Below are 58289 nucleotides of genomic sequence, written 5' to 3'. Positions count from 1 at the left end.
CAAGTGTTTGCAAGACTTTTTCCCTTTTTCACACTGCACAGCTTGGGTCCAGCTGAATCCAATGCCAAGCAGATGAATAAGGAGAGCCCTTTCCCCGGGCATTGTATGGATTGTGCCACAGCTCTATCCCATAGGTCCCAGTGTGGACTCAGGATGTCTCATTTGGACCCAAAATGCTGCCCAGGGAATTATTGCCATGTGACACCACTCGGTCATAGCTGAAGGAAGTGGGAGAGAGACAGCGGCGGGGATAAAGGAGGAGCACAGAGATTTAGCAAGGGGCTTCAAGGAGTAATAGCACATCTGCCCTCTGCTAGCCAGGCGCTGTGCTGAGCCTGGCTCCGGTTGAAGCTGTATACGCTGGGATTTTCTCAGTTTCAGTGTGATGTAGAATAAGCCAGGTTTTCTCTCAGTGCCTCAATTTTTGCAGCTGTAAAATGGGTCAGTGCCTTTAGGCAGCTATGCTCACTACTGGCACTTGTGATATGGCATACTCAGAGGCTTTTACTGATCCAGGCAGAGCAAACACTGGCACGCTTTGTGCGCTGCTTCTGTGCTTAGAATCATGCTTTAGTGCTTTTACCTGACATTGTGTGTAGCAAGGATAATATCCATGCAGCAGTCTCGACTGCAGCATTTTTGCACCTGCCTTGAGTTGGCTGTGAGAGAGGTGGACACGGAGCTAAAGGAGGAGCTAAAGGAGCTAAAGGAGGAGAAATATCCTTTGAATGGAACGAAGGTCTGTCCCAAAGACATTCCAGAGAACAGACAGGGTCTAGTGGTGATCCAGTATGGGTTAGTTTCACTTCCATTAGTACTCCAAAGTGGTAAATCAAGAAAGCGCAAGTCGGGAAGTGCCTACTTAGGTAAAGACCTCTAAGATATAAATAGCCCCCTCAATACAAACTGAATAGGAACCAAAAGATTTAATGGACAGCATGGGGCTTTTTCGGTGAAAAGTTTTGTTTCTGTTCAGATTATGGATGGAATAAACTGCCTGAAACTAAAGGAAAAAAAAGAGAAAATATATATTCCTCAGTGTTGATTGATACAATTTAATTTTGTTGTTAAAAAAATAGAAGAGTAATACCCAGACACACCTGTGTGTTGAGCTTTACCCCGATGCAATTTCATACAGGTGAGATATTAAACCCCAAAGACTAAGTTAACAATGGAAACAGGGACAGACTGCTAACGGCGGCGGGTGAGCGGCTGCCATTGGAGTAGCAAGTTGCACGTTTTTCACAGCATAGTGGGACGGCTGACAAACCGTGAACCTGCCTGCTGGCTGGCCGCAAAACCTGCGGCGTGTTTAGCCAGCACGGCTCTTGATGTGGCTTTGTGTTTGCCAATTAGTTCTGCGTGGAATTAGGGCATTAAAAACAACTGGAATATTTTTAATATCAGGAGTATTTCGCTGGGTTTCTTCATTGTCTTTGTAATTTAAATATCCTGTTGTGTAACTATAAAGACAGGAAGTGAGCTATACAAAACCTTACAATAACAGTATTAGGTTTCAGATAAGCTGATGTGCTCAGTGTTGTTGGGTATTTTTTTACCCGGGGTAATGTAAGTTTTGCAAATGCTAGGAGAGATTATGTTTGCTCTTAGGAAAACATTTTAAAATCTTGCAAAATAAGCTTTGCCTGTGATGCACAAAAAAATACCCTCCTGATAACAATAAATGACTTGCCCTTTAACGAGAGGCTTTAATTATTTAGCGTTGTGCTTTATTTGTGTTCCTGCCGTGAAACCAAACCCTCTCCAGCAGGCAGACCCGGGTGGTGGGGTAGGTGCCTACCTATACACTCTCTTATTGTTTCCCCTCCAGCTCAGGACTGGTTTTAGGCAAATCCAAACCTTTGTGCACATGCAGCTAGTGCAGATATTCTTGCTCTTTGGGCATGCCACAGTGAGCTTTCCTGCTGGCACCGCTGCTGGATTGTTTCGTCTCCCCTCGTGGTGATCACACTTGGCTTTCTGCAAAAAAGACAAGAACTTCTTTGTGGGTAAACACAAGCTTATTTTTATATACCTGGATTTATGGGCCTAAAGAAGAATGATGTGTTAACGGGAATATTTATAATTTCTCAAACAAATGAAATCACTTGTGCAACCATTAAACAAAAGTAGGACATGATTTCTGAACCTGTTCTCCTTTAATACGATGATAATTTCAACCATCCCATTCTCACTGAAGTCAGTGTTCGTGTTGTTGCCGAGTGGCTCAGGAGCAGCCAGCTTGTGTGCTTGCATAGCTGATCCCCATTTACACGCAGCGGCTATCAATGGGCGATAATCTTCAACGGGGCAAAACTTTTGCTGCTCAAGTGTATTTACACAAGCACTTTCACACCCACATAGCAGATACACATTCATTATCACATGCACAACGTTACATGTAAAGAGATTTTTGCATTTGTGTAAATGCACAGGGCCAACAGGCAAAATTGCCTGACACTTTGCCTTTATAAGCCCCTCTTTGCAGACAGCTGAATTTTATTAAGAGTTTAGCCATTCTGCTACAATTTGCATGCAGAGTGTCTGATCTGTGCTAAAATTTTAATCAAAATTTCAGCCAAATATATTTAGCTGTTTCTGTGACCAAGGTTAACAGAAACCAGGATGTTTTGCCCATCTTTAAACATCCAGGATCTTCTCTTGGAATTGTTCTAGCACCGCCACAATTTGAAGCCAGAGCCTGAAAAATCTGAAGAGGCTCCCTATGCAAGGGCTTTGCCTTTTGCTATTCTCGTTATACATTTGGCTGTGTTATAAGCCTGTGAAAAATCACAGTTTGCACATGCTCCATCACTACTTGTTCAATTTCAGTTGCTAAATTCTGAGAAGATTCTGCTGTAGCTGAGGATGCTCAGGTTTCTCACAGCTGGTAACGCTGACTGCACCACATATGCTGCGTCCTCAGTTACAGTGTCCTCACTATTGCATGCTAGAATATATTATTCTAGTATGGATTACAGGGGCACAGCCAAAATTTCACTATAGTGAGAACTCACAGCCGTAAGGTTGGGGTGAGTTCCAACAGCAAGTGCTAAGAGGGAGGTAGATTAATTTTGTGTTCTTGAAGCATTCAGATATTACAGAACTGACCACCATGGAAAATCTCCAGAGGAGTTTAATTATTCTTCTTTTTGAGAGACGTGTCTGAATAGCATACAGCAAACAAGGCATGGGATAACAAACTGAAATTTGAAAGTAACAAAATATTGAATTGCTGCTAGTTCCTGAACCTTACATGATGCTTTGTCTTAAAAGTAGTATGTGGCTGTGCAATTAAAGACGAGAGCACGCATTATAAGGGGCTGAGTGAACAGACATCCTCAGTAATGGCATTTTATCTAGTGTTTTGTCTACATGACTTAAGAGGACTGTAACGAACATGGTTGCTGTAATGTGTGCTGTGTGTTTATACATTCGCACAGGCACATTTGTGGAAATGCACGTGCCTATGGACAGCTTGCCCCCAGTCCAAAATAATCAAATATTGATGGACCATGCAGTGGTTAATAGTTAATTGCATTTGACAATATGAAAAAGTCAGGAATAACTAATCCAAAGTTATCAGAGCCAATCATTTACTAGACGTTATGGTTGACCCATGGCGTGGAGCTTTCTGCTATCCCACACGAAATATTAAAATCTGGGATAATTGGTGAAGTACCAAGTGGGGCTTTATGGAGTTGCCATTCATGTCTCAGGTAGCTCTAAGCAGAACAACAGGGGAGGACTTTCTACTGTGAACTTCTCTTTACCTTCACCTCTTCCAGCTGTAGGAAGGGATAAGTTCCACTTTCAGCTATGGAAATGAACCATGATTTCAGTTTTATGAGGTCTTATTTCAGTAGCCTGCTTTGAATAATAAACAACTATTAACTTTCAGAGCACACAGAAAAGCATATAATTTTTAAAGCACATCCTGTTTCAAGGACTCTCGGATATAAACTGTTTAAGAGAAATGAATTAAGGAAACAAATGTGGGATAATAGTTAATAATTGTTCCTGATACAGTGAGGTTGTCAATCTTTCCGCACTTGTCATTAATATATTGGGCCTGATTCCCCAACTTCATTTGAGATCCTTTGGAGAAAAACAGAAGTAAAATAATGGGGAAACATGTTCTTTCTCTAAGATTTATTTGGTTTTTTTTTTTTTTGGGGGGGGGGAAGGGGGGTCAGTCCAGCATGGTGCTTTAAAGCCCTACAAGAACAGCACAGTTTACATGATTTCCTTTTGGCTTGCTCAGTGGTGCAGTATGGTGCTGCTTGTGCAGCCTTGTTTCTTGACAGCCCATTTAAGCAGGTTTTAGTGTTAACTTAAACTTATTAACAAGCTTAAGTACAGCATCGCATTTTATTTGGTTTTGCAAATGTCTGGAACTTTTCATGTGGAATTAGCAGAACTCAGTCTTAAAGCCTAATGAACTCAGATAAAACTCAGCAGGATATCCTGCTAGGAACTAATTTTTTTGTACAAAGACAGCTCTTTGGTCCTCTTTTTTTTTTCTTTTTTTTTCTTTTTTTTTTTTCCTTTTTTTTTTTTTTTCCATTGCATTCATTGGCTTGTCTCAGAGGCTGGTGAACTATCAGCTCTCTTATTGATCTACTCTGGAGTCACTTGAAAACATAATTTTGAAAGCAGCATTTCAGCACTCCTCCTTGCTTGATCTCTTTGCTGTGGTGAACTGTGGCACAATTTTCCAAGAACTAGGCTGAAAATCAATGCATTTTTTATAGTTAATAATACATATATATTTTTTTAAATCTTTACATCAGCCTAGTTGTATTTGAGATGCCTCTCTGTATGTTACATCTTCTGCTTTATTAAAACCTGTCCTAGGATTCACATCCCTCCACTCTAATTTAGCTACAAATTGATTCTTAAAGTATCACATTTAATAGCCTTTGGGGTTTGATGCACAAACTATTCTGACGTCTATTCATAGACCCCTATAATGGGACCCACTCCAGTTTATCCCTTGAACTGTCTGTCAGGCTCTCTGGGAAATAATGGCTCCTGACAGTTGTAGAGTTAAAATATAGGATTAATGATCAGCTTTTAATGTGCAAATGGGGTATTCAGCTTTCCTCTTACCCATCTTATTTAATGCAAATTCACTGTTGAAACAGGTAGCTTGAGTTGCTTCTCTAACTAAACATAGATTAATCTATCAGGGTAAATTCCTGAATCAAAATAGAAATTCGGCTACGCACCACAGAGTAAATACCACACACTACATTTGTGCTGATTTATAACCAAGTATTTTTTGCCCTGCCAAACTCATCATCTATTTTTAAGGTTTCAAAACCTCACTTTCACACAAAAATAAAAATAGCTATGCATTGCAGCAAGCAATTTAACCAGCAGGAAGGAGTCTGCCCTTCTCTATTAAATACAGCTGTAGAAAGCCCCATGGACTTTGATTTAATTGTTTCCAATAGGCCAAAACAATCTGCTACCTGCATTTAGTAAAAAGTAAAAAACAACAAAAAAAGTGATTTCTACAGTGAAGTGTGGAGCAGTTCACGTGTTTTCATTATGAGATTAATAACATGTTCGCAATACTGGGTCTTAAGAATTGTATGGTAATTTTCAATTATGGCATCCTAGCAAAAAGCTATGTATACAAAATTAGACTGTTTAAAAAATGTTATGTATTAATTGAATTGGAAAATACTTTGGTATATGGTATATTAGGAAGCACTTGTCCATTATGTTCTGCAGTGACAGGCAGTGTTATATCTGAGGAGTGGACCACTGAGAGGAGACATTGGATTAGAGTGAGATTTAGCAAACCTTGCACCTTTCTTGGAGTATCTACAAGAAAAATGATTTGGCTGAGAGTTAAATACAAGTCAAAACATATAAAAATAAAATAAACACTAAGTCATACTGAAAAATCTTTCATTTTTTAAGCCAGTCACACACCCGTCCATATGCCTCTCATAACCACTGGCTTTCCCAAGCACATGAAACATAAAGGTGTTCCTCAAAACATGAGACTTAATCCTTGCAGTACTTGAGTGCCTTAAGCTGCCAATAAAGCAAAAAGTGAAGCCTCTTGTCTGCAATAATTCCTTTGAAAGTGGTAACATCCAAGCAGCAGGCACATGGGAGTACCCTGAGAAGTGATGGATAAGTAAGAAGAGCAAGAGCACGCAGCACCTCACAAACGTGTGGCTTCGCATGCCCTGTTACTATTGCTTATATCTTTGAGTGCATGCTTTAACACACAAACAGGGAAGAATACACTCACTTTATTTGGTAAATCTGGTTCAAACAGCTTCTAAATGCCCCCAGGGATTTCTTTTGTTGTTTTGCTAACAGTGTCAATTTACTCCGTTACCACTTGTTTCTAAGAAAGCAAAGCAATATATCATTAATAACATAAGCTACATTTAAATTAACCTCACAGACATTGTTTATAACATACTTTGCTATTCTATGCTTCATTTTCCACTGCCTTCTACCTTGTATTCACAGCTGTGCAAAGCAAGTCAAAACAGCAGTGCAAATTAGGGACAGTTCAGCTGAGAACGTGGGGTTGCAGACATGCTAATTAATATATATTCAATAGCCATAGCAGGCAGTGAGTTTCTAAATTGAGTGAAGCTGTGATCTCGCTCTCCGTGGGCCACAGGATGCTTGAGCTTCCCTCTGTACTGTCCCTCACTGGCAAGTTGTTCTGCTGTGTCGCTCCTGCTGTACTGTCCCGGCAGTGCGGTAGGATGGAAGGGGTACACAACCCCTGGGAGAAGAAGCCAGAAAAGAAAAAATAGAAAAATAAATAGGAAATATAAGAATTAATGGCTGTTTTCCCAGGGATTCAGTTCCCTCTCCCAGTTCACCACGTGGCTGGGCAAACAATGCCAAGGACAACATGAAATAGTGGCAAGGGAAGGGGGAGAGGAGGCTGCTGGCAGCATTGATAAGTTGCTCATCAAATCACTCCAGGAGAAATGGGATTATTGCAAATAGCGCCAAGGAACGTGCCTTCCACAAGAGGCAGCAAGGAAATGATGGAGATACAGCTCCTGCTCCAGTTTCTTCATGTCCTGCTGCCACCATACACTCCAGGCTTCCTGGGACAGAGCAGGAGCGCTATTTGCCCAGCGTAAGGTATTGTTTGTGATGCAGCGCACATGCAGCAAGGTATAGTCCTCAGACCTGGAGCTTTAGTTTTCAGCATCCCTGGGGTTTGGGTTTGTGCTGGCTCCAGAAGGCCTTCAGCTTGGAAGCTGGTTGTGGCACTTGGTTGAAGTTAAGCTCACAGGTTTTAAATTATTTGGCTGTTTCTTTGTGTTTTGAGAGAATTTTCTATGGAGATACGTTTTTAGATAGATATTTATTCTATGATTCTATGATTCTGTGATTCTTTAGACTTTCTGCAAAACCTTTTTAGAGCACACAACTGAATAATTTTAGTGGAAAATTAGATTTTGCGTTTATCAAGTTTCATTGAGAAAACTTTAAGTCACTTGTGGTTGATCTGATTTCTCTGCCACAGCCAGTAAACTTTAATATTTCCTTTCCAATTCGCTTGCTCAGAATTTACAAACAGAGGCCTCCAAAAGTACAGCTCACAACTAGGCAGAAAAATTTTCACTAACTCAGTGGGCAGAGCTGAACAGAGTTTGGGATTCAAATAACAAGGGGGAAAATTACTGACAGCTAGGAACTGGGATAGATGCCTGAGGTGCAATTTGATGGACAGGGAGGCTGCAAAGGAAGAGGAGCTGGGAGCAACCCAGAAATCAGCCAGGGAAAAGCCAGGAATCACAGCCCCCTCCCAGCTACCCTCAACACATCAGTGCACTGAACTTTGAAAAAGGCACGGATGGATCAGAGCGTCCTTGGTGTTTTGCTTAGCCTGGCTTTTGTGACTGTTTGTGGAAAAAAGGGACAGGCCTGTGATGGGAGGATGGGTTCCAGCCCATGGGTTTGAAGGTCCATCTGTCCCCCTCTTTCTCCCCAGAGGTTGCTGTGGAACCACAGAGCACAGTGTTCTTTTTATTATTATTATTATTATTTTAGTTTTAATTTTTTATTTTTTTTTCAGCTAGTAGCCTAAAGTAAAGTCAGGATTGGAAACTCTCAGAAAACGGGAGTCTGAGATCCTGGGGTTAAGGGGGGGACCCCCAGCTCAGCCCCACACAACTCCCTGCTGCCTCACGCCATGTGGCTGGGCCTGCATGGCTGAAATGAGGCCTACTAACTCTGAGTCTTGTCCTGTGGCCCTTCATTCACCTTTCTGTTTTGTTTTGGTTGATTTTTGTTTGTTTGCTTGCTTGCTTGCTTGCTTCTTTGTTTCTTTGCTTTTCTTTGCTTTTCTTTATTTATTGTTTCTGACCTTGCATAACTTTCCAATGGCCATGCAAAATCTTTTGGACAGTTTCCATCTGGGGCAGAAATCCTTCCTGACAGGTTCAGCAAAGACTGACATTTAATAGATTCGCTTCAAATTCTTTAAAATTGGGGTTTGAAATGGCCTGGGCACCAGTTCCAGCATGACCAGGATCACAGCACAGCAGAATGTGTGCAAGAGGGTGCTGTTTCTGTTTCCCTGCATTTTTACAGCTGTCTTATATGCTGTTTGGATGTAAATACGGGGTCAGATTCAATCCCAGTCAGCACTGATATATCTTCTGGTGATATAAACCCTGCATGGGGATGCAAGGTGGAAAATCAGTTAGTAGATGGGTTTGCCATAACTGAAACCCACCATAAACAATCGCATAAAGAAAAACAAATCTAATAAAAGTGAGGACAGCTGACAGGGCAACTGGATGGTTTGGTTGCAGGGATGCAAGTGCAGTCCTGTGGAGCTGAATGGATGGTCTTGTATTCCCATATTTACTAAAAAGCCACCCTATTAACACCAGCAACCTGCAGCGAAACTGGGAAAAAACAAACACACACACCCTTCTGGGGTTTCCTTCTCCTCCCCATCCCCCTGCCTTGTTATTTTTAAAACGGGAGCAAAGGGGCAAAAGAGCAATCCTTGCCATTGCCAGCCAGTAAATCTGGTGAAACAATGGGACAAATAGTTAAGACGGGAGAAAAGGGAGACAGAAAATAATGGGGTCATGAGCAGTTGAAAGGTTTGGCCAAATCCGACCTTTGTTTTAATGTAGTTTTAAACCAGCAGAATTATATCCGGCAAAAATTCATCTGCCTAGCTTTTTTGATTTTTTTTTTATTTTATTTTTAAGAAATAATGCCAAAGAAACTCAGTTCATCTGGTGGAACCAAAAGATGTAGTGGGAAAAAGTATGTTTTATTCTTCCTTGTAACAGCTGTTAAACTTCAGTGTGTAAAATCTCATATAGGATTAAAAAAAAAAAAGTCTTAAAGTTCTTGTATCTCTCTCATTTAAACTGGGAAGGAGTTCATAATAAAGTCTCAGTCAATCCCTCAAAATCATCCAACATCTTTGTCCCCAAGCAAGGGGAAAGCAGGCTTGACATTGATATTACTGGCTAAAATACATTATGTAATTTTCCTCTCCCATTCACTCCCCCCACTTTATAAATCAGCACATTTGCCAGATTAATTTATACTGCGTGTGTGTGCATGTGTATTTATAAAAGAAAGGGTCACAAATTCCCCCCCACCCTTTTTTTTTTTTTTTAAAAAAAAAAAAAAAGAAAAAAAAAAAGCAAAAAGAAAGAAAAAAAAAAAAGCCTCTTTTACATTAGGTTTTAAAATCAGCCAGAACTAAACACTGTACTTTAGGAGCTGCTCCTCTTGCTGTGTAGCACCCTTGCAAGATACCTCGGGTGCAGTTTCCAGGCAGTTTAAGTGATTGAACAAGCTACAGCCCTACCCCTTCGCTGGGCCATGCCCCATATTGATGGTGCACAGGAGTGCATTAGCGCTGCTGCTTATCTGACTCCTTCCTGAGCCAATTTAAACAACTCACAATTTTTTGCTCGGTTACCTTTCAGCTGGTTTGAGACTTGAAAGTGAGTCACGGGGAGGTCAGGGGAGCACCAGGGCCAGCAAGAGGGCAGAGTCTGGAAACATACCACCAAGTCCAAGGTGAGGATGGCAGCAAGCATTGGGACAGTGTTTCTTGCACCGTCCAGCTTCAGCTTCTCCCACTCTCACTATTTATTTTGAACAAAAATTGACCAGGAATTGATCCAACTGAAGATTGTCCAGCCAGATCTGCTGCCCAGTGCAGCTCAGGGGGCAGCTGTGCCAGCATAGCAGAAGCTTTTGAAGAGCAGAAGCAAGAGTGGGCATCCAGGGACAACGATGCACTGCTCCCTAAAAAATACACTGCTTAGACTGGGACTGTTTTTTGAGGAAACAGTGTCTCTGGTTGGGAATTTCCTGATGAAAAAGGTCAATATTGAAAAAAAAAATAATAAAATCAGTTCTTAAATCCAATCTGTTACAGACACATCTGTTAATGAACTTCTAACCAAAGGGACAGGTTTCAGTTCACTCTGGTTCCTCTCCCACCATTCAGTGCTTAAGTGTCCTCAGCAGACAGTAATTATCAATCCTAAAGCCAACAAGAATGATGTCATTTTTAGTTCATCGAATACCAGGTATCCCAAGGGTGTCCTTCACCAGAAATGTAGCAGTTCTGAAACCCGTTTTGAATTTTGGCTTTGGTGGGAGGGTGGTAACTTTGGGACTAAAAGCATTTGAAAATTCAAAATGCATCATGAAATAATGACTTTCTGACAGACTCTGCAATAGGCTACCAACATGAGTAATAGTTGACATTTCAGACTCTGGGTGACCCCTGGATATTTTCTAGCTTTTTTTTTTTTTTTCCAAAACAATAAGTTTCTGAATAACTGTGAGATACAACAACATAAAGTATGCTGAATACATGGGATTACCTATACGCTGGCTGCAGTCATTTTAACCACACCATCTTGCAATAAAGGTTGATTTTACAAGTGAATACTATAAACATGTAACCTATTGTGCAATGTTGTTTTTAAGTCAGATGGCAAAATAGATGAGATCACAATATGACGCAGAGATCACATGGTAATTCCTGCGTAGTCTTACTGGATTTATTCTGAGGAGTTATTGAGGCTTTCTGCAGAGATTGTATAATAGCTGCAGTAGAAAGAGGCAAGCTTTTCTAATAATACTGTTGAACAAATCAGGACTTTCCAATATCCAACCAAAGCCTGATTACACTCATTGAAACACTAATGTCAATATTTATTAACTAATATTAAAATTACTGTCATCTCATTTTTGCAGTTAGCCAGAAAATCATTATGTATCCCTTTTCAAAAACCATTGACTTTTCCTTAGCACAGAAAACTCTATTATCAGTCTTTATAAAATATTTATGGCTTTCCCTGACATTCTCATAACATCCCTAGGAGAACAATCAGCATTCCTTTCGCTGAAAATAAGACAAACCTTTTCTCCCTTAAAAAAATAATTAATGAATTAAATATGAATGATACTCAAGCCAGAAAAGTATAAAAGCTACTGCCCATTCATCTGACATGCCAATGGGTGATGTGGGTCATTTCCCTTTCTTTTAAGAACAATCACAGGAATCTGGTTTAACTGCTTTATTATTATTATTAGGAAAAAATTGCTCCTTCGAGAAGCTGCCTTGAAGTGTCACTGAGGGGCAAATTATTATTCATTTCACACCTGATAATATGGAGAGTGTTACCAGGCTAAATGGAGGGAGCTGCTCACGGATTCTGAGGGCTTGTTCCGTGCCCTTGATTGTTTGTGCCACCATTTCCCCATGAACAGCAAGCCTCCTTGCCAATGTCTGGGGCAGGGCTATTTTCAGAAGTGCTGCATCACCCGTATTTTCATTAGAAGCTACCGGAGCTCTATACCGTCTCACATTTTCATGTTACTGCAATATTATTCGATGCTAATTTCCCCTGCTGTACCTGATTTACAAACCCTGATGTGTCAGCTTGCATTTTACTGTTTGCATTTTCACCTGTAACCGCTTCGTAAGGGGAAAAGATAAAAAGGGGAAAACCCCGCTATCCCTGCAGGATCCATATCAACAATACCAGCTGTTTAGTTCGCAATTTCTGCCTTTGTTCAAACTTTTAGCACGCAGTTGGCTTGTTGCACCTCTCTGTGTACTTAGCTGCATCGCCATGGCAATAGGAAAAAAAAAAAAAGAAAAAAAACACAACACGATGCAGATTTGGAGAGAAAGGAAGAAAAAAGATAAAACACCACTGTCATGTCAAGGCTCGATGAGGTTGGAATAGGCTAATTTATCTCTGAAGTTAAGAGACATTCAATTTGAAAGATCAGAGAGGTTAAGAGGAGTCTTGAAGTGGAAAATTTCCAATTCATAAACATACAAAGGTGTCCAACGTCAGGATCTGGATTTCCCTAAATTGGGTCAAATAAGTCAGCCTTCATTCAGATAGGACACCCAATAAAAATCCTCAACTAAGGACTGGAGGATTGGGCTAGCACTTTTTAAAGAGACATAGTAGAGAAACTAAGATTCAGCTTCTATCTTTATCAAAGAATTTAATAATATATATTTATATACATATAAATGATATATATGATTATACAAAGAAATAGACTAATTTCTATTTACACATTATATATATGATGCTATTTATATAAAATAGTAATAAAATTAGATATTTTTTCCCCAATTTCTGACTATTTCTATCTTTTGCCTTTAAATTCTTTTGGCTCAAGTATTTGCAATTCCAAAATCCCGCTGTGGTGCTATTTCAACTCAAGCATCTAGAGAGATCGGCCGACATGGACAGAACAGTACAAGAGTTTCACCAGAGAGTTCAAAGGCTAACCTTGCAATCATTTACTCATGCGAATATTTTTTAGCTCAATAGCATTATTCTAGTGACAATGTTACTTTGACAGAAATTGAATTTTTCAAATGCTTGCACAGTTGAATAATTTTATGCATCTGAGTAGTCTTCTTCTGTGAAGCTACTGCCTTGTGCCAAGCTAGCCATGTGCAGATGCATTTCCGAGGAGGAGAGGGTTCCCCTGATAGTGATCCTGGGGGTTTATGAGAGTAAGCCATATTGACCAGTGTGTGAATAAAGCATTGTGCATCTGATGAGGCTATTAGCAACGCATAAAAATTCAGCAAGCAATATCGATGAAATGTAAATCTAAATTTTAAAGAACATGTAGATTTTATTTTCAGCGGGGATTTTTAACATGAAAATGTATCTTTAAAAATTCACTGCGGCAAGATCAGTAAATATAAATAAAACATGTGAAGAATATTAATCTTAGTAAAATTGAAGAAGCAAGCTGTCAATGACTGTCAGACACAATATGAACTGACAGTTGCATGGCTTACAGTCTGACACCGGGATCGTTACCTGTCTGTTTCTCTATCAAAATACCTACAGGGAATAAGAGTTTGCAGATTGCAGGCATGGGTGGCAGTGGGGAGAGGGGAAGAGTGGTGAAAATGGAAGCCTAATGACAGCTGCGAAACATATATATGCAACATATTCATTAGGATTAATCATCAATCTTAAGGAATGGCTTACGTCATTCATTATCATCATTACTGGAGAAGAGCTTTAAAATAGCATCCTTATCTTGCAGATTCCACTCTCCCCCTACAATCAGACTAAAAAAAAAAAAAAAAAAAAAGCAGACCCAACCCTCTTCTTAACCAATTGCTGCCACATACACAAAACATGTAGATGAATGTTTAATTGGGTTCACACATTGATAAAACTTACAGGAAAGGGTCAGAGAGTATCTGCAGATGCTCATGCAAAAGGATGCTGCAGGTGTGACGCTGGTCTGGTCTCTCGGGGGTCCATCCTGGGAACAGCCGTCCTGGTAGGCGTTGATTTAACCTTGGGACTATACTGTGACAGGGTGGCTGGGGTCACAGAAAGCACAGAGTGTGTTTCCTCTGGGCTCCCAGGATGCTTAAACTTTGCATGGACATTTATGTGACTGGGAAAGAACTGCTGAAGGTATTTCTGTTCTTTGCAGTCCCTTTTCCTAGGTTTTACTACCAGCTTAACCCACACCTGTGAGTCCTAGCTATGGGTTAAGCACAGTGGGCTGAGATTAATTACACTAAAAAAGCTTGAATAAGTGGGATGCTCCCCAGGATCAGCAGAGAAGATGGGTCAGGATCATACCCAGACATGGAGTCACTGAAATGCCTTTTTGTACTCATTTTGGACAATTAGGTGCACAAAACCACTGCTCTGTTAGCATTTACTGTAACGGCAATTGGCCAGAGAGGCTGGCTCATGTGGAGCCTCCATGATGCCACCACACTGAATTCTTGAAGGAATACCTGTTGACAAACAGCACTGCATGCCAGAAATGCTCCAGGGTTCATTTAACCCTTAAAGAACAACCATAACCAGGCTTGCAAGCAAGTCGGGATCCTGTTATCTTAAGACTTCGCAACGCATACAAGAGAAAAGATAGGAAAATTCAGCTTTTGCCCCTTCAAATCTACAACTGCACCTTCATATGCAAAAGGTGTGTTGTTCCCCCAGTCCCCCAGTGCCAGTGTTCCTATCTTCCCAAGCTGGCTGGCTTGGGAAAGCTACTGTGGGTCACAGGAACCTTGTCTGTGGGCTTTTCTAGAACTCCTGAGTGGCTTTTCCTGGATAAAAGCCAACTAAAACAATACACAGTTGGGTGAACAACACAAACTTTTTCTATTAAATTTTGTTCGGTGTTAAAATGTGTATCCATTTCTCCCATGCTGAAAGTTCTTCATGACCCCGTGTCATAAACATTCATGCAAGAAAGGAGTACTAGTACGTCCTTATGGAAGATTTTATGCACATATACACTGGAGACTTTCATTTTGAAATGTATTTCTTGCAAGGCTTCAGACAAGAAACTTGATGAAGGTTGCGTTCATCCACTCTAGGAACAGAAGTAATACCATGTGACAAATCGCCATCAAAAAATGCAGCTCTGGTGGCAAGTATTTAATATCAGCTGGAGAGTGAAAAACAGCTCATAGGGAGAATCTTTGCAACATTTATCAAGAATTCTAATGACAAATACATAAATATAATGCAATTTCCTTCTAGCTACAGCTTGTTAAAACTTGACTGAACCTCAGAATTTCAGCAGAACATTTCATTAAAATTTCAGCTGCCAAACAAAACTAAAAGACATCATTAATGATAACTTACAAGGCAGAATTTCATACTTTTCAACTAGTTTTACCAAGTTAACTACTAGAAAAAAAAATGGCACTAATGAAATGCATTCCTAAGGCCTCCTTATGCTATACCAGTGAATGTGAAGACAACGGACAGAGCAATAGGTAGAAATTTCACTATCCTCATATAGCTTGTTTTTACTTTATTTTTTTAAAAAGTAGAAAATTTTATATAAGTCTCTCACACTTGGTAATTTCCATTAAAGAAAATCACTGAAAAGTAAAGAGGAAGAAATGTGTATATGCATTGTATTATATTATCCAGGTATTTATATTTATTTAAAACTGCATAGCTATTTAATATTAATATGCTGTAGATAGTAAAGTAATAATTTTCAGTCCTTCCTTGAGTAGAATTCCCATTACTAATTGCAATTATTTCTTCAGCAGTAGTAGCTACATTCTGCAGCTCCAATCTGTAATCTCTTTAAAGAAGGCACTTTACACAATGTAGAACTCCTTGTCCTTAAGAGCTACAGAGTTGACTGCAAACTTCAAAGTGAGGAAACAATATTGTCTGTATTCATTGTTGCTCAGGATACACTAGAGTCAACATTATGACTGGTATACTGTGTAACAAAGGTAATTTCCAAAGGCATACTAGCCCACGCTAGAGCCAGAAATAGCAGAAATTACACAATCCATTATGTAGACACCTTTTCATACCATGGATGAAGTGGATTTTGGTGTGGATTTAGCAGGCAGGAAGTTAGTACCCATCATGATTCATAACATCATCACCCTGTCCTAGAGCAGATGTTAGAGGGTCTGGACTTCCTATTGTCCTCCGTGCAGGTGGAGTTCCAGCCTGCTAAAATTGACGATATTCCCACTGCCATGTTGTTGCAGCATGAACACCGAATTCCTAGGATATTAAAAAACGTATGCACTTAATTCCTATTTGTTTAACAAAATACCAAACCCTTTGGGACAACAAAAGCAAAATTTTCCAAACTTTATGGCCATAATTTATGTGGAGATTTCTTCCGCAGTGGCAGGGGCCTCAGGCAGTGACTATAGGTTTTCCTGTCTCCCTCCATCTCCTCCCTCTGGTGTCAGTCATGATGTACGCCATGAAAGTCTATCTCTTAATGCTAAGGATTTGACCTGGGGACTACAAACAGGTCTTAGTCGAGGTCACAGAAAGGCAGAGCTAGGAAATGGAAAGCTTGTTTTTCTTTTTTTTTTTTTTTTTTTCTGTTGTTCTTGCACATTCTTCAAGCAGCTATAGGAACAAGCCTGTTTTCACTCTCTGTTGTGTTATTTGGATTTTAAAATTAACCTAGAAGAGTTCAAATCTGAAATCCTAGTTAGCAATAATGATTCCTCTTCTTTAACCACACTCTTCTCCCCATGCTTCAATAACCAAGTGCAGTAGTCCTTTGTTAAGAGGGGACTAGACTTTCAAAAGTTAATGTGGAGAAAAAGCCTGCCCATCCCTGCAATGGTGATACCTTTCTAGGATGGGAAGCCCATGGGAGATGGCCACCGTGAACCTCCCTCACACCTTCCCAGGCATGGCACCATGGGCAGCAGGGAAGGGCACCTACAGTACTTGCACGGTGCCCAGGAATTCACCCCAGGAGCACAGAGCATCTCAGGAGACTGAAGGATAGGCTTCTGAAGGTGTCTTGGTGCCTAACTCCTATTGTACCCAAGAGGCTTTAGCACTGTGTCGTTAAATCAGGTGTGTAGAGTGAGAAAGAGGTGATCAGGCAGGGAGCGAGCACCCTTAAGCACATGTTTTAAAGTGAAATATTTAGGCAGATGAACAATTTAGTTCCTTCTACGAACCTGATCCACAAGGAAAAGACACCTGAATTTGATACCTTTGGATCAAGGCTTTATAACCTCTCTGTATAACCATGAAGAAGCACTCTCCTTAAGGCAGAAATCATCCCTTTTACCCAGCCAAAATATGCATTTGTACTAGGCTTATTACCTTCCTCCTAGACACAGCAAAGTTCAGTCTCTACTACTGACACGCAAGGTTTGCTTGATGCTACGGGCTGCCACTGGGTGCAGTGCACCGCTTTTCCCCTAAAGCTGTAAGAGCCACAGTGCTCTGAATAAATTACTGTGGAGGTCTTGCTAACACAGCTGCACCCCGATGCTACGAGCTCGGTTCTTAAGCCACTGGTCAGACATCCAAGTGACATTAGCCTAAGCCTCAGTACAGCTCACCTTACTGAACAGAAGTAATAGAAGACACAGATGCTCAGCAATTTTGTTCAGGGCCAAAAGATAGATTTCAGTGTCTAACCTAGGTTTAAAAATACACTCTGTAGTCTGAAAAAGCCTTTCTTAAAGTATGGCACGTTCTAAATGTATATGGTAAGTTAAAAATATACTTAGTTCATATTTCTTACTTTTAAATTAAAGTCCTTCATTCCAATGGTTTGTCAGTAAAAGTAATATAGAGATAAGCACTGACTTCAGACCTGTCCAAAGCAATGAAAGCAAGCAGTGGATAGAATAAAAAAGGCGTTTCTTGGGTGTTCATGGATGTACAGGTTTGACTTCGGGATGGAAATTAACAGGAGGCTAAGAGATAATAAAATCACCAGAGACCTGCTTATGCCACTGTTATTTACATGAAGCCTGATCTTGACCTGTATACAATTAAAGCTTGAGGAGTAATGACATTCTCCCTCATCCAAGATTTCTGGAAGTACTGAATATTAACTTACTCTTAATGTGTTCCTTAAATTAATAAACAAGCAGAACTGGCCCCTTCATAGGTAACACAGCAAATAAGGAAATCATGAGGTTCCTGGGAAATGAATGCTAGACATTATTTTACTCCACTAGAGCTGCATGCCCTATCCAAGAATAAAAACTTCCTGTGTGGAACAAAGGAAGTTTGATAAAAACATACACACACACACATTCCTCCCTGCTCCCTTATTTACACATTTTATATGTGAACCAATAAACCACACATTTTTCATCCATGCTATTCATATTGAGCAGGGAGTCATGACAGAACAGTGCAGGCTGGTAAAAGCTTTCAGTGACAAATTTAACCCATCTGGAGTGTTGAAGATCACCCGATTGTTTCAGGATATTTTTAGTGAGAAGGATAGTTAGTCTTTAAATTAAAAATTAAAAATCTCTGTTCTCTGCCAGATGCTTTTACTACCTTGTCAAGAACTTCACATTTTTGCCTGTTAGTGATAATCGGACGGTTTGAGGCTCAAGTGTTTACTAGAAGACAAAATATGGTTTATTCTATGCCTGATAGCCAGTTTACATATTCATGTATACTTCTCCATCTTCATGATAGCTCTATAAACTTTATAATTTGCTGGATTAGGAAACTATCATCTGTTTTACACTGTAGCAAAACACAACATTTTTGTTTCACTCTGGAGAGAATTCTGTGGTCAGTCTGCATGAAAAAATTGAATTTTTATATGCTTATAAGTTGCTGTTGATCTTACCCACAAGAACAGTATCCTAAAAAAAGGATCTGAGCCTAACTGTACAAATAACACGAACCAACAGGCATGTGTAAAACTATCCAAAAATGTACTGTGAAATCCATAGTTATTATTCCACTCTTAAGTCACAATACAGACCTTTAGTGATCCACAGAAAAAAGGCCTGTGAACCTTTCCCTGTGGGTTGCCCATCACTGTTCTGAGTGGGACTTCAGTCACCGTCAGTCTCACCTCAAGTGTCTCACGTACGTGTCCCCTGCTGAAGTTAATGACAAAGCATCATTAAGATGATGAGGCGCTTGTGGTTTCTTTCAGGCAGCGCCAACCATAAGGAACTACCTGAATTCCAACTGTGACTCTAAGATAATAGCTTAATTACGGGTAACACCATCCCGCATAGGATTACACGATTCAAGAATGAAATGTGTTTCTCATTTCTTCTTCCCCTGTCTCCACACTTACCGTATTTCCTGTCACTCTTTTTGCTCAGTTCTCTTCTCCTGCCTCTTCTATGTTTTTTCATCTTTGTCTCTACCTCAGTTTTAGTCTAAACTATCCCCATATCCACCATATCTACTTAGTGTTTGCGTTGTCCCTGTTCCTGAGTTGCTTGCTAGCCCTGTGCTATCATAGAGTTCATATGATCTCTCCATCGTGTCTGGAGAATTCAGAGAGCTCACCAGAAAACACAGCTGCTGGAGAGAAGTAATTTTTACTAGAAAACCCTTTTGAATTACAACTCTGTCCTGAATGTAAAACTTATTTATTATTTAAAAAAAGTTTTTAAGACTCTTCGTACAGAAATCTTGACATCCTTCTTGTTTTACCTGAAATTAAATGTGAACTGTGTAAGTGATATTTTCAGCAAAATCCTAAAGCCAATGTGGAGAACTTCACATAAACCTAGCATAAGAGCCCATGCAGATTGGAAGACTAGCTTTCATTATTGTAATTATAATCAATTTGTTACACGTGTAGAATGTGCAGCACCACTTGTATCTCTGAGAAACTTTGTGTCAAAATGCATCAAGCCTCTGTAGCTCTTGGTTCTTTGTGAGTCAGAGTTGGCATGCTGCAGAAGCCATACATTTTCAATACACACTTATATTTGTAGCATATGTTTGATTCTACTATAAAAAATATATATATTTAATTTTTATATTTCTATATATTAATATTTATATTTTTATTTTAAATTTTTATATTTAAAATTTATATTTATTATACTTACCTGTGGATTCTAGGCTTTCTTTACTGTTCAAGAAAAAAAAAAAAAGTGGTATTTAATACATTGCAGTTTCAATAGAAATTAGTGCTTTTGTCCTGAGACCTTGAGGTACCTCAAACACATATCTGAATATCAGCAATGCTTGTATAATAGCTATGGAAAATATCTCAGGATGTAAAATGACTCATTTGGGGCCAGAAAGAGAATCAGAGGTGGAGCTGAGAGTAGAAGCCCAGACCTCTGTCTGCTGCTCCTCATTTATTGACTCATGCTGCCATATGTCTGCAGTGACTTTCATCTGAAGAGTGAAGTCCATGCCTCTAAGAAGTAGAAAACGTTGTATTTATCTATCTCTCTGCTGCACATGTTCAGAGAGATTTATAAATTGTATATATTATTACAGTATATTTGTTGCCAACAGTAAGCCTATCCCTTGGTCAGAGATGTCATCATGTTTTCAGACTACCTTGGCTTCTTCCTTTCACCAATGCCTTGAAATTCAGACTAGATATATAAAAAGGTTCACTCTGAGCATATATACACTGAAATAATGCATAATGTCTAAGTAGCCTTTCACAGTGAAACTGCGACCATAACCCAACTGCAACCGATACAAACTTTATTTTGTTTTGATTTTTAGGGAAACATCCAAAGCTTCCAAGACACCCCAAACAGGTATTCAAAGTTAAGCCAACAGACATTGTTTGCATGAATCTTTATAAAGTAAAACCACAGTCATTATTCAGTTCATTTTCTGATTCTGTTTCTTGCATTATCCTTTAGAGTACATTGCATCCTTAATCCTCTGCTGCCAGCTGCACACATTCTCTGAGATCCAAGTCTTTATACTTAATACAGAACACACTAGTACCAAATTTGTACCATTACACTGCCTGAAGTAATTATAATTAGAAATTGAGCAACTATTGTTTAACTTAACCTTATCTTTAGAATCAATATTAAAAGATAAGATAAATTTTTAAAATGAGCTCTCAGAAAACACATCTTCCACAGAAAATTGCTGTAAGAAGCTAAAGAAAGCAATGAAGAATTAAATCCTTTCCGCAGTGTTTTAATGTCTAGAAAAAAAAAAAAAAAGCACATCATTTTATATTAAATTCCATTTAAGTTCACTATTAAATTTCCCAGATGTTTTAAAATGTCATGTAAAGTCTACTAAGTATTTTCTATTATATTGTGCATAATGATACAATAACTCCTAGCAAGTGAATTAGCAAAATACATATCTGAATGACTTTTATACAATGTATGTGTCAGTACTGCACAGATTTGAAAACAGTAAGAAAACAGGTCAGGTAAGTTTTTATTTCTCTAGCAGTAGATGTTCTGCTGTCCCATATCTGCAAAGCTAAAAGATATTCTTTATCTTTTCAAGCATTAAAGAAATCTTGAATAATTCATACCCAGAAGTATTAACTCTACAACAACAACAAAAAAAAGAGAGAATTTCTTTTATTGGTTTCCCAGTTTGAAGACATTTCAAAATATTTGTGAGATACTAATTTTACAAATGTAATGTCCTTGGGAAATGAAACTTGATGCCTGCTTCCCTAATCAGCCTTGACTCCTTGTTTATTTTATGTATTATTCAGTTTCTGCCTACTCTGTCCTTATTGAAAAAAATAGATGAAATTCCTGAATAGTGGCAGAATGGATATTCTTAATTATTCGTGGCTATCATAAGATTTCAAATCACTACTGAATTCTTGGATTACTTTAGAGTATGATTCAAAAGTTTGGATAAGAGGGAGAGATGGGAGAGAGAGATAATGAGGCATGAAACTATTTTTTCTTCAGCCATAAAAATGAAAAGTTATAAAAGACACTTAAAAAAAAAGGGGGGGGGGGGGTGCGAGGGAGGAATCTAATTTTTGCAGCTTTTCCAGCCAGTCTGCATCTTGGCAGGTAGATTTATCAGTAAGAAGACACTGAAAAGCTTTACCTTTGCTCTACTTTTATGATGTATCACTTCAAAAGACTGAGCAACTTGGGAAATGAAAAATCATCTTTGTTAAACAGGACAGCAATTGCAATTTATTTCTCAGGCATAGTCAGCATGCTGGTCTTTAGGGTGAGATTTTGGTACTTGCTACTAACTGGACTTAGGACTCCAAGTTGGTGTGAGTATAATTTCTCTATTACAAAAAGCCCTGGGAAAAATAAAAATAAAAATAAAATTAAAATAAAATAAAATAAAATAAAATAAATAAATAAAAATAAATAAAAATAAAGGACATCAGAATTGGAGAATTTGTTAACCTTGGAAGAAGAATCACGTAAGGAATTTCAACAGCTACAAGCCCAGTATTATTTAAAATAAACTACTAAAATGATCAGATTGAGCTCTTCATTCTTGCAGTGTGTTTCATACAGCTTAAAAGCATTTCTATGCCCTCTGGATGTTCTAGGCTTGCCAGTTTAGTATTAAGGCAGGGGCTGGCTCCCAGTGGGTGCTGGTATGGTGCCAACCCTGTTCCTGGCTGCAGCCCCTGCAGCACTGTCAGCACCTCCTCTGCCACCAGCAGACCTCCCCATGAAACCCAAAAGCCTGAGTTCAAAAGGGGAAAAGGCTCATGAAAGGATGGGGTGAAACAAAAAAGCACAGTGCACAAGAAAAAATCTAGATAGTTTCAATGTCAGATGCGGAGATGTTAATTCATACTCTATTCTAACCATTAAGTAAATAGTGCCTCAATGAATCAGGAATATCTGAGGAATAGGTTCTGAAAGACTGGGAAGAAATTAGAGGAGAGGGAAGAGAAGGGATGTGTCAGTGCCCAGGAACCAGCTCTTACATGAGGAAGGCTGTAAAATACACATCTTCATCAGGGGATGCTTGAGGAGATCTGTCAGCAAAAGATGCTGAAGGGCAGTTCCTGAAACCAAAATCCTGTCTCTGCACAAAACAGGTGTTAGCAAAGTCAGCAGCGTGGTGTCAGCTCTGCCCCGTCTCCTCACCTTGCTATAGGGAGAGATTGGGATTTTGTTTGTTTGGATGGGAATTTTATTTTCTGCACCCAAACTTTGGTGTCTCTGCTTCCATAGCCCCAAGGTGCCACTTCAGATGGTTCCAGCATTACAAGAAACTGGTCGGCAACCAATGACAGCACCTAAAGGCCACTGGGCACACATTGCATGGCACTTCCATGATTTTCATCAACAACCTGAACTCAATTCAACTACCTCATTTTTTAACTAGAGAGCAATCACCCTAAGCCCATCACTGCCATTTGGAGGCAGACTAGTTAATTCTTATTCCTCATTGTGAGAGAGGGAGAAGTTATAATCCTTACTCTCACAGGACATAAATTGCTTCTAAAAGCTCAAGACTGAAATCCTCCACGATGTGTAGCTTGTCTTTTAGAAATCAGTGGAGGTTAGGGTTACCAAAAGAGGAGTAACATCCCTCCCAGATTTTTGGACAGAGGAGCTTCTTTGAACAATGGCAAAGCAGAGAACTAAATCCAGATGATCCAGTTCTGTGCCTTAACCAGTAAGCCGTCCTTTATCTCTGACAGTAACATCTGATGAATTGGATCGGGCAGGATATAAAACACGATTACAACCCCAGGTTGGAGTCATAGGTCAGCTCTGCAATCACCTCAAGCCCGGGATTTTACTTGGTGCCATGTGTCTGAATAGTAAAATGGAAGATAAAAATATACAAAATTACACTTTTTTAGATATGTATGCTAAAATTATGATCTTAGCTTTGCACTTCTGCTGATTGTGATTGTACTGTTGAATTACCAAAAAGCCCCCAACAATTTACTAGAAAAGAAACTCCCAAATAAGAAGCCAGCTTGGTCAACTAAGTTCTGGGTTGGATTTTTACCCTCACTCTAATGAGCCCTGTGGTGACTGGAGGCATATATTTTGTCAAACCAAGGGCAGTGAAATACTGCAAGCCTATTTTTTTTCTCCTGAAGAGACTTCAGAATGAACTTTGTCCATTGAATTTGCTAGAAGCAAAGGGGTTCTGTCATTTTCTTATTTTAAGATAGGTCCAAACTACGTATCTTCCTAAATGAGGCCTGGAGGAAGACGCTTTCTCTTTAAGGCAGGATGTTGCATGGAACTGATAACGCCCCTTCCAAAAAAAAAGACATCTAGAAAACTCATATACATCTGCATTATGCAAGAAAAATCATTCCCACTTACTCTGTTCATGGTGCTAATTGCCAGTCTAACCACCTATTCTCCAGCCAAGCTTTGTGAAAAAAAGAAGTGAAAAAAGTGCTTTTGTTATGCCCGATTCTTTCAGCTCAAATAACGTAGCTTTATGGCTAAACAATGATTCTGATAGTGAAATGTCATAATAAACTTCCTTATTGCCCATAATTCTTCTCAGGTGCTACGTTCATAAATCAGGAGCTCTGGGAGCCCTATTACAGACTATGTTAATGGTTTGGACTTTTCTGCCAGTGCCCAGTCTCAAAAAAAACAAAAAAACAAAAACAACAACAAAAAAAAAAAACACCTAAACCAAGCAAGTTTTTTGATGACATCTTTTATGCATTGACAACTCTTGACCTATATGAAAGATGGGCCAATGCCAAGATGGTGGCACGACATTTATGTTTGGCATGTGAAAGAGAATGAGGGTCCCAAACACAAGCTGCTCTTTGCACCTACAGGAAGGCAACCAGCCTCATCCTCCCACCCACCTGCCAGAGATGAGCTCAGCGAATAGGCCCTCCCAGGCACAGTTGGGAATCTGTAGCATTTTGACTGACTCAGGCCAAGGTGGTGTAGGCTGATGACTATTTACAATAATCACAAAACGGTTACAAAATATGTCAACATAATGTGTTTCTAGTAGCTTGACAAGACTGTGTGTAGAAGACATTGGCTAGGTCTCCTGTTACAGGAGGTGTGGTGTTATGCCGTAGAGTATTCCAAGCCACATCTCCTGGCATATTGGAGCTGTTCAACCAGACAGCAGAAGAAATTTTGCTCCTAAAGAGTTTCAAGCTACTTTCTCTTTACTCCTGACCCAAAGGGAGAGAATGTATGTGCTCTGAGGCTACTTTAATTATGCAGGGACGAAAAAAGCCTTTGACAGTGTGAGAACGTAAAGGGTACGAAAAGATAACTTAAGCTCTGACTGCTCCAACTCCTCTCAGCCGCATTAAGGATACCCCTGGTGACAACTAAGTTTGTGACTCTTGATAATTACCTTGGCCATTTTGATGTGTTATGGGCTGATAGTAACAGAGGCGTCGTGAGCACAAATTATGTCATGACAGACCCTGATTGTAAGGATCCATATCCTCTGCAATATTAGATATAGACACTAGATACTAAATTCCTATAAAGCTGTCAAGATTTTAAACACCAAATTCAAGCGATATCCCCGACTTGCCTTCCAGATTGAACTCGGACATGAACCTAAGGTCTAAACACGGCTTGTTCAGCCCATCTACAGACACCCAAGTCAGCATCACCTGACATGCTATTTGATTATGGCTTTTTACTATACCAGATGACAAATCAACTGAGAGGTTTTGCTTACAGTCAAAACCAAGCTAAAAAAGAGAGTTTTATAAAACATTTAGAATCATGTATCTTGACAAAGTTGCAGTAATGGAAGGCAGCAGAGTCTGGCTTTTTTCTTTTACAGATGCTCAGATGTAATTGTCTCCTCACACATATGGAGACTGGCCACAGTATTTGTAAATATTCTTGAACAGGAGAAATATTATAATTTTCTTTATTTTGACATCTTTATAAAATATTATCACTTTGCTAACATAATATTATGAGGGCTACTTTTTAAAATGGATTATACAGAAGCATTCATTTCAAAATTTCAAGAAATCCTGGCTAAGCAAGACAATTTACACTGTCCGAAAGAGATTCCATTAGTATAAGATTATATATTTATTTTTCCCTGCCGTGAATGAGGTGCTTGGTGGTAATTAGATCAAGAGAACAAAACGAAGCCAATGCACAGATACCTGCCTACGTCTGCCAGGACATAATGTACGTAGCGACCTGCACTGAGGATGGAGGGTGGGCTGGATTGCAGAGTCACTCTGTTTGCCCAGGGCTCAAATGCTACCCACCAAAGCAACACTGAGCCTCCCTTTTGATCCAGAGCCAGCTCAGGCATGAAAACAGCCTCTCAGTATTATTGCTGGGAGTATCCTGCATGCGGGATGTGTCGTAAGTGACAGCGACCAGTCTGAGTCTGACATTTCTTTGCGTCTCCCTCTGAGATCAGGACCCGATGGCAGAAGGGCTGACCAGGAGATAAATGCACAAGGGGCCAGGGAAGTTGAGGCTTTCCAAAGTGGACAGTGCTAACTGCTGAGGTGATGCTGATATGACAGCTGCCTGGGACGTTTCTGCCATGACAATTATTGTGTGCCGTCATCAGCATGCCGATAACAGTAACCCTTGTTTTTATGTCTTCAGGATAAATCCTGAAGGCAGGAACCCTGTTTTTCAAAGAATGGGTTGACGGAACTCTACATGTTTATCAAAATCACTACAGAAATGATAAATTAATGGGTCTAATATTATCCATTTGGATGTGAAGACCCATGTGCACAGTTATTGACTATGCAGGAGGTGAAGTTGCACCAAGTGAACAATAGGATGAGGCAAAAGCATGTGCCAGGGATGACTACACAGACAGCCTCACTCACTCAGTTTATTGCCCAAGTGTTTCACATAACCAACACAATTCCTAGCAGCCAAACCTCTGCTTACGAAACAAATATGTAGCAAGTATGTCATGGACCAGGAGAACTAGGCTTCAGTCCTAAATCACAAGTGAGGAGGAAAAAATCAAAATGCTTTGTGCTTTCCAGCACCTATTTCAGTGACGAGAGACAATAGGAATAGCACATAGGAATCCAGAGGAGGTCCCATGCCCAAATCCTGACTGAGGGGCACAAAGTCCTTGCCCCTTCCTACACCTGGACTACTGATAACCCCTCAGTGGTGAGGCACAGCTTGCTTGCCACTCTCCTCTCCATCACCCATCTTTTCCGTGTTATATGCTTTATTGAAGTTCCCTTTTGCAAGAGTTTCTTAACACCTCCCCGCTTTATATACATTCCCAGAAAAAAAATGTCAGTTTTTAGTATTGTATGAGCTTTTGGTGTGCACCGCAGAGTATGTTAATTGTGATCAATCAGGGAGGGAGGAGGAGGAAGCAGCGCTGAAGGACCTGCGTGCCCTCCCCCATTAGCAACGCTAGGATTACGTGTAAGGTCTTGATAACACCATTCATTCTTAAAGGGCCACTTTTTGTCAGTCTGGTCACGGCAGCCAGCCATGAAAGCAAAGGATTTGGGGCTGGGAACCTCCAGACAGGGTCTTTGTCTACACCTTATAAACAATTTCTAACACTCTTTCCCTAGCATGATTTTTCCATGACCTCTTCCTTTTGTGCTTTCCCTCAGCTATGGATTCTGACCCTGTACTTTATCCATCTTTTCTTTGCCTCCTTGACTTTTTAGTTCATCTTCCACTTGGGATCCCCTGCCAGCAGCATCCCTTGCACCTTTTCTCTCATCTGGCCATGCTGGAGGTTCTCCACTCCCTAGCTGTGCTTTAGCCATGGATACAAAAATAAAGAAGGGAGCGGGAATTTTCTTTTGGACACTCCATTAAAGCACCTATTTACCGGAACTCAGTCTTTTTTGCTATTATTTTATGCCAATACACATGTAGTAGGGCTTTATCCCCTTGAAAACAAACACCTGAGATGCAGAACAAGAAAAAATGAGGCCAAAGAACTTAATCCCTGCTTGTTTACTGCTTAGGAGGGGCAAGTGAGGTGAATTTATTACAGGTGACAATTACAAGCAAGGGAATAGGGAGGATTTCTCAGTGAAAATTCTGCTGTTGCTTTCCATAACTATTCTTATGACAATTCCTCAGTCTGCTGATGCTCCACAGGCAAACTTAGCATTCATAAAACTGCAAGTATTCACTATTTGATCATTGTTTAAATAAAGGCCTTATAATAAAAGGAAGTAAAGGTTGATGTGTATAGAATAATTTCATCATGGTTTCTCATTCTTCCCTTCATTCTTCCTCTTTCCTTCCATTGTTAATTGTGATCCTTTTCTTTGTTCAGTCTGGGTTATGCTGTAAGATCCTTTTGTTGCATAAAATGTTGTGCATGCTCATTGTAGTTTATAAATACACGGGCCAGACCTACACTGGTGAATAGTGCGATGAAAAGGGGTAATTCGGTGTGGGAGGACACCAGTTCAGAGGATCAGAGCCAGTAACCCCATCTTCCCATGCCAGGGACTGCTGTGGTTCAGAAAGGGCTATGCACATCCCTGCAATGCTCATCAAATACGCCACCCCTACAGTAAGTCAGAGCAGAACAGAGTCAGGCAGAGCTTCTTTCTCCGGTTCATATTTATATTGTAGAGACAGTGGAAAATCTGATTATCCAATGTACAGTAACGCTACAGCTCCAGGATGCTATTCTTCTCCATTGCACGAGACTGAATCTGCCTGTGTTCAGTGAAGTTACTCTTACTTTCTCAGTGCCAAAGCAACACCACAACGTTTCTCTCCTCATCACCTCAGTACCCTCAAAATTATTATGGACTTGCACTTTGCGAGCAAGAGTCAGGATTTTCTTTTGAAGTGTCCCTTCTACTTAGCAGAGATCCCTAACCTCCTCATGCAGCTAATTTGGAAAAGCCAGACTCAAAAGCTTCTGTGCTGCTATAAACCAATATTTTTATAGACAGTTGTAACTTAATGTACCCATTTGGCTGCCTTCCACTGTTTCCCATGTTGAGACCATCTTGAGATCCACAAACCTCTTTCAGTGCTAGCGATGCTGATAGACGGGAATAAAAGGAGTTTTGTTTTCTTTCTCTTTCCTTAAGTGTGTTAGCTAACAGGTTTTAGGCTCCTGTTATTGACAGGACAAATTGTACTTTAATATGGTTTAGTTGGCTCAGTCCTATGGCTCATGTACACAGCCTAACACATATTAAAATATTACTTGCTCAGCCTGAACTAGAATATATAATATAGTGGTTAAATGAGTTAGCTGCCACATTTTTGAGAAAAATGCCATTTCTACTCAAGCCAAGGCATTCTGTTAATGGGTTGAATATTCCTTCTAGCCCTTTCTCCAGCAAAGGGAAAATAGTTTTTACATTGTCCAGACCCTTGGCATCAGCTCACAGGACGGGAGAGGCAAGGAGGCTTGCAAGTGGGGTTGTGTCCCTCATCAGCCCCCCCAAATGAACCCTTGAGTTTGGAAACCCAGAGTTACGAAACCAGACCTCTTTCCTTCCTGCTCCTGCCATTTTTGTTACTGACCACCATCCTGAGACACTCCCCCCCTCCTCTTTGTCGTGTCATGTTGTCTCCCCCAACTTTAATCACTTTCAAAGCCATCGCTCCAAGTGACCTCCATGGCCTCTGGACTGCTCGGGTCCCTCTAAAGTAAAAGTGTTTGGTTGCAGGTTTTTCTATCTGGAGAACAAGACTCTGCTATTTGCACCACTTTCTAGTATTTCAATTCAGGCTTGGTTTGTTGTTGTTGTTTTTTTGGCTATATTTACAAATTCCAGCAGGCTATCCTTAAGAGAAAGGTGCTTTTTACAAGTCTCCCATTCAGCATTCATGGCACAAATCATGGAAATTCCTTTAGGCTACACTGGTGCCAGACTCTGTGCCTCCCACTTTTATGTGCGCTTAATAAAATGCATCTATTTTCTTACGACCAAACTATCTTGCTTTCAGCCGTATCAGAGATGAAATACAGTTGCGTTAGTAATCCCATATGTGCTGTGCCTGATCCCTTACTTCTCTGTGTTACTCTGGGAGTTTTTCGTGCCTCAGTGATGAACTTCTTCTTTTCTCTTCAGCTGTTCTTTTCTCCCTTCTCAGCCTTTTTACTGCTGCTTCTCCCTCCTTCTTTTCCCCTCCCCCGTTTACACTTAACCTTCTGTTTCTCCTCGTGTCCTGGCAGGAAGGATATAATGCAATCGCTGCTATACAGTGACAAAAGTAAATATGTAGCTCCGAGTAAGCGCAACAGGGTCGAACAGCCCTTTTGCAATATGATACCACATAATCTGCTTCCCTTCTAGAGATAGTTGCTTGAATGCTAAGGAGTTGCAGCTCCACTGCTTTTATAACTTGATAGCTTTACTTTGCTTTTCTTTGGTTTTGCATAAAGCAGTTCTTTTACTGGGGCTGGTTCTGGGGCTATCTTCCTGCCCAAATCAAAAATGTGAATAAAAGGAACGGGTTCACCTTTCAGATGATTCTCTCGCCTTTGAAATTTCCATATATTTTTCCACAAGTAAGAGGAAAAAGGAAAACTGGATAATTTATGTGCGGTAAAGCCACACACATGCAGACACAGGAAGAGTCCTAATGCTAAATCCTTATGACTAAGCATTCAATGCAGTAAGCATTTTCTTTATACAACTGCTCGTGGCTTGCGGGCTTTTTAACTTACCCAAAGAAAATTATTATGGGTAAAAATTTTCAAGAATCTACACGATTTGGTGATCTAAACTCCATTGAAAATCAATGGCACTTCTGCATCTAAAATTCCCTGTTGCTCCTGAAAAATTAGCAATGCCAAGTGCCAACTGAGTGTATTTTGTGTGTCTCCTACGAAGGGGTGCCTTTGATGTGCAACCAGAAGTTTAAATTATTAGCTATTTTACCTAAGCAATTAAATATGACTAGTTAAATTAACCCCTACAGAAACAGAGGCTTTTTTAGTACTTGTGTATTTCATACCTTAAAGGTACAGGACAACACCGCCAATGCTCCTGAATCAGGAGATGGGATGTGGTTCCTCATGCCTTTTCGTTGCCTTTGAGGCTGGTGTACAGGACCCGCTCCTGCACACTCCTGCATCCCCCGCTCCACAGTTCACTGTTCCCTGGATTGTGCTGACGCAACGGTCTGAGAGCCTGTGCTGTAAACTCATCATTAAAAATTAGCCTCCAAAAACTTCAAGTTCTCTCATTTCCTTCACTGTTTTATGGCACAGTCCTACAGTTTTATTGGCGCACATCAGAGAGCGATAAATCACAACAGAAGAGCGGGAGTCTATGGGAAAAACGGGACAGGCAACATCTACAGCAACATTCCCATGCCAATAAAATGTATATGGAGGCACACTGAAGTCTTCTCATCACTCTTTCAGAAGCAGCACCAAGTGAAAGATCAACCACCTCCAGCTGTTAGTGACTGGCTCTTCACTGCCCCTTCGTTTTGTCAGACTGTGCAGTCACTTACACCGCCCAGTTGTCCCAAGATACAAATGTATAAATAAATGGTTAAACACGGATGACTAAACAAAAATAAATGACAGGTAAGTAAAATATAAATAAATAAGTATATAGATTTTACTCTTTTCTTTTTCCTTTCCTTTCCTTTCCTTTCCTTTCCTTTCCTTTCCTTTCCTTTCCTTTCCTTTCCTTTCCTTTCCTTTCCTTTCCTTTCCTTTCCTTTCCTTTCCTTTCCTTTCCTTTCCTTTCCTTTCCTTTCCTTTCCTTTCCTTTCCTTTCCTTTCCTTTCCTTTCCTTTCCTTTCCTTTCCTTTCCTTTCCTTTCCTTTCCTTTCCTTTCCTTTCCTTTCCTTTCCTTTCCTTTCCTTTCCTTTCCTTTCCTTTCCTTTCCTTTCCTTTCCTTTCCTTTCCTTTCCTTTCCTTTCCTTTCCTTTCCTTTTTTCTTTTCTTTCTGGGGTGTAGCTAACAATATGGAGAGGGAAACAAGAATGGTTAAGCCAGCATTATTGGTAAAACATACATCTTCATAAAGGCATTGATGATGATTCATATTGATTATATTAAAATATTGGCTGAATTACTGAATTTTGCAGCCTTTGCAAAATAGTCATGGGAGCCCAGGCAAGCGAGAGTATTGTGGGGTAGTGGAGCTAGTATAGGTGACAGAGAGGGAAACAGAACCCTGAGATTTCCTAAAAGGTTGCTTTGGGTTTTACCTTTAAAACATAAGCATTTACCCTTCCAAAAGCATAAGCATCTAAACTACTTCTGCTGTTCGGGAAGCACCTGAATTTACACAATCAGAAATGAGGTAATGTCTTAATGCAAAATAAATGCAAAGCAGCTTAGATGTTGCAGCAGTTTATTTCTCTGAAGATGACACGGCACAGTAAGGTGTCTCATGTGCTGAAGACCAACTTTTAGTCCATGCTGATTCGCACGTATTTAGCAGCTGAAACCATGCACCATAGCTACAGTGTCACACATACCGGAGAATACAGTAAAAAGTGATAATCCCACAAGGAAACAGAAGAGAACCAAATTCTGCACTAATGAAAGTACTCCTTCACGACACCAGATAACTCTCACCTAGTAAGATAACGATGAAATCTTATAGCCAAGAACCTAATTTGTGGGCTAAGATTGCCTCCTCCAAGCTCACATTTCTGTGACGCTGCTTTTGTGAAACACAAGACCTGCGTTGTATAAAAGAAGAATTAAACCTAGAGCCCTATTTCAGAAGAATCATAGTGCTAGTTAATATGAAGCTATTTCAAAGTTCAGACCCTTAAGAAGAAGTCCTGCAAAGATGTAATCAGATGCAGATGCTAAAATTTTCAAAGTTAAGTCCCTTGTTACTAACTCTTAGAGGAGTCTTAAGTTTTGCAAACAAACATGATAAAATAATAAAAGCCACAGTTGGATTCACGTGACACTGTCAAGCTCTTATTTGACAATAAAGGACTTGCTGTCCCTGCTGGTTATGAAGAAAAAATCTTGGAAATAAAACTTCAAAGACTGCAGCATCAGAAAACAAAGCGAAACATCGAAAACCAGCCAGCCTTTGTTCAAGTTGTTTTTGATCTCAAAACTCTTAGTCCAATCTGTAGATTTCTATGACTCATGGATTTTGGACAGCTGGGGTTGAAAATGCCTAGCTTAGCACCAAAATCTTATCAAAAAACACTTCCAAGGTCTTATCTGAGGATGTTCTAGGTACCCAAAACACTGCAGATACTGAGCTTCCTCTGTGGTACACCATTTATATAGAAGTTTAAACCTACTTTTCAAGAACCAATGTAAGGCAAGTAAAGTGAAAATATTGGCTATAGTTAGCACGGTTCACTAGGATGAGAAAGAACAGAATTTTTATACAGTTCTTTAATATATGCTTTGTTAGTACGTGAGGTATTCAATTTATTTTTGACATATATAGTCTCTTTCAAATGCAGCCATAGAAGTCATGAGATATGTTACACAGTGAAACAGAGGTGAGAAAGACAAAGATGAATACAATTATTTAGGGAGTTAAGATGGGAATAATGTTGCATGACAGATTCTCTGAGGCTGGGAATTATTCTTCTGTGTTGTACACTTACCATAGAGTGGTTGTTACCCAGAAACAAAGAAAAGAAAACCAAAAACAAGCAAGTAAGGAGCAAAGAGAGTTCAGGGTTGTGAACACCGTCACAGGACACTACAAATCAAAGCAATGGTGGGGAGTGCTGCAGTAGAGAAGCCAGCCCCAGGTCCAGCCCCAGTGAGCATGAGCGATGCCAGCGGCAGCAGTGGTGAAGTGGGAGCAAGGCCAACCTCTCCCGGCAGCAGCAGCAGAACCTCCTACCTGCACAGGTGACTGTGATGAAGTGAGAAATGGAATAATGGAATACCTTTATAATGGATGAGAAGAAACATATATATATATACCAGTGTTTGCTTCCACTGCTCAGATCTGAGCTGTGGTTTTATGAGGTGAACTACTTTAACAAAGAAATGGCCAGTGAATAGCTTAACACTATACTCATATCCTGATCCCCTGTAGAAATTCCATACTATATTACAGAAAAATAGTTTTATAGGTAGGGGTAGCTTTGTAAAGGTAGGGTTGCATGCGTGTGTACGTCCATGTGAGTAAACATGCTCATCGTCCAATCTCTAGGCAGTGTTTTGCAAATTTACCACACCTCATTTATTGGATATGCAAATTTTAAAAAGGACACCTTTTCTACAGCATGCTCAAGCAATGGGTAGAAGAGAAGCACACATGTACAAAGCAGAAGAAATATCCCTTAGCACCACCACCTGCTAGCACGCTGCAAAGAGAGGGAGGAAAGGTAAAGAAAGATAAGGAGTAGGAACCAGCATAAACAAATAAAACGACTGATTCATAAAATTAAGAGATGAAAAAAGCTGCTAAATAAATAAATGCACTACTAGGCAAGTTAACACTACTCCTGGAGAGCTTTATTTACGTGGTTGGCCTTTACATGCTAGCTAATCCATCTAGACACTGACCTTGTCAGCAGTGTTTGTGTAATCTTTGAGTAAGAATACGAACTGTTCTTGTAAATAATACCTCCAGGACAGCTAGACGAGAGTTTTGCATGAGTGTTAAACATGCAAAGGGCCCAGGGCATGGTCCTCCTCTCGTGGTGGAGGGACCAGCCGCCTGGGCTCATGCTATGATACAAACAAGCACCTTCTCATTTCAGAGGGCTATGTCTCCACAGCACATCGCTCAGCTCTCAGGTTGTTATGCCAGGCAGTATAGGTCCCAAAACAGGCCACAGTGCAACGAACTTAGGTCTTGGGCAGGCAGAATAAAGTCACACACAGGAGTGTGTTAAATCCACGTTTCCAGAGAACATGCTGCAACTCGGGTGTTTCTGCAGGTTGGAGACAGCCAGGCCAACCACAGTACAAGCTCAAATCCAAACTCCTGTATGTCACAAGACAAAGACCACTGTTTCATACTGTTTTCCTTCAAATCTGATAGGGAGTAAAGCTTTGGGCTTGCCAAACCAATGTTGAAGGCCAAATCCTGTTTAAAAAAAAAGAAAGAAAAGAAAAAAGAAGAGCCATTTATAGCTGATTAAATGCTTTTCAAATTCTGGAGCAGATGTCTAGGCAGAGGAGAGAAGGACCTTGAGGTTTGCAAGTTTAAAGAAAATATTAAAAAAAAAAAAAACAATAACAAAAAGAAATTTAAAGATGAAATTTAAAGTGCTAAGGAACCACTACACAAAATGCCCAACACAGTGATTATTAAATGTTAGAAGTGTTGATAAACTGACCTTCAGGGCTTTTATAAGATCTTCCTGACAGGATGGTCAACATCAACCAACACTGCATCCTTTTAAGAAAAGTTAATAAACAAGATGCATATGGAAGATTTTAGGTATGGAGGGTTTTTTAAGTGTTTGTGGAATACTATACAAAAATCCGTACTGTGTAAGAGCACAGCCTACCCACAGACAGTCAGGGCTGTTACCTGAACATGGTTTAATTTTATATTTAAACCTGCTAAGACCAGGACAGTTTTAACATATCACAGGCAAGAATGAAAAAGACAGTAACGATCTGCTACTTGTTTCCTCCAAATATCAAAATGTGAGATAGTTTCAGATCAATTATTCCTTTTCCAGCAAATTACTTTCTCTGTGATAACATCCAGCACTGGAAAGGCTAATTTTAGCTAGAAAGTTCACAGAATCTCGCCGAGCAACAGCCACAGTCGCAGCTAATTTGAGTCAGAGAAAGTTAAAACACTGTCAAAATATAAATGCTTCCTTCAGCTGATTCATTAGTTTGCATATCATAACAAGGACTTTGTGTTCTTGGGTAAGGTTAGTGCCTTGAGGACATACTGCAGATGTGTGCATTCACAGTCCGAATTTCTGTAATTTGTTATGCAAACATCAATTCTTTTTAAATATTGTAAGAATAGAGACTTTTATTGCAGCTAACAATCACCAGCATTAAAGATAGGTTCTCTTGTGAGGCCACTTTCTAGAACAAAGGAGGACACTATATTCTAAACAGATGTTTACCAATGAATGAATGTGATATTTCTCGTTAGAAGAGGTTTAATTTGCAAACGAATGTTGAAACAGTGAGCAAGTGAACTCAGCAAGGCCTGCCCCACATCAGAAGGCCTGATGTATTTTGACACGTTAACTTCTTTCCCCTCAAGGAAACTGTGAGCTTTAAAAATCCTCAACAACCTAACAGCAGGAAAATCCGACGCTGACTTTTAGTTTTACTTTCCTTTTTTTTTTTTTTTTTATTGTATGGTGTAGTTTAAAGGTACAAAGTGAGAACGAAAACAGCAACTGAGGGCTGGATTTTGGCAGGCCTCAGGAAGAGATGAAATTTTGGATTATTGACCTCAAAAAGGTAGCCATGGCAGTTCCCCACAGCCAGGGCAACATCAGACTGTGCTTGGTATTAAGCAAAATGGCCTTGGTGGTAGACTTTTCCGTGTTATTTTATCTGGCTATCTCACTGTTTGATTTTTGTTTACCTGAGCATTTTACCTGGACTCTGCTCCTGCCTCTGCTTTGAGGCACGCCTGGAGAGGCTTCTTCAGCTTTTTCTGTAGGCAGCTGCCTGGTATTTGGTGTCGGGGTAGCAGGATGGACCAGCAGACACCGTCCTTGCTCTCCGTCCAGCGTGTAGGGCTTACAGATGATCACAGGAGCATGAGGTGCCATTGGTCCATGGGGGTCCTGAGCTTGTCTCCCAGCCCACGTGAGGAGGAGAACTGAGACAGTTTGGTTCTCCCCAGGATTAAAATCGTGTCATTTGGTGCTGTGCACCTCAACCTGACTGAACAGCCCTGACTAAGCACCCCAAGGGCAAGATCCGGATGCTGTAGGCCATACTGTTTTGTAGGCTTTGTTCAGAGAGTGTCCGGGCCTCCAGATGATTTGCCAGGGAAATAAAAGGAACCTGCAGGGACTGCCAGGGTTTCTGCTTTCAGGATAGCCAAGCCTATAATGCCAGATGCTTGCTGCCTTGCTCTATTAATGCTGACAGATATAAGCACAATTAGCTGAGGAGGGAGAAATGGTGGAGGCCAAGAGACCATACTCCCAGGCCTGACCCATGTAATCGCTTTCTGTTTCCCCTTTTATTCCGTGGCCTTGTGGATAATGACACAGCGTTTCCTTCTGCAGGAAAGCAGGATGCATGGGAAACAGAGGCGCTGCATAAGCAGATGCAGGAAGGGTCTTGCCGGGAGTCTGCTGGGAGCCCAGCATTAATGGCAGATCTGAAGATGTAACAAGAAGACTATGGAGATGCTTTAAGAGCCACAGACTGAGGCTGGGCCAGGCTTCCCAGCCTCGAGAGCCACAGGCAGGGCAACCCCTCATGGTACAGACCAGTTTCCCACACGGAAATGAGGGATTTGCTTCATACTGGTATTTTAAGGATAAATGCAATGTGACATGCTCGTATTTCATTGTAACAGGGACGATTTATGCAGCAGAACAGATGAGCAAATTCCACAGACAGGAGCATTCTGCCGCATTTATAACTTTTGATAGCAAGTTCTTTATCAGCAACCATTCTCCTAGTGAAAAGATCCATTTAGTTTTGTGTGTCAGCAGACAGTTAGGCAGAAGCACACTCTGGTCCAACCATTCACCTGAAAGCCTACCTACATCCAGTGTAAGTAATCTGTAGGGGATATTTTTTTTTTTAAAGAAGGATGCATTTTTCACTATTTCTGTCTCCTGTTTCCTGGAAGCACAACTGCTGAAGTTGGCCCAAATTTGGTGCTTCTGCGAGCACTTGTAGGCTGCCTGCCATCTCTGCTGCCTGCTGGACTCTGGGCCTGATGCAGCACCAGGCTGGCTGCTGATACACACAGCTTGCCTGGGCTACAGCGGTCCTCCCGCAGCAGCTTCTGCAGACAGCAAGGGCTGGAACATGACCACTAAGTGGATGCAGTGATACGTGCACCTACATGTGCGTATCCTTACTGATGAACTTAGCTGTGCTTAGGAATTGATTTTCACTCCCACTTCCATGAAAACTTTGTGAAATTGCATTTCCTCTTAAAAAATGTTCAGACCGCTTTGGTTAACTTAGGAGACAAATTTTTCATTAAGTCGATTTTAAATCTCATTCGCATGAGTGATTTGAAAGACAAAGAAAAGGGGCAGAAGGCAACACTGAATCTGGTGACTAAAGAACTCTACTTGAGGCTGGTTAACTAACTCATTCAATAACGTCCTAATTAGCAAGGACAGGCAGACAAAATGATATCCTTAACATAGGAGTTAACCAAAAGGCTGGTTTTCTAAAACTGTGCATCTAAGTGCAAGAAAAGTAGAGAGTCCTAATACATGTGAATAAAAGGAAGACTTTATGTACTTCTTTTTCTAACTAAAACATATGCTCAAACAGCTATTCTTTTTCACAGTGAATGATTACTGAGATCCTTTCCACGCTGGATGTCTCAAAAAATGTGAGGGCTTCCTGGACACAGCGGACAGATGCAGTGCAGCCGTGCACCTCTGGGAAGACTGATCCTACACTGACCAGGAGTGCATGAGAGTTTGATCCTTACTGATTTCACCCAGAGGCACCTTCCCCTGCAGCAGCAAAGCTGGCTCAGCACAGAGACACTTCTGGCACTGAGACACTTCTTCAGCGATAGATCCCTGTTTTTCCAAAACACCGAACAGCTGCTTTCTCTGCTGAAGAAGTTTTTGTTTTTGCAGTGCAGATTCCTGAGATCCGGGATCAGGCAACCATGGGACTTGGGGGTGTCTCAGTTTGCAAACCACATCTCAGAAAGAGGTAACAGATGCTTCCCACTGGATTCACCCCTCTTCTCCTTCCCCCAAGATATAAACATCCAGGGAACACATCATAAGCTACTGGAAATGACTTCAAAATACCAGACCAGGCCAGCTGTGAGGCTGTGTATTCAACAGGCAGGCTACAGCACTAGGCAGCTGATTCAGAAATAAATCTCCATGTACAAGTCAGCCAGCCACATGCTGAGACAGAGGCAGGGCTGTAAGGTAAACACAGCTCAGCACTCTTAGGTACAGGATGGAAAAAACCACACCGTCTTCTTTTGTCCTTAAAATGCAGGCTCCCAATTCGTTACTTCCTGTGGGAAGTGAGGGTTATACTCTAATGTACTGTAACAGGTCCAAGCTATAGGCAACTAATGACAATGCAAAGACAATTTTCCTCTGACTAAGAAAATACTGTCTCGTGCATCTCCCTGAAATTGCATTGTCGAAGGGACACGAGCTGTCATTAACACACGGTCATGTCATTCAAGAAGGGTCTGATGGGCCTGATACAAAACCCACCAAAGTCCTTCCTATTAATGCAAGACTTTACCTTTAGAAAAACACTTACTGCAGCATTTTGACCCCTCTCTTTATTTTTATAAGGCAAGGCAGAGTATGATTGTCTTTCAGTTAATGATGTGGCAGGGGGTGACTTTTTGCTAGGTTTAAGAGACTTCTTTTAAGTTGCAGCCTTTAAGATCCACCTGGACAAGCAATAATTAAAGGGAATAGCAAATTAAATGCATTAGGAAGGGGAAATGATTTACTAACCAGGGGGAGAAATAATTTATTAGAAAAGAAAACTTTTCCTCTAAGCCGAGAGAGTCACATTACCTCTTTCACAAATCACTGGCTCTAGTTTTTCCTCCTCCACAGAAAGCCGCCCGCCCCTGAAGTCTGCGGCTGTTTCTTTCCCTGGGGCACCGCTGCCGTACACACGGGGCCCATCCTGACATGCGCCTTCATTGCCCTGCAGAACTATTTTGGGACAGGGTGGAGGGATGGAGAAGAGAGCTGGGGGGAACTTATATTCTATCGACGGGAATAACAACAGACACCTCGTTACGGCTGGCTTAGAGCGAGGGCTCCCCAGAGCCTCCTGTTTAGGAACGGAGCCAAAAATGTTCGGCTTAAGCCAATCGGCTGAAATTGAAATGCAAGAAGTCGCAAATCAAGCGGGAGTCAGGCTGCTGGACTTTTCCATCTCACAACCAAGCAAGAGCAATATTAAAGTCATCCCAATGAGTGTTTATTTCTCTAAAAACATTCCTATGGAACTTATTATTGATTCTTGGCATCATAGCTATATGGGAGACCCTAGTGTCCATGACAATTAAAAAAAAAAAAACATGTTTATTAAAATTCAGTCACAGTGGCACAACACAACGTGCAATTATAAACACAAAACAGATGCAACACCATCTTCCCTATAGTCAGCGAAGATTGCAATCTGCAAACCATGGAAATTTGTGTCCTTGATTTAATGGTTTAAAATGCAGGAAAGCTGTTTACATTCACTGTCAAAATGTTTGCATTACATATGCTCACTGCCCCTGTAGTGGAAATATTTTTCCACTAACATTGCAGAATAAGCACAAAATGAAGATGCACCCCTCTTGGTAACAAAGTGCTGGCATAATGCAGTTTTCACCTCTGCTAAAACATTTGTTAATGACTCATCACGCTGTGCTATTTCTTCCCTTTACCTTGGATCAGCCTCTTGAGAAATCATTTAGTATCATGCACCCATTTTCTATTCCTCACTAGTCAGGTAGCCTTTTGCACAAGACTACAGACACTGCTTCCATGTCTTGAAAGCATTAGTTAGCAATGTAGATATTTTTTGATGTCCACTACAGCACTTCTCCATTATTGCAAACTTGATATTACACAACTGAATTTGGAAAACGTGTAGGTACCTTCCATGACACGTGTTTAGGATCAAGTAGTTAAGCTGGATATTTTAAATTCTGCCTCCAGTTTAAAAGGTACAGTGATGAATTTCAAGTGCCTGTACCCTTAAACCTGAAAGGATTTAGGAATATAAGTCTCACGGAGAGACAGCAGCATTTTTTAAAATCAGTGAACATACATTGCAGACATAAAACATTTTGTTACCAGAAAGTCTCTTAAATGCATATCTAAATGCCTAGACACAGTGTTAGTAATGCTTAAGTTAATTGCTATGAAAATCAGAGTTTCTCATGTTTGCAAAAATTCATTTAATTTACATTAGCACTGTACAGACTTGCCTATCTTTTCTCCTGCTTTCCTCAGTTTCCATAGGAGTATTCCCACGATTAAGCACGCGTACAGTCCCCAAATCAAGGTCAAAGTATTTTATACTGTCTGTAGAGCACCATTCAGACACTCTGATTACATGGCTGATCACAAAAAAATTAATTCTACAGGTAAGAAACTTGCATACCAGTACAGCACAAAAGGTGTGTATATTCCTTCTAAAGTATACGTAGTTTGTTTGTTTTTGTTAACTAGAAAACTTTTGTTTAACAGGAATTGCTGATATATTTTTTTCATCTTATGCAACTAAATTGAATGTACAAAATACATAGCAATGATGAAATCTTGTGCAAGAGTTTTCCGCTGTTAAGCCTTATCAAGAAAAATGTATTATTTAGCCGAATGCACACTGTGAGAGATTCTTGCAGTTCTGTTTACTTAGCTTTTTTTACTGTGTGGTTTCTTTGCTTTTAAAGAAACAGAAGATGACTTACATCTGAGCATGTCAAGTGAATTTTGTGGCTATTTTGGCTGCACTAAAGGCTCCTTCTCTTGACTATGTAAAAAAGTTTGTTGTCAAGAATATTTACTAGCATATTCTCAAGCCGCCTTCCTACAGGCAGCCAGCATCTGTTAACAACAATTTGCCTTTGGTTAAATACAAAAACAAGCAAACAGTAATTTTTCCTGGTTAAGGCAAATACTACTTGACTGGAAGAATCTTTCCCCACCTGGTTCAATTAGGAGGCTGCAAAGTCAGAGTTTTCTCTCTGCAGCTCAGAATGCTTGCATGTAAAAAGTTCAGAGGCTCGTCTACACTGCAACAACTCGGAGTTACAGCATGCATAAAATGTTTTTTTCCCCATCAGTCAAAGCGTGAGATGGCTGGGTGTCCTGGTTCCAGTTAGGACAGAGTTAAGTAGCTCATAGTAGCTGGTAGGCTGCTATGTTTTGGATTAGGATGAGAAGAGCGCTGATAACATGCTGATGTTTTAATTGTTGCAGAGCAGTGTTTACACCAGGCCAAGGACTTTTCGGCTTCTTGCTCTGTCCTGCCAGCGAGCAGGCTGGGGGTGCAGCAGGAGCTGGGAGGGGACAGACCCAGGACAGCTGACCCAAACTGGCCAAAGGGGTATTCCATACCATCTGGCGTCATGCTAAACAATATATAGGGGTGGCTGGCCGGGGTGGGGGGGCCGGCTGCTCGGGAATAGGCTGGGCATCGGTCAGCGGGTGGTGAGCAATTGCATTGTGCATCACTTGTTTTCTTACACATTATTATTGTTAATACTATTACCATTATCACTATTATTATTATTATTATTGTTATTATTATTTTCCTGTCTTAATAAACTGTCTTTATCTCAACTCACAGGCTTTACTTCCCGGTTTCTCTCCCCCATCCCAGAGAGGGAGGGGGGAGGGTGAGTGAACAGCTGTGTGGTGTTTAGCTGCCAGCCGGGTTAAACCACAACACTGGGATATGTGAATGGTTGCTATCCACACGCGGACAGCAACATGGATTTCTTCCATAACTCTGCTTAATAGGAATGAATCAGGCTTTCTGTCTTTACAACTGGGCATCCACACTGTATGTTTTCACTGTGAACAGATTCAGCTAACAGCTCTAATCTGTTCCTTGCGGGATAGAACAGAATATTTTGGAGACTTGGATACTCCGTTTCTGAAGGTGTCTAAACAATGTCCAAACACATGTACGTTCAAAAATGTATTTTCTGCCTGTCTGCTGATGCTCACGTTACATGGAGATGCCACGCATGTATTGAAACAAACGTGACTCATATTTGAAATGCACGTACACTCAGAGAACGTATTTTAATGTACTAAAAATGCACTCCCCAGAGACAAATATACTGAAATAGCTCTTCAGCTGCTCGGAATACATGTCCCACCACACCAGACTCAGCAACTCTCTCTCCTGACTGCATTACGACACTGATGATGGAGCAGACCCTGGTGTTTCCAGAGTCCGTCTTTCTCTCATATTAAATCATTTAATCTTTCTGAAAAAGAACATTTATTTATTTATTTATTTATGTTTTGGGGGGTGGGGGGGCGGGGGAGATTCTCTTTCAGAATTTTTATCTTTTCTACTATTGAGATGTCATAAATTACAATACAAGCCTGGGATTACTATGTGAGACTAGTTTTAAGCTACTCACTTTCTGACAGAACATGAACAGTCTCCTTCATGCAGTGTGTGCCTAATTTTTATTTGAGGCATTTGTTTTCTGAAAGCTTGTTCTCTTAAATATTGGAAGATGCAAGGAGACAGTAAAAAAGTGTGGGTAATGTCTAAAGAGATCTGAACAAAATGTCTAAGATGAAAGCTACTTTGTTTGCTGTTTCGTTGTGATTTCAAAACTTAAGAATAGGGTCACTAATTCTGCAGCCCTTCAAGCACTCTCAGGGTGATTTATGGTTTTGTGCTGAAACGCTATAGCAAACTTAATGGTTTTGCATGGTTGAAGCATGAAATTAGGTGGAACCTGAGTGTTTGCACTGGGTGTAGGTTTGAGTTTGGGAGAGTTTTGGAGTCCAACATATCAGCCAAATAGTTAAATTCTGAAGCATATACTTGCAGGAAAGCTTAGCAAAAAATAAATAAATATCTAATTAATGCTTTTCTGCAAGTGCTACAAACTCAATGACATCAAAATGCATACTGACTCATACCAGCTTTATATAATTGACCATTCTAAAAGGAATGCAAGAAAAGTCAAAGGCATTTCGTCTCAACAATTTCTTAAAGGAATGCTTTGAATTTTCTCGCTCAAAATGTCATTTCTTTCTGAGAAGACTGAAATCAAATGCCCTTTTCCCATTTAAAATTGAGCAAAACAGTTCACTCTGTCTCAGCTTGTTTGTTTGTTTGCTTGCCAGTTATCCTGACCGAGGTCCAGGAGTCAGGATCTTCTCGCCTCAGGACAATGCAGAAGTCATGTCTACTCCTTCTGGATCATGGAGCTCTGCATTCCTTGTGTTATAGTGACGCGGAAACTATCTCAATCTTGTTATTGTCAACAGTCAGATAGGTAGGGGACATTCCTTATGGTGAGATTTGTGAGTTCAAGCCATGTCTGACCTAAAACCCAGTTTCCTGTTCCCTATGTCCTGTAGTCCCTTGTACCAAAGGCTACCACTGTCTCCTCCAGTTTAGGTGCATGAAACTTGGAGACTGAAGTTTTGAATGCTAGTCATACAGAAGTATGAAACTGCAGGCTGCAAACTGCAGCCTAAATCTAAAGAAGAGGAGGGTTTGAGAAGGTTTCTAGGCAGCCTAGAAACCTTCCCACTCCCTGGCTGGAGCCAATTGTCAGCTGTGAATCCTAGGAAGATCCTAGGGCAGTACTTGCTGTGAGGTGCTGCAACGCTGACTCTAGTAATAGCTGAGACCTGTTAATTTGGGCTTTGGCTCTCAGGTTGCTCTCAGTCTTTACTTAAGCACGAAGTCTTTTAGAGCCCTCATCTGGAGTTCTGGTTACGTAAGGAACTGAGGATTTGGCCTATAATTTATCTGTGCCAAGCAAATCCCTAGAGCAAACAAAATCCTACCATCCAAGCTAGTCAGTCTCATGAAGCTGTATGCTCATTTTGTATCCTTCCCCCTTCCCATAGTTCTCACGTACTACAAGACTTGGTGAGAAACAAAAATTCTTGGGGCTACCAAACTCAACTGAATTTCCCTGGTAATTTCACATAAATCCATTTTCCCAGTTGCAAAGGTCTATGATATGTACCTACTTGTACATCCCTGAAGGCTTTCTGGACAGACAGACCAAGGTCATGCAGACAGGGTTTGCGAGCTGTCTTTTTCCCTCTGTCATTGTTGGCTGAGATGAAAAAGATTCCTTTCAGGTCTCCACCTCAGCAGTCTCCTCAAAACTCCAATTGCAAAACTCTGTAATAGGAACGCCATAATTTTTCCTCCTCTGGTATTTGAGTTTATATATGGTCAGTGCTGCATTTCTTACCATACCAAAATATGCAATCCTCCTGTACAATAATGGAGATAAATATTTATGAATTTCATATCTTAAATTAATACATTAATAAATAAAATAATCCATTTGTAGTGCTCAACCAGATTTGATGGAGAATGTTTTTTATCCTGTAACACAATTTTTATTTAGTCTTAATATTAAAGCTTGTTAGAACCCTTCAGTTTACTGAGTACTGAGTATAATTTAACTCTATCCTTAATCATGACTTATTGATTCAATATATGAGGAAGCAGGCCCTCAAAATAAAAATTCTCTACCTTTTCTCACTTCAGAAATGTTTAAATTGACATAAGCATTTCAGCATTTTACAGGACAGAATCCAGGGATTACAAAAAGTAGTTCATGGATAGCCAGAAAAGGTAGAGGGTACATGTGTTTTAAAAAGTAAGAGTCAAAAAAAAAAAGAGGGAAAAAAAAAAAAAGCTTATGTTTAAAGCTTTAACTGTATCTATTTACTTGATGGTTCCCCTGTAAATGTCTTTCTTTACACTCTACATAGCAACAACCTAAGCATTCTCCCTTCCTTCAACATGGTATCCAAGTGACAAGAAAAACTACAGAATTAATAAAAATATAGCAGGGATCAGATTTAAGTGCCTCACTTGTCTCAGCTGAAATCATTTCCTTCCACTGCACAGAGTGGTTTTGATGGGAGAACTTTGCTCTAATGAAGGTAGAAACAATATCAGAAAGGAAATAAAGAAAAATTGACTAATGTGACATTTGAGCATCATATTTAAAAGCAGTGATGTGAACTATTGATCTCACCTGTTAATAGCAACTATAAATTCCTTCCAAAACTGTACTTCTGAAAAAAAAAAATCTTCCTTTCTTTCCAGTTATCTTGCTGAAATGGTCATTGCAAGGATAAATTGATCTCAGCCTAAAGCAAATTCATGTGTGCGGTGGGATTTGACAACCAGAAAGTAGCTGGCCGGATAGGGACCTTTGTTTAAACTTCAGAACAACTTTGCCCAGTGAGGTGTCTCTGTTATTTTGACTACGTATTTTCAGGCTTGATGACAACACACTGTCACTTAAGGATGCTTCATTTCTTCCCCCATTTGTTAACAGGATCCAGGATTACTTTCAAGCACTGGGTGGGTTGGGGGGGTGGAGGGGGTAAGCAGGGAGAGACAAAACAAATGAGTATATTGGTGTGTTTCTTTGAGAAGTGTAGGTAGAGATATGACAGTTTCTATGGTAACAACAAGACTTTTTTTTTTATTAAACAGAAAAATAGGTGTTGAGATAACCTCTTGTAAATTGTAAGTGCATAAGTTATTTCTAGTCTGAGACATTGCTTTCAATTAATACACACTAAATTTTTAAATAATGGGACAACCTTCTTTAGGAGATATATGCTTCTCAGGTGCATAATGAGAGGTGTTGAGTTTCAGGTATGTATTAGGAAAAAATGCTAGAATGAGTCAGAGGAAAAATATTCTGCACGGAAAGATTTCTGCTTTCTGTGGGATTCTCATGGTAATATTTTTGTAACATGGTGATTAACTTATTGTTCATCAAAAGAACCCACTGTAGAGCTGAAACATTAAGGAAAGTTCAAGTAAATACAACAAAACTGCAGCTTGATTCCTGATGATGGTTTTTAATGTAATGTAAAGAAATCCTACCTTTCGCAGGTCAATAGCTACCATGACATGTAGCCTTGCCATTGTCATTACAGTTATTTATAGTTAACCATGACATTTCATAGGTAAAATAATATGACCAGAGAAGTCTCCTGCATGCTGCCCAAATGGGGTACAGGAGATGCAAAGAGGAAGGTCCCAGCTGGGACAATTCTCCCAGTTAGAGGAAAAAAAAAAAAAAAAGAAATGGCTAGTGTGCATTATCTATTTCACAGAAGTATTCAAAAGCTCATCTTTATGCCTGATATAGAGGCTTCTGTTGCAACAGCCCAAAGCATTGGTAGGAATGGGGACGTGCTGAGACAGAAGAGGGAATGGTTGCACTACTCTATGTTCTCTATATTACGTGTTGCATACCCCTCATAAATGGGACAGTCATTCCTATCAACTCTAGTTCCTGTAAGCCGGGCACAGACGGGTTCAAAGCAGCCCAGGAACCACAGGCAGGAAGATGACTTGGAGCCTTTCCCGAACTTTGAGGCCGTCATGTACTGTTTGTTTAACATTGCCCAAAATGTGACTAGACTTACAGTTCTTTTACTCCTTTTTCAAGCCCATTGATTTGAACAAGGCTTTATGCAGGCAGCCTTGTAACTAGAAAAGGGTAACACCTGAAGCATCTTAAGGTTTTTAACCTCCCCTTCTTACAATCTTGCAAATACTAATAGTAATCATCTGTCCCTCCTCTTTCTCTTTGCAGAGCAATATGCTGAGTCCTTTGCCTCTTAAGAGAAAGAAGTCCAGCCTGCTATAAGCGAAGCAACGCCAGCTGTTCAGAGCTGCTGGAAACTCTAAACTAAGCAGCCATTACTTCTCAGTAGAAAAGTGTTTTTAAAAGTAAGCCTCTGTTTATGGATGGTACTTATCCGGCCCCATTACGCTGCTCTCTGAACAAATCATAGCTTTCAATGTGATAATCTTCAAGACAGGTAAACATCACTATTTTACAGAAATGTGATCTTACAGACACAGAATTGAGGTATTTTTTTTTTTATGTTTATACTACAAAATTTTATAGGTCGTGCCTATGTGCACACTTCATTTTGAAGCCAGATGATAAAAACCTGAACTTCTGTCGGTCGGGTTAGACCAGTTCTTCCAGCAACACAAGACCTGCACAGCACAGGTCCACTGCTACCATGCTCGTGTAGACACTCCTGTGTAGACATTACCTGTCCCTCGACAAGCAGTTTTTCATTAACAATCCCACAACTACACTCTTACTTCTGTGGGATTTCTCTAATCCTACTCCTCAACTAAGAGGCTTGGGACTAAAGTTATTATCAGTTTTGTGTCTGAAAGCCCTAGTGTGGTTGAGAAATGTTTTTTTTTTTCCAACTTTGTGAGTGCAGAGTAATGGTCCATGCAAAGCAGCTTGTCCTTGAGTAGTTGCCTGAAACGGTACAATAAAAACAACACTAACCAATAACTGGACACTTAGAAAAAATACATTGGAAAATGTCAAAGCAAACTTAAAAGCGAAAGAGGGACACTGGAATTATTACGTATTTGATGCTGGTTTTCAAGGCTCGCAGTACTCAGGGTTTATGAGAGAATTAATGGAATATTGAGGGCTTTTAAAGGAAGAAAATCAGATAAAGTGAATTCAAACATCTTCATATGAACTAAGGTATCACCCAGCTCATACAATACCAAGACAAACTCCTTCAAAATATTAAAAAACAAGTTTCCAAAGGATGACGTGCAATCAGTTATTATACTGTGTAGATGACTCCTTGTTTCTAGCCTCTTCCAGGTTACCAGAATCTTGCACTTTCTCCTGAATGATGGCATGAGCTGTAACACTGTCCCTTCTGTACATCACTCGTGTAGTGAGTGATAAGGAGTGTTATGAGTACCTTTGCAACAATCTGTGATGCAAATCAAAACAACTAGAACTTTGTTGTTTGTTTTTATTTTTGTTTTGCTTGCTTGTTGAGCAAGAGAGATGCATTTTGGTATTCAGTCAAGATTGTCTTCCTTTAAAATTGAAATATAATGAATAAGTAAGAGATAAAACAACAGGAAGCAGTAAATAAACAGCAGTCCTGTGAATATGTAGTTGCTTAGTGAGATTAATAAAAGTTCATAACAGTTATTGGCCTCATACTGCACATCCACACAGCAGCCTTCTGTCCAGCAGGGGCAAGCAGTTAATGTCAGCTTTTTTCATCACCATCAGCTACACAAGATTTGGAGAGGTTTTGTAAGTGCCTTTGTGCTTAAATCTCCTATACCCTTCTGCCTCCACCTAATGAAGTGTTTCTGCTTTATAAATACTCACAACCTCTTAAACAATGATCAGCTGTCACAAGATTAAGGTTTTGAGCCCGCTAACATCTAACCTAATCGTAAGACATTTCCACCGTCTTTTTTGTGACCACCATACTTTCTGCTGTTACCTCCCCACTGCACAGAGAATAGCTAAATCATTCTTTGCTATCGTCTGTGCAAGACATCAGTCAAGGGAGTGAAAAGGTGAGATGAGTCCTTAAGAACCACAGTTAGCATTGCAACAGCATCTAAACATCTATATACACTGACTAGGATATATGGATATATTTTTTCTTTTATTTTTATTTTTTGTGGCTTTTCAATTAAAAAAAAGGGTTTGAGATCTGGTTGAATTAGGAATCTGAATGAAAGGAAATTGGGGGGGACCCGACCTAAAGGTGCTGCAATTCTTGGGAGGAACAAAGAGTCCGTGCAGTGCAGTGCAGCACTTCCCAGTCATAGCCCCACGACAGCTCTGTGCAGAGATGGTGGGAGAAGGAAGCACCTCTCTGACATGTCTGTTGGCTCATGTGCCCCAAAAAGGCAAAACGTACAAACCCAAGGAAACACAACTGCTTTGTTAGCAACTGAAAAAACTTTCCAGAAGAGACACAGTCAGCAAGACTATATGTAAAGTCCTTGTCAGAGCAGAAATCCAAACTGACATTTTCAAGCTCTAGCTGCATCCTTGACCTACTGTATTAATAGTGTTGGATCACTGCATCTCATAAAAACAGTTGAATATAAAGACCTACAAAAGATGAAAAACTAAGCAAAAAAACAGGCATGAGATGCACTTGGCTGTGTTCATCATGGAAGACAAGTGAGGGAATAAATGGAACCAATTTTGCACTTTAAAAGAATCTCTAAAATTTCTCTTGCAAGGACTTTTGTAGTGCTTTGAAGACATAACTAACTTTCTTTCAAACTTCTTTCCAAACCTCCCCCAGAGCACTCCATCCTGGAGTTACCTTACAAACAGGGCAGCATTCTCATTATTTCCAGCTTAAGAACTGGGGAAAACATTAGTTCCTAGTCCTAAAAATCCTCCTACACAAGCTGAGTAGTAGTTCTGTTGGCTTGCAGGAGAATCGACCAAAGGTTGCCTAAGCATATAGGTAACTTGATCCTTCCGTGAACTGAAAAGATCTGCTGAACCTTTTGAGGTTAGCCTACCAGTAATAAAACTGGGTCACAGTCATCTCCTGATCAGCAGTGCCATTCAACCTGGCTCACAGTGATCTCAGGATAGGATATGCAAAACCTCTATTTCTTAAACAGTCAGTTGCAGGCTGTATATGTTAAAGGGAAGTTAGCATCTCATTTTGTTCCCCAGTTTTTCATGCATCTTTTACCACACTGAAATTTACCCTTTATTTTCCTACTCTGGCTGAATGCCAAGCTGAGCATGGCTGTCACTTTGAATTACAGGTGTACTAATCGTTGCTATCAAAACCGGTAGCATTGTGGAAGCACACAAAGTGGTACACGGCAGGTAAAGATATCACCCCACTGTCAATCACTGCTTAAAGTTATTTGGTGTGGTCGCACTTCTGTAAGATGACCGAAATTACTGTTTGTGAACACAAATAATTTCAGTTGCAGTGGGAAATCCCCGCTCTTCTGCCCCCTTCCAATTACATTTCATTGGTTCAAAAAGCCTCATGAGACCATGTAGTAACAGCAGTTGGGAAATGTTTTATTTTTGTTTGTTTGTTTTCTTTTATTACTTTGTTAAGCTACAAAATGTGTGGGCTCTTTCCAGGCAGGAATTCTGTTTTTATTTATTTTGAAATAAAACACAGGTTGTTTTCTATTTTTATTTTTGAAAAGATTAAGATTTCTCAAAATTTTGGTTTCCAAATTCCAAATTTGGTTTCCTCAATTTTTTTTTTCCTCCCCAAAAATGTGTTTCAAATCAGGAGATTTTGGTGTTCTGAATTTTGCTAAAACCTACTTTCAAAATTTAAGCATGACTACCACGTGCATTATGATGTCTGTAGTCCCACAGAGCATGGCTTTGATGAAGTTCATTTTCAAATTGCACTTGGTGATTCTCTCAACAACTCCCCCTGGTCTGTCTGCAAGAACCATTTCATAGAATCCCAGAATGATTTGGGTTGGAAGGGACCTTAAAGACCTTCCAGTTCCAACCCCCTGCCATGGACAGGAACACCTCCCAGTAGATCAGGTTGCCCAGGGCCTCGACCAACCTCACCTTGAACACCTCCAGGGATGGCATCCACAGCTTCTCTGGGCAGCCTGTGCCAGTGCCTCACCACCCTCTCACCCTCATCTCTTCTCTAGGCTGAACAACCCCAGCTCTCTCAGCCTGTCCTGATAGCAGAGGTGCTCACTCCAGCCCTTTGATCATCTTTGTGGCCCTCCTCTCGATTCATTCCAATACCTCCACGTCCTTCTTGTGCTGGTGGCACCAGAGCTGAACACAGTACTCCAGGTAGGGTCTCATGAGAGCAGAGTAGGGGGATAAAATCACATCCTTCAACCTGTTGGCCACACTTCTTTTGCTGCAGCCCAAGATGTGGTTGTTTTTCTGGGCTGCAAGCAAACATTGCTGGCTCATGCCCACTTTCAATACTCGCCAACACCCTCACGTCATTCTCTGCAGGGCTGCTCTCAATCAATTCATCACTCAGTCTGTATTGATTATTGGGGATTGCCCCAACCCATGTGTAGGACCTTGCACTTGGCCTTACCTAACTGCATGAGAGTCAGATGAGCTCACTCTTCAAGCCTGTCAAGGTCCCTCTGGGTGACATCCCTTCCCTCCAGTGCATGAACTTTTTAAAGTTCACTCAACACTTTTTTATTAATTATTATTATTATTATTAATAATTCATTTTTCTTCTTCTGTAAAAGGCAGTCTTTACTGCTTTACTTCATTACTATCTTCAACAGTTCTCCCCAGTACCTTTGCAATGAGTTTCAGGGCGCCCCTTGCTGGTTAGCAAATACCCTGCTCGCAGCCAGCAAGGGAGAGAGGGGTGGTTGTTTTTTTCCTTTGCAGGCATTTAGAAGTAAACAACAACAGCAATTTATTTGCATTATGCTGACCAAATAAAACTGATCTTGACTCTGCAATTGGTGGCAATCAAAAACAAGTAGAAAAATGTACTGGGAATTAAAGAAACAAACAAAAAATGGAGATAGGAGAGCTATTTTCTTCCATTATTTGTTAAAATAAGGAGGAGAAAGAATAAGTGGTAAACACACTCATGATGGAAACTTCCTCAAAGATATGACCATGGGACATTTCTACAGCTCTTACTCGATTAATTAAAACTTGTCTCTATAGAGAAAACTAAAGGGAGCTCAATTTTTACCTCCAAAATAGTTTCGCAAATTCTCCTGGAAGTTTCAGAGATGTTTTTTTCTGTCAGAATACCAGAAGAGTTTAGGCCAGAGTAAGAATAAACTGCCACAAATACACTGCTTTCTCTCTAAAAGAAAAGCAAACAAATCAATAAAAGACTAAGGCTTTCTGGGTGCATAGAATTTGACAGAAAAAACATTTGAAAGTCTGTCCCAGACCTCAACATTAGCTTTTGGCTTCTCTGCACTGAAGAAGAAAATTAACTGGTTTAAGAAATGCATATGAAATTTCCCATCTGGCTAACAACATGTATGTTTCTGCTCACTATGACAATTTGAAAATGCTGCTGAGATGTTTTAAAGTCGGTGTTTATATCTAAAAAGCCAAATCTTCCACAGCTAAGGTGGCCCTCCCTGCTTTCCTGGGATATAAATTAAGACAATAAAGTACAGTTGAAACTCATTTTTAAAGGTGCATAGCCATGTTGTATGTACTTTGATAAGTGCTCTTTAAAATCCATCTTCTTTGCTGACACAACTATTTCATTTCAAAGTTGTTTATTTCCTCCATCAAGGAACATTTAATAATTGGGTTTAAAGCACATAAATCTGTTGTTTGTATTTACTTGCTAATCAGGTTAGCATTGCTAAATACATGTGTCATGTGAAGGTATACTGCTACTTGCAAGGGCTTCAGGTGCTTTGGAAAAACTGATGATGTTATGACAGACAGGTAAAAAGCACCATAAAGCTGTCTGCTAGATACAGTGTATGCAGAAGCAATTTGCCTTCTAAAACTCTGAACATGATATTCTCTAATATTTCCTGGCAGATCTTCAGTAGCTAGAAAATAAGCATTTCCATATGTAAGAAAATATTCCTTTGAAATGTAGATTTTTCTTTACAAGAAAAGAACTCGGAGAGAATTGCATTTTTAAGCTAAGGGTTCATTATTATTTATTTTTCTGCTTTGGAAATGCTGTGCATTTTCCATATAACACTTAGGTAGTAACTGCGATTCTAGTATGAGCTAAATTACTCTAACAAATCTCCTAGCTGTTTTTGTCCACTAAGAATAATCTCTCAATAAACAAATTTTGGCTAATACTTAGGTCCTCATTGCAGAGTTGGCTTACATTAAATGTAATATAATGCAGTATGAATTACTGCATTTATCTAAGATTTAAAATATGTTCACAACACCAAGTGTCTTTCTGTTCCACTGTTTTTATACAGTGTTTTCCCCTTTAAGGAAAGCAGTTTAAAATGGTTGCTAGTCTTCTCAGTTGCTGCAACCACATGATGCAATCTATTGTCAAATTAGTGGGTGGCAGCAAGTGGAAACAGATTTCACCAGCAATAAAGCCCGTCACATGATTTCGTCTGTTCACAGTCATACAGTCTCTTATCCTATTTCTTGCTTGATCCAAAGGCCCTGTCCACATTGAGCAGGGTTTATCTTTGTGGTTGTTTTTCACTAAGTGGTATTTGGGGGGTTTGGGAAGTATACAGGGAATTAAATAATTTAGTGCAGAAACCTTTGCACATGTAAAAATGGGGTCCAAATGTGCAAGCATTTTGCTAAGTCTGAACCAAACTTAAAATAGAAATATTTGCAAAAAGTTAAAAATTATATACAAATAAAAATACAAACAAATATTACAAATAAAGTAATCTTTTTAGCACAGAGTTTTCAGCCATTGCATATAAATCAGCAAAAGGATGGGGGGAAGCAAAGGTGGAAAACAGTATGGTATAACAATAAACACAAACGTGTTATCTAAATGGAAAATTAAAAGATTTCTAACCAGAGGCCTTTTGTTTTTTGTATGAAACAGTGTTAGGAGACTTGACTTCTAATTTTAAGTGCTGTTGAAGTCAGTATCACATAATTTAAAACCAATTGGGTGTTCTTGATTCTTTCCAGGTTTACACAAAATTTTCAGCCCTACCTGGTCCAGTAGAGCCACCCCCTGATAAATTCCAGTTTCTAGGCCCAAAGCCTTGGACTTCCACGCAGTATCTCATACTGATAATGGTGGAAGTGGGGAATGGGAAGCATACACAGAGGCTCTCCCTCCATGTACCACAGGCGTTCTCCATTTCCCAGACAACTTCTAGAAGACAGCAGTTGCCTTGTGCACAGATAACCTACGGGAAGGACTATCTGTCAAGAAGCATGAGTTGCCTTCTGATACGTCAACATCAGGGAGATGTGGTTTCTGCATGGGACTAGGCCAAAGGAGTTTGCTGAAAAGGCCTTTAACAACACAACGGTGCGTAACAAATCAGGTGTGGTATCGCTCTACAATAACTATCTGTCCTGGTTTGAAACAAGGACAGATGTGGTGTTCTTCAGAAATTGCTCTCAGCACCCTCGACCACCAGCAGAACATTGATTATTCTTGAATAATGTGATTCCTCATTAATAAGTTGGTCAGTTAAATTAAACATAAATATTTGTGCTGTCAAATAGCATTCAAAGGCCAATGCATAAATTTTTCTGGAGAGGTAAATGTCACAGGCTTCATTTTTGGAGAACTGCAAGGTAATCTGCAGATCAACGGGATCACCATTTCCTTAACTATGGGAATGCTAGGTACAGTGCACTACAAAAGAAATGTGGCTACAAAACATACTTGGCAACACTTAACACTGCATCCTCTGTAAACTCTTTCCATTGACTTTTGATTCTCTGGCAGAGCACGAAATTAGGAAGCCTGGAAAAATATAGTACTGGATCTAAATGTGAATCCAATTCAGAAAAGCACTGAAGCATGTGCTTACCTTTGCTTGGGTCTTTAGCTCCACTAAAGTTAAGCACATGCATAGATGTTTTGTTGTTAAATCTGCTAGGTTCACTGCTAAAACTACTTTATTAGTGAGGTAGCTTTACATATATAAAGAAATACAATCAACTTGAGAGATGATACAAGACAAAAGCCCCCCAGTTTCAGACTTAAAGGCCCTCTTTTTGTGTATGTAATCATTCATGTAAACAGATCTGTATTTAATTGTATTTCATTCCATTTCAAACATATCTATATTTCATGTAGTCATTCTTGTAAACAGATTTGCTTGCAAAAAAATATTTATGCAGAAGATAAGGTATTTGCACATCTAAGGATCCCTTTTGCATGGGCAAATAGTTGTTTACACATACAGATGAAAAATAGGAATACATAGATATGCAAGTGACTCTGAAATCTTGACACACATTGCCTTACAGGACAAAGCTGGAAGAAAGTCAACAGGCAATAATTATCCAATTAAAAGTCATGTATGCATTTGGAATTAGTTCTAAAGGCTCTTTAGAAAGACTCTACTGCTGTAAATGTCTCATCGTTGCTAATTCTGTCCAGATCTATTTGAAGCATGTCCCTTCCTGAAGATCCACTAATAATTTCTAATCAAGAAGTAAATCAGCAAATGTTTGTTTAGAAAGTTGCCAAAATCAGATTGTTCTTCAGACACGTGTAGTGGACAAATAGCAGGACTTTATTCACTCTCAAGAATAAAACAATCAGAAAAACAAAACTGCTGTGGACCTGAGAGCAAAATCTGGCTCTTGGTATTTAAAAAAAAAAAAAAAGAAACGAACATGCGCTGGTTGCTATAGAGAGAACCTCTTACTTTCAACCACAACTGCAGATGTGGTGGGGTTGAAGTGAATATGTATATATGTATGTCTGATAGTACTTAACAGCTCCGTAAAGGACTCATAAAAGTGATCTGAGATTCCTGCCCCCCCCCCCCCCCCAAAATTAGATAATTGTGAGTTATGTACTGACTGCCCAGAGGAATATAGGAGCATTCCACAGATAACTGAGACTTAAGTAACCTTAAACAAACGTAACAGTTGGCCAAACAGTAGTGGTTGTTTACAGATAATACGTTAAAACCAGTAAAATAAAAGATTCATTAGAACAATAGTCAAATATAAAGAATTTACATGTAGTTGCCTGATCTCTCTGTGTGGAAAGCCATGAAAGTCTGCAGTCACTAACGAGAGGCAAAGGAGAACACATCTTACTGCTTGAAGTAGCAAAGCGAGGTCAGTGCCAGGACATTCTCAAGCTCCTTCTCTACCCAAATCGGTGCCTTTTTTGTCATCTTTAAGTCCCTCCTGCTGTAAATAAAGCCAACTGCACTAACTTCCTTAGTACAACACATAGTATATACTGCGGTTTACAACTCCTTGCTATTCAAAACTATTAATGTCTAATGTTTAGATTGCAGGAGCACTGAGACCAGCTGGTCAAGGCCACATCATTCTAGGTGTGAGGCAAAAATAGAGGAAGTAGCAGTCTGTGCCTCAGAAAGGTTGGACTCATTTTTACAGCCCCAATTCTGCAATTTCTGCAACATTTTCTAGGTTTACCTTCTATATAATACAGTCCCAACATTGTCAAAATTCTGTTTTCTCAAGCCATGCTTATGAGGGCTTGGGTTTGCTGCCTCCTTCAGCACATCTCCAAGCCCCTGTTGGTGCCTTCTGGAGGGTAGGAAAGGAGAGTGAAGGGGAGCAGAGCTGGGGTGAGCTCCAGCCCATGCAGCAGCCACACAGCGTGCCACTGCACAGCCCTCCACGGGCTTGCCTTGCTCAGGCTGGCAATGCAAAGACTCAGAGAACACAGTTGCTCTTCATAAACATAACACAGGGATTAAAATCAGGGGTAAAGATGGGCTATTGACGCTAAGAACAACTGAAGCAGAAGAAAAAATGGCTATGAAATGTCTATGGGATTGAGAATCTGGTTCTTAAGTTTTGGAGCAGAAAGCCCTTGGATAGAAAAAGGGCAAAATCCTTAAGAGGTTTTAGGATGAAGCACAATCATTTCACAGAAAGCAGAGTGTGGTGCAACCACCTGGCACAGCAGAGGACCGGCCTCAGTGAGTATGATCTCCAGTTTCTAAATGGCATTTTCTACACCACTCATGTGTTTATCATTCTCAGACAAGCCAGGATTCACATGATGTCGGCAACTGTAATATATTCTTTGTAAATTGCAACTGGATCTTTGAATCTCCAGACAGTTGAGAAACTAGTTTCTCTCACCTGTTTAATTAACCATGTCATGCTCTCCGAAAAGAATTAATTGTTTCACTGAAGCAGTACTCGAAGGTTCAAAAGAAAAATAAATATAAGCATGCAGCAGAGTAAACATTTATCCAATAAACATTTTCACAGCTGAGCTTCAAACTTCTCATGTTCCAGATTCTTACATTTTATCATCTCATCCCACTTGGTACAGGCACCGCATCTCTTTAAGATACGCCTCGTGGGGAAACACTGCCTTGGTAATCAAAACATTTAGACTGCGGAAGAAACATAAAACAATTCGCAAGGAAGTTTTATGGTGCAGGGACTGTGCCAGGACAAAATTGTAACTTTTCCCTGCTTGGCCCTTAACGATTCATTAATAGAACTGGTTTCCTATCACGCTACCTTTACCTTGATCATCTCAAGCTTTGGCAGATGTTCCCTCTGAATAGCAGCCAGTCTCCTGGTGACACTGTGCAGTGCATCTTCTTAGTCACCGTTCTGCCCCAGAGATTGGCTGGTGCTGTTTACCATAGCCAGAGTTAACCCTAAAAGTTTCAATTTTAACCAAATTGAAATGACTTTCTTTTTTTGCAACTGCTTTCATTTCTGCTTTTACAAATATTTTTCAACCTGAGGCTGAGCATGGAGTAAACAGTTGCACGTGAAAAGGAGAAATGAAAATGATCTTCAGATAGCTGTTTCTACAGTGGAAAGCATTTTTAGTGTTCAGCTGTGGTTACAGGATGGAACAAAACCTTTAGGGTATCTGTGAGATGGGCAAAGTGGCAATCATTGAAATGATGATGTTAATCATTGTCAATTCAATCCTGAGAGGCACTGAGGCCCTTCCCAAGACACTGAAAGTTTTAAATTCTCTGTAACATGATTCCACACATAATTTTAAAGGGGAAGACCAGTATTCAACATCTAAACTGAGCAACTTCTTTCTTTAAAAAAAGCAATCAGGATAAGTCATGAAAAAATATACATGCATTTCAATGAGAAGAATTTCAGGTTGGGGGGGGGAGGGAGTCTATTTTGTCTTGGGAAATGTGCTCATCATTTTCCAAGCTTAATACCTATAACCTTGAACATTTCCCAGTCCTTAGAAAAACTGCTGCAGTATCTGCAGTTAGAAGCAGGTTTCAGCGCTGGTCTCCTGGAGGTTTTTCTAGCCCTTTAGGTCAGATATTCAAAAACTGGAGCAACATACCATAGCTTCAGTGAAGTCACAGATAAGACATTTATTGTAACCAGCG

At 40.1% G+C, this 58289-nt stretch overlaps 1 long non-coding RNA gene across 1 annotated transcript; it reads right to left on the bottom strand.

Moving 5' to 3' along the window:
• Nucleotides 1-662: 662 nt before the first annotated feature.
• Nucleotides 663-57993, bottom strand: LOC125184728 (uncharacterized). Its single transcript, XR_007169098.2, has 4 exons — nucleotides 57439-57993; nucleotides 19874-19896; nucleotides 18781-18901; nucleotides 663-1980 (listed from the first exon to the last, which is right to left on the bottom strand). It is a non-coding gene; the product is annotated as an uncharacterized lncRNA (long non-coding RNA).
• Nucleotides 57994-58289: the final 296 nt, after the last annotated feature.

Source organism: Anser cygnoides, chromosome 2 (genome assembly GCF_040182565.1).
Source record: "Anser cygnoides isolate HZ-2024a breed goose chromosome 2, Taihu_goose_T2T_genome, whole genome shotgun sequence".
NCBI lineage: Eukaryota > Metazoa > Chordata > Aves > Anseriformes > Anatidae > Anser > Anser cygnoides.
Note: the sequence above shows the minus strand (reverse complement) of the source record. Positions and strands in the feature narration are given on the sequence as shown.